The 72089-nt window shown below is 45.1% G+C and overlaps 4 protein-coding genes across 4 annotated transcripts; 2 read left to right on the forward strand and 2 right to left on the reverse strand.

The window, feature by feature from the left end:
- Positions 1-12494: 12494 nt before the first annotated feature.
- Positions 12495-15463, forward strand: LOC124700618 (TIP41-like protein). Its single transcript, XM_047232711.1, has 8 exons — positions 12495-12642; positions 13169-13354; positions 13833-13923; positions 14057-14164; positions 14241-14300; positions 14402-14443; positions 14895-15029; positions 15134-15463. Exons 1-8 carry the CDS (start codon positions 12500-12502, stop codon positions 15236-15238), a joined length of 870 nt encoding a protein of 289 aa, XP_047088667.1. The 5' UTR covers positions 12495-12499; the 3' UTR covers positions 15239-15463.
- Positions 15464-19356: 3893 nt separating this feature from the next.
- On the forward strand, positions 19357-21755 carry LOC124704369 (putative pentatricopeptide repeat-containing protein At1g68930). The gene has a single exon (XM_047236624.1). It carries the CDS (start codon positions 19357-19359, stop codon positions 21610-21612), a length of 2256 nt encoding a protein of 751 aa, XP_047092580.1. The 3' UTR covers positions 21613-21755.
- A 1095-nt stretch (positions 21756-22850) lies between these two features.
- On the reverse strand, positions 22851-25248 carry LOC124697506 (sucrose:sucrose 1-fructosyltransferase-like). The gene is made up of 2 exons (XM_047230090.1): positions 24718-25248; positions 22851-23712 (listed from the first exon to the last, which is right to left on the reverse strand). The coding sequence occupies exons 1-2, from the start codon at positions 25246-25248 to the stop codon at positions 23014-23016; spliced, it is 1230 nt and encodes a 409-aa protein (XP_047086046.1). The 3' UTR covers positions 22851-23013.
- A 13955-nt stretch (positions 25249-39203) lies between these two features.
- On the reverse strand, positions 39204-41505 carry LOC124704370 (cytochrome P450 81Q32-like). The gene is made up of 2 exons (XM_047236625.1): positions 40380-41505; positions 39204-39953 (listed from the first exon to the last, which is right to left on the reverse strand). Exons 1-2 carry the CDS (start codon positions 41316-41318, stop codon positions 39339-39341), a joined length of 1554 nt encoding a protein of 517 aa, XP_047092581.1. The 5' UTR covers positions 41319-41505; the 3' UTR covers positions 39204-39338.
- Between the last annotated feature and the right edge of the window lie 30584 nt (positions 41506-72089).

Genomic DNA, 72089 nt, shown 5'->3' on the forward strand with positions numbered 1-72089 from the left:
TATAAGGAGTGCCTTGTACAATAGATTTGGGTAAATCTAAGGAGGGGGTTTCCCTAATCCCAAAGGGATGGTGGAGGCATGAGCCTAGGTTCTCTCAAGTTCAACTCTATCCAATGAAGGGGGAGGTGGGAGCCTATATATAGGGAGCCACTAAGGAGGGGTAGTTTAGGGAAATAAGGGGGTACATGGGCCTTGGCCCGAATTGACTTGTGGCAGGCGCCTTCTCTTCTTGGCGACCTCGGACGCTCTTCTTCCTTCTTCTCTTCCATGCCTCCGTGACCTCGGCCTTGAGTGTGGTTCTTGACGTTGACGCACATGATGAAGCGAAGACCGTAGGTCGGGCTGCATCATCTCCCCCCACTTGAAAAAGAGTCGTCCTCGACGATGAGTCTTCATTAATGTGTAGAGGAGGTAGATGACACCAACTCTTGAATGTCCCTTCACTTGTCAAAAGCCCTATGAATAGCACAAGAGAAGCAAAAGGAGCAATCAAAGCGTAGCCAAAGTTCAATGTATTTAGGAAGAGGGCGCAAGTAGAAGGAGGTCACCTTATCAAAGTGTCGATGTGCTCTCATTGAGAGATCTTGTGTAGTGGAAGTGTGCGGGCAAAACCACTCATTGGAGCTCACTTGTATCATGCTCTCAAGAGCTCTTTTTGTCAACTCGTGCTCAATCGAGGTTGACATTGGAATTTGGGTACCTACACACATGTTAGACAACAAGAACAACGTGTGTGCATGGTATATGAATACATCATCCATCATGATGCACCATTTCTTTTGCACATCACCATTAGCGGTAAGCAAGATATTATAGTAAACATGGTGAATATGCGGGGAAAACTTAGGAACATGCTCAACATGGATATATGCAAAGTCTCCAAAAGGTGAGAGAGCTATGGGGGCAATCTCATTCATAAGCATATTAACATCATTGCAAACCAAGCATTGGAAAGAGCAATTATTCAACATTTTGGTTGCACTAATGGGAGAATATTGCAAGCATGTAGCACAAAACATGTTCAAAATTTCATCATTGTTGTCGACAAACCTAGGGAAAGAGCAATTGTTCGGCAAGGTTGTCACAACACAAGCATCATTATCAACATTGCAAGCAATACATGGGAAAGAGAAATTGTTTGACATATTGCAAGCAATAGGATAGAAATCGAAACACTCATAGCATGGCATGGTCAAAGTGTCACAAGCAACTACTTCCACATGATCAAGAATGGTGGCATCACAAGTATCACAAGGGAAAGTGAAAGAAGCATATGACATAGCAATAGGGTCATCCAACTCATGCAAGCACTCACAAATCATCATGTCCACTAGTGGGATCATGGCATCATCAACACCCATATACATACCTTTGTAGTCCCGCTCATATGAGGTAGGTGTTGTGGGAGAGGTAGGCTCGGTGTGGCCTCCATGTTCATCTTCAAGCAAGCATGGTGTGATATCATCATCTTCATGCACCATGTACATCTTCTCCATGATCGGCGTCTCGTCATCCATGGGATCTAAGGAAACATAAGAGAACACACTAGAGGTATAGGGTAAGTTGTGAGAAATCGAAATGGCCTCACATGACCTATCAACTACCACTCTCATCTCACTCGGTGTATCACTCATGTCCTCAAGGTGGAGGCACTCAAGCTCATGTATAGTGGATTCGCTCATCTCACATATAGTGGAGTCGCTCATCTCACATATAGTGGAGTCCCTCATCTCCATGTCAATGGCGTCGTCGATGTCCGAGCAATCTAGCAAAGAGGAAGACAACACAAGAGGAGTAGAGGTTAAGTTGTTAGAAATCCAAGTGTCCTCACTCAACTCATGGGGTGTGTCGCTCTTGCTCTCAAGGTGTTTGAAGTATGCATTGCACTCGGCTTTATCTTTGGGTGTCATTTGGGCTTCTCGAGCATCTAGCTCGGCGAAGTATGCTCTCATCTCGGCTTGCTCTTGTGGGGTCATCATGTATATCTCTCACTAGGAAAGGTGTATATGTATGGTGGAAGGAAAACTACACAAGTATCAAACCTTTCAAGAAAGTATCGGGGAAATGGTTCAAGTCAAGAGCAAAGTCGAAATGTATCGGGGTTACTCACACACACACTCAAAGCACACGCAAAAGGCTAAGAACTCTATATGTGGTGGGTAAGGGGTGGATAGCGAACGAAAAAGATCAACGAAAAAGTCTATTGTCAAATGTGGGTAAGATCCAAAGTCAAATGTCAAGAGTGGTGATCTATGTCAAGGAAACACGGAAACACACACAAGGAGAACAATGGGGTTAGCGCGACCAAGGAAGTGAGCAAGCGGTAAAGATGGTCCTAACGAAGACTATATGCTTGGTGTCACGCCAACACAAGAGAGACTGTAGCTTGGTTGCACAAGATAGAAGCAACAAGATTTGCACAAGGGCCACTCTTCTCTTATCTCTCTTAGTGCTCACAAGCTTTGCACTCCTTTGTATCGGTGGCACACACACTCTTTTTCTATTCCTTTTTCTTTTTCTCTTTTTTTTTCACTTTTTTTTCTCTATGCTTAAAAGCTTTATTTTCTCTATGTATACGTCACACTTTTTCTTCTTTTGTGTATCTTTCTCACCGAGCTTGCTTCGGAGCTTTGCTCAACACAACGCGCACACACACCCTCTCACGGTCGTGACACTTGTGCAATGCTTCGCAACACTCAGAAAGCCACTCTCAATGGGATAGGTACACAAAGAAAGAAACGGGGCTACAAGGGGTGGGGGGTGCAAGTTATACCTATTGACGTTAGGCGGTGTCAAGCACACGAACTTGCGATGGCGAAGTGGTGGTGACGATGGTGTCGAAGATGCACCGGAATCCGGGGTGCCGATACCGTTGTCGCGGTGTTGATGTAGGCGTGGAAGCGGTTCTCACGGTCCAAGGGCACTCCAAAACGGAAACCGGGCAAATTAAGTCAATGCCCGAAAAGTAGGGTCAAAACGAGCGGTCAAAAGTTGGTGTCCAAAAATCGTCAAAAATTAGACGTAGACTATGTAGAGTCGTTGGAGGATGTTGTTAAAGTTTGGAGTCAAACGGGCTCCGAAAAGTTGTCAAAATTTGGGGCAAAAAGTGGAGTCAAAATTGGACGAAAATTGGGTCAAAAGCGTGAAATCCGGTCAGGGATCCGGTTTGACCGGATTCTGGGCCGGACCATCCGGTTGCCGCCCGGTTGGCGACCGGTGCGAGCTGATTTTAACCGGGTGGCCCGGTGTGCCGTCCGGTCGACCGGGCGTGCGGCCAGGGAGCAGAGTAGCGCTGATGCGTGCGGCGTGGGGCTGTGCGCGGCTGGAGGCGAGGCGCAGCTAGCTTGGGCGCGCTTGGCCGGCAGGGACGAACGGAGCAAGGGCGTGCAGGAGTTGTGCTGTGCGGTGCTTGCTGCTGCGTTGGTGGTGAGCGTGGGGCCTGGGCGGCTTGAGCAAGCTGAGGAGCGGAGGCTGAGGAGCGGAGGCGGCTTGGCTTGGTGGGCGCGCGCTGCGTGGCGGCCAGCTCGAGCTGGTGGTGCGGTGCCTGGGCGAGCGGTAGAGGCGCTTGGGGGATGAGCGTGGCGCGGGATGCAGTGGCGGAGCGGCCGCTCTTGGCAGCGCGCGGCGGCAGTAGGTGGGCCAGGGCGGATGCGAGGATGGAGCTGCTGGCAGCGGTCGGGCCAGGCGGGCGTGGAGCTTGGTGCGGGGAAGCCGGCGGTGGTTTGCACTGGTGGTTGGTGGCGGCGGGGTGGGGCCAAACGGCGCGGGTGGTTGACCGAAACGCGGTCGAAGCTGTTCTTCAAGAACACCGGGTGAACAGCTCCAGGAACAGCACAAGGGCAGTGATACGCGTAGATGCACACGTCCGTTGGGAACCCCAAGTGGAAGGTATGATGCGTATAGAAGCAAGTTTCCCTCAGTATGAAACCAAGGTTTAATCGAACCAGTAGGAGCCAAGAAGCACGTTGAAGGTTGATGGTCGCGAAATGTGATGCGGCGCAACACCAGGGATTCCGGCGCCAACGCGGACCCTGCACAACACAACCAAAGTACTTTGCCCCAACGAAACAGTGAGGTTGTCAATCTCACCGGCTTGCTCGTAACAAAGGATTAAACGTATCGAGTGGAAGATGTTTGCAAAGAAAACAAGTAAACACAATTGCGATAGATTGTATGCTATGTAAAGAATAGGACCGGGGTCCACAGTTCACTAGAGGTGTCTCTCCCATAAGATAAAGCATGTTGGGTGAACAAATTACGATCGGGCAATTGACAAATAGAGAAAGGCATAACAATGCATATACATGATATGATAAATATAGTGAGATTTAATTGGGCATTACGACAAAGTACATAGACCGCCATCCAACCGCATCTATGCCTAAAAAGTCCACCTTCAGGTTATCATCCGAACCCCTCCAGTATTAAGTTGCAAAGCAACGGACAATTGCATTAAGTATGGTGCGTAATGTAATCAACAACTACATCCTTAGACATAGCATCAATGTTTTATCCCTAGTGGCAACAAGCACATCCACAACCTTAGAACTTTCCGTCACTCGTCCTGCATTCAATGGAGGCATGAACCCACTATCGAGCATAAATACTCCCTCTTGGAGTTAAGAGTAAAAACTTGGCCGGAGCCTCTACTAGTAACGGAGAGCATGCAAGATCATAAACAACACATGAACAATAGATTGATAATCACCATAATCATAGTACTCTCTATCCATCGGATCCCGACAAACACAACATATAGAATTACATATAGATGATCTTGATCATGTTAGGCAGCTCACAAGATCTAACAATGAAGCACAATAAGGAGAAGACGCCCATCTAGCTACCGCTATGGACCCATGGTCCAGGGGTGAACTACTCACTCATCACTCCGGAGGCGACCATGGCGGTGTAGAGTCCTCCGGGAGATGAATCCCCTCTCCGGCAGGGTGCCGGAGGCGATCTCCGGAATCCCCCGAGATGGGATTCGCGGCGGCGGCGTCTCCGTAAGGTTTTCCGTATCGTGGCTCTCGGCATCGGGGGTTTCGCGACGGAAGCTTTAAGTAGGCGGAGGGTCAACGCGGGGGCCACACGAGGGGCCCGGGGGTAGGTCGGCGCGGCCGGGGCCCGGGCCGCACCGGCCTCCCTCCCGGCCGCCTCGTGGCCCCACTTCGTTAGGTCTTCGGTCTTCCGGAAGCTTCGTGCAAAAATAGGACCCCGGGCGAAAGTTTCGTCCAATTCCGAGAATATTTCTTTACTAGGATTTCGAAACCAAAAACAGCAGAAAACAAAGAATCGGCTCTTCGGCATCTTGTTAATAGGTTAGTTCCGTAAAATGCATAAATATGGCATATAATGTGCATAAAACATGTAGGTATCATCAATAAAGTAGCATGGAACATAAGAAATTATCGATACGTTGGAGACGTATCAGCATCCCTAAGCTTAGTTCTGCTCGTCCCGAGCAGGTAAAACGATAACAAAGATAATTTCTGAAGTGACATGCCATCATAATCTTGATCATACTATTTGTAAACATATGTAATGAATGCAGCGATCAAAGCAAAGGTAATGACATGAGTAAACAACTGAATCATATAACAAAGACTTTTCATGAATAGTACTTCAAGACAAGCATCAATAAGTCTTGCATAAGAGTTAACTCATAAAGCAATAAATCAAAGTAAAGGTGTTGAAGCAACACATAGGAAGATTAAGTTTCAGCGGTTGCTTTCAACTTATAACATGTATATCTCATGGATATTGTCAACATAAAGTAATATAACAAGTGCAATATGCAAATATGTAGGAATCAATGCACAGTTCACACAAGTGTTTGCTTCTTAGGTGGAAGGAGATAGGTAAACTGACTCAACAATAAAAGTAAAAGAAAGGTCCTTCAAGAGGAAAGCATCGATTGCCGTATTTGTGCTAGAGCTTTTATTTTGAAAACATGAAACAATTTTGTCAACGGTAGTAATAAAGCATATGAGTTATGAAAATTATATCTTACAAGTTGCAAGCCTCATGCATAGTATACTAATAGTGCCCGCACCTCGTCCTACTTAACTTGGACTACCGGATCTTCGCATGCCATGTTTCAACCAAGTGTCACAAAGGGGTACCTCCATGCCGCCTGTACAAAGGTCTAAGGAGAATGCTCGCATTTCGGATTTCTCGCTTTTGATTATTCTCAACTTAGACATCCATACCGGGACAACATGGACAACAGATAATGGACTCCTCTTAAATGCATAAGCATGTAGCAATGATTATTGTTCTCATATGAGATTGAGGATATATGTCCAAAACTGAAACTTCCACCATGGTTCATGGCTTTAGTTAGCGGCCCAATGTTCTTCTCTAACAATTTTGCATGCTCCAACCACTAAAATGATAGACCTTCAGACAAGACGGACATGCATAGCAACTCACATGATATTCAACAATAGTTGATGGCGTTCCCCAGAAGCATGGTTATCGCGCAACAAGCAACTTAATAAAATATAGAGTGCATAAGTACATATTCAATACTACGATAGTTTTTAAGGCTATTTTGTCCCATGAGCTATATATTGCAAAGGTGAATGATGAAATTTTAAAGGTAGCACTCAAGCAATTTACTTTGGAATGGCGGAGAAATACCATGTAGTAGGTAGGTATGGTGGACACAAATGGCATAGTAGTTGGCTCAAGGATTTTGGATGCATGAGAAGTATTCCCTCTCGATACAAGGTTTAGGCTAGCAAGGTTATTTGAAGCAAACTCAAGGATGAACAAGTGCAGCAAAACTCACATAAAAGACATATTGTAAACATTATAAGACTCTACACTGTCTTCCTTGTTGTTCAAAACTCAATACTAGATATTATCTAGACCTTAGAGAAACCAAATATGCAAATCAAATTTTAGCAAGCTCTATGTATTTCTTCATTAATGGGTGCAAAGCATATGATGCAAGAGCTTAAACATGAGCACAACAATTGCCAAGTATCACATTATCCAAGACAGTTTAGAATTACTACATGTAGCATTTTCCAATTCCAACCATATAACAATTTAACGAAGAAGAAACTTCGCCTTGAACATTATGAGTAAAGCCTAAGGACACATGTGTCCATATGCAACAGCGGAGCGTGTCTCTCTCCCACAAAGTGAATGCTAGGATCCATCTTATTCAAACAAAAACAAAAACGAAAACAAACCGACGCTCCAAGTAAAGAACACAAGATGTGATTGAATAAAAATATAGTTTCGGAGGAGGAACCCGATGATGTTGTTGATGAAGAAGGGGATGCCTTGGGCATCCCCAAGCTTAGACGCTTGAGTCTTCTTAAAATATGCAGGGGTGAACCACGGGGGCATCCCCAAGCTTAGAGCTTTCACTCCTCTTGATCATAGTATATCATTCTCCTCTCTTGACTCTTGAAAACTTCCTTCACACCAAACTTCAAGTAAACTCATTAGAGGGTTAGTGCACAATTAAAATTCACACATTCAGAGGTGACACAATCATTATTTTCACTTCTGGACATTGCATAATGCTACTGGACATTAGTGGATCAAAGAAATAAATCCAACATAGCAAAAGAGGCAATGCGAAATAAAAGGCAGAATCTGTCAAAAACAGAACAGTCCGTAAAGACGAATTTAGAGATGGCACCAGACTTGCTCAAATGGAAAAACTCAAAACTAATGAAAGTTGCGTACATATCTGGGGATCACGCTCGTAAATTGGCAGATTTTTTCGAATTTTCTACAGAGAACTGTGCCCAGATTCGTGACAGACAGCAATGCTGTTTCTGCGCAGCGATCCCAAATATAACATCAACTTTAACATAGAAACTTTACTTGGCACAAAAACATGATAAGGAGAGGTTGCTACAGTAGTAAACAACTTCCAAGACACAAATATAAAACAAAGTACTGTAGTAAAAAAACACATGGGTTATCTCCCAAGAAGTTCTTTCTTTATAGCCATTAAGATGGGCTCAGCAGTTTTAATGATGCACTCGCAAGAAATAGTATTTGAAGCAAAAGAGAGCATCAAGAGGCAAATTCAAAACACATTTAAGTCTAACATGCTTCCTATGCATAGGAATCTTGTAAATAAACAAGTTCATGAAGAGCAAAGTAACAAGCATAGGAAGATAAAACAAGTGTAGCTTCAAAAATTTCAGCACATAGAAAGGTGTTTTAGTAACATGAAAATTTTTACAACCATATTTTCCTCTCTCATAATAACTTTCAGTAGCAACATGAGCAAACTCAACAATATAACTATCACATAAAGCATTCTTATCATGAGTCTCATGCATAAAATTATTACTCTCCACATAGGCATAATCAATTTTATTAGTTGTAGTGGGAGCAAATTCAACAAAGTAGCTATCATTATTATTCTCATCATCAAATATAGGAGGCATAGTATCATCAAAGTAAATTTTCTCCTCAATGCTTGGGGGACTAAAAATATCATGCTCATCAAAACCAGCTTCCCCAAGCTTAGAATTTTCCATAGCATTAGCAACAATGGTGTTCAAAGCATTCATAGTAATAACATTCCCATTAGCATGCATATAAAGTTCCATGGGTTTCTTAATTCTTTCTTCAAACACATCATGTCCTAATTCAAGATAAAGTTCATAAAGATCTCTCATATTTTTGTTATTTTCCATTATGCCTAACTAGTGAAAATAAAAACAAGTACAGGACTAGACATGATAACAAAATAAATTAAATGCAAGTAACTAATTTTTTTGTGTTTTTGATATAGAGAGCAAGACAGTAAATAAAGTAAAACTAGCAACTAATTTTTTTTGTATTTTGTTTAGGTGCAGCAAACAAAGTAGTAAATAAAATAAAGCAAGACAAAAACAAAGTAAAGAGATTGAGAAGTGGAGACTCCCCTTGCAGCGTGTCTTGATCTCCCCGGCAACGGCGCCAGAAATTTAGCTTGATACGCGTAGATGCACACGTCCGTTGGGAACCCCAAGTGGAAGGTATGATGCGTATAGAAGCAAGTTTCCCTCAGCATGAAACCAAGGTTTCATCGAACCGAGTAGGAGCCAAGAAGCACGTTGAAGGTTGATGGTCGCGAAATGTGATGCGGCGCAACACCAGGGATTCCGGCGCCAACGCGGACCCTGCACAACACAACCAAAGTACTTTGCCCCAACGAAACAGTGAGGTTGTCAATCTCACCGGCTTGCTGTAACAAAGGATTAAACGTATCGAGTGGAAGATGTTTGCAAAGAAAACAAGTAAACACAATTGCAGTAGATTGTATGCTATGTAAAGAATAGGACCGGGGTCCACAGCTCACTAGAGGTGTCTCTCCCATAAGATAAAGCATGTTGGGTGAACAAATTACAGTCGGGCAATTGACAAATAGAGAAAGGCATAACAATGCATATACATGATATGATAAATATAGTGAGATTTAATTGGGCATTACGACAAAGTACATAGACCGCCATCCAACTGCATCTATGCCTAAAAAGTCCACCTTCATGTTATCATCCGAACCCCCCCAGTATTAAGTTGCAAAGCAACGGACAATTGCATTAAGTATGGTGCGTAATGTAATCAACAACTACATCCTTAGACATAGCATCAATGTTTTATCCCTAGTAGCAACAAGCACATCCACAACCTTAGAACTTTCTCGTCACTGTCCCAGCATTCAATGGAGGCATGAACCCACTATCGAGCATAAATACTCCCTCTTGGAGTTAAGAGTAAAAACTTGGCCAGAGCCTCTACTAGTAACGGAGAGCATGCAAGATCATAAACAACACATGAACAATAGATTGATAATCACCATAATCATAGTACTCTCTATCCATCGGATCCCGACAAACACAACATATAGAATTACATATAGATGATCTTGATCATGTTAGGCAGCTCACAAGATCTAACAATGAAGCACAATAAGGAGAAGACGCCCATCTAGCTACTGCTATGGACCCATGGTCCAGGGGTGAACTACTCACTCATCACTCCGGAGGCGACCATGGCGGTGTAGAGTCCTCCGGGAGATGAATCCCCTCTCCGGCAGGGTGCCGGAGGCGATCTCCGTAATCCCCCGAGATGGGATTCGCGGCGGCGGCGTCTCCGTAAGGTTTTCCGTATCGTGGCTCTCGGTACCGGGGGTTTCGCGACGGAAGCTTTAAGTAGGCGGAGGGTCAACGCGGGGGCCACACGAGGGGCCCGGGGGTAGGTCGGCGCGGCCGGGGCCCGGGCCGCGCCGGCCTCCCTCCCGGCCGCCTCGTGGCCCCACTTCGTTAGGTCTTCGGTCTTCCGGAAGCTTCGTGCAAAAATAGGACCCCGGGCGAAAGTTTCGTCCAATTCCGAGAATATTTCTTTACTAGGATTTCCGAAACCAAAAACAGCAGAAAACAAGAATCGGCTCTTCGGCATCTTGTTAATAGGTTAGTTCCAGAAAATGCATAAATATGGCATATAATGTGCATAAAACATGTAGGTATCATCAATAAAGTAGCATGGAACATAAGAAATTATCGATACGTTGGAGACGTATCAGGCAGCTCCAAAAATCCTCAAATTGGAGCTGAAATCGATGGAATTAGAAGGAGAAACTTTGGGAAGTAGTAGATCAGCACCAAAGACATCAAATCTGTGGATCAAAACCACAAAAAACGCAACAAATTCGGAGATCAATTTTCGAGCTATATTTTGGGGCAATTTTTTGGGAAATTTTTTGGGCGAAATTGGAGAAATTCGAGGGTCAAATTCGTGGCAACCTTTGCTCTGGTACCATATGATGAGACCTAAGGCCACGTGTGTTGCCCGATCTCACGAATTGACCGAGGGAAAGGCGGGGAGAGGAAGAACACGAAGAACACGGCGATGAACACGATGAACACACGCAAACACACACCAACCCGATACAATTCCGGTTTACTCCCGATAGCCCGAACCACTATCCCGATAGAATCTCTCTAGGGAGAGACACGCGGTAGAATCCCCGAGAAGAAGATCGGTATACGATCGGTGGAATCACACGAGTGAGAGACCGGTGGTAGAATCACAAGTGTGAGAGACTAATCATATAAGGAGTGCCTTGTACAATAGATTTGGGTAAATCTAAGGAGGGGGTTTCCCTAATTCCAAAGGGATGGTGGAGGCATGAGCCTAGGTTCTCTCAAGTTCAACTCTATCCGATGAAGGGGGAGGTGGGAGCCTATATATAGGGAGCCACTAAGGAGGGGTAGTTTAGGGAAATAAGGGGGGTACATGGGCCTTGGCCCGAATTGACTTGTGGCAGGCGCCTTCTCTTCTTGGCGACCTCGGACGCTCTTCTTCCTTCTTCTCTTCCATGCCTCCGTGACCTCGGCCTTGAGTGTGGTTCTTGACGTTGACGCACATGATGAAGCGAAGACCGTAGGTCGGGCTGCATCATGGGTGCCAGTGCTCCCTCCACTTTCAGTTTTTTAAAAAAATTAAAATCCCAAATTTTTATGTTTTAAAAAATTATGGAGTTAAATATGTAGATTGATATGTTCATGAGAAGTGTATGCAAAAAAGTCCAGGTAAAAAATACTTTAAATTTTGGGAAATACAAAAAAAATTCTGACAAAAGGATACACTATTGTAATACTATTTTACTACCATTAGCTGTTAGAGATTTATCTTTTTTATATTGTTCAAAATATAAAGTATTTTTAACGGTACTTTTTTGCATACAACCCACTCGTATATATCTATCTATATATTTAACGTCGTAATTTTTTAAGACTTAGAAACGTGAGATTTTAAAATTTTCAAAAATTTAAAAGTGAGGAGAGCACTGGTGCCCATGTGTCAAAGACACTTTTCGCAATATTTATATATAGAAAAATAATAATATGAGGACCATGGACTCTTCCCTCGCCCGTTTATTACCTTGATTATTTTATCAAAAAATCCATGTTGTTTTCAAATACTTCCTTGAAACCAAAAATAGAGAACGTTTTGGACATTGACATGGTCATCAAGATTTATCATTGACCACTAACTTTTACTATAATTTCATATCAAAGGCGAGAAAATTTTATGTTTTAGCTAAAAAAGAGATGATCATGTATTATGAATATATTTTTCTAGCCAATTATGAACTTATGATTTTTAAGTTCTTAGTATACATATTCGAAACAATATTTAGAGGCAAAAGTTTAGGACATGTATAACACATCATCTATTCCTACCCTTCAAGCCAAATATATACTTCTGATTTACAAATTCTCAGGTTAAATATCCAAAACAATATTTGCAGTGAAAATTTTAATAAAAGTTTAACTTAAGACTTGTCTATGGTCCGGAGAGAGAAAGGCCGCCTGCATTTTATGGAGCGAGTAGTAATGAATCACATCCATCCAAAATTTATCGTGCGGCGAGTAATACTAGAGAGCTGATATGCGTTGACTATTCTTCTGACGGAAAGAAGCAAAGAACCCACTCTGAGACTCGGAGCCAGCGAACCAGAGGAACAGACATGTGTGCGGCGGCGTGGGACGGCCCGACGGCAGGCGACCTGAAGGCGGCGGGAGCGGAGTCGATCCCCGGCGGCGTGCGGGTGAAGGGATGGGTCATTCAGTCCCACAAGGGGCCCATTCTCAACTCCGCCTCCGTGAGCCTGTACGAGCCACCCCCAACCGTAAACCCTAATCTTTCCGCCCCCTTTTCATCTGATTAGCGCAGCTATTGAGTTTTGGAAAATTGGGTTCCTGACTTGTTATTGGCTGAACATTACCTGGTACTTGATCAGTTATTCAATTTGATTGTAGATATCCTGTCTGTACTTCTTTTGTGTATAACGTATAGAAAGAAATTAGGTATGTTTTGCTTTATTGATGGTTACTCGTGGAATGCAAAGCTTTTCTATGTGTATAGAATTCTGAAATTCTGAATCATATTTGTTCCATTATCTCCACATCACTGAGCCAGCAATCAATTACTGGAGTAACAAATAATACTAGGTAATCAATTACTCTGGATCTATAGGTTTGGAGGAGTGCATTTTGCTTGCTTAACTAGTATTGTGTATGTCCACAGTATCATTTTTTTTGTAAGCACAGAAATGGCTGTATATGAATTAATTGTAACTTATACTAATGTATAGGGAGAGATTGTTTGTTAATCTTATCTCTGATATGTTCTTCAGATTTGAAGATAAACTTCAAACAACACATTTACCTGAAATGGTGTTTGGAGAGAGTTCTGTGTCTCTTCAACACGCTCAAACTGGCATCAGATTGCATTTCAATGCGCTTGATGCTCTCAAGCAATGGAAACAAGAGGCATTGCCGCCTGTTCAGGTTCCTGCTGCAGCGAAATGGAAATTCAGAAGGTTCTTCTATATCCTTACTTTGTTACTTAAATGTGCTAGGAAATGTTTCTAGTGAAAGCTGTCGGGTTTGTTTGGCGTCACCATTATATGGAAGTATAGCTAATTTGTCTCACTGGGTCAAGCTTTGCTCACAAGTACAAACATGGCGACAAGATGGCTTAATTTACTCTTTACCACCAGTCTTCCATTTCTTATATTTTGATGTGTATATATGTTCACTCTAGTCCTGCCAAAAGTGTGATTTCTGTAGGAAAAATGTAGTACTCCCTCTGTCCTGAATTACTTGTTGCAGATTTCTTTAGATACGCATGCATCTAGACGTGCTTTAGTGTATAGGCACATGCAAATTTAAACAAATATGTGACATCTAATTCAGGACAGACTGACAGAGGGAGTAGGATAATTAACTTGAAATTTCATGTGGGCTTATTAAGCAAAGAGCCAAGAGGAGGTTCATTTAGTTTATTTTTTCTTGCAGTAATCCTTCTGATCAAGTGATACTTGATTATGACTATACATTCACTACACCGTACTGTGGGAGTGATGCTGTAGCTCTGAACCAAGACACTGTATGGACCTTATCTCTGCTATATTAGTTTCACCTGTTTTGACTTCGTTTTTCCTCCTTGGGCCGGTATACTTTTCTTCCTGGTAGATTCCACATTCGGACCATTAGTTTTTTATGGCTTGTTTCTTTTCCAGATGCAAACAGGTTTAGATGAATGTAGCAGTCTGTGTTGGGAGGACACTGATGACCGGATCGACCTTGTTGCCCTTTCTGCCAAAGAACCAATTCTTTTCTACGATGAGGTATGGAGCCAGATTTTTTTCCATGATTGCTCTATGTTTGTTGGCTTACCCTGAGTCCTTGACATCTCATATTTAGGTTATCTTGTATGAAGATGAGTTAGCGGATAGTGGTATTTCATTCCTTACAGCGCGAGTGGTAAGTGGTGTCTAACGATCCTTATTTTTAGCTGGACTGTTTGTATGGTAACATCATCTTTGGTTCAACATATTTGATATTCTTTGATTGCATGTCTGCAGAGGGTGATGCCGTCTGGTTGGTTTCTGCTCTTGCGCTTTTGGGTATGATCTACTGCCTTGCAATTTACACCTGATGTCTTTCTAATATGAACAGAATATATAAGGGAAATGTCACATCGTACACAAAAAGGAAATCAGCAGATAGTTTCTTTACATTTAGTTTACAATTTTTACTTTTCCCAGTTGCCCCTAATAGAATGACAAAAGCTTAGCGTTAGTATTTACAATGTGTTCATTCTTCACAACAAACTGGGTCTAAGGTTGACGCTCTGATTGAAATCTAATAAAGAAGACCCTTTTGAAGGGGATTCAAATTCTGAAGCTCAAATTCAAGCATGAAACACCAAGCAGGTGTGGTTTTGGGTGCAATGCGCATTCACATCATCTCATGCAAACGTTTAATATTAATCCTCGCACTTTTAAGATCCGTTTCAACACAAGTCAGAGGAGCCTAATGACTTTTTATTGTCCCTGCATATACCAAACTTGGCAGCTTAGGGTTGATGGCGCAGTAATGAGATTGAGGGATACCCGTTTGCATTGTTCTTTTGGAAGCAAGGAGGGTGCGAAACCCGTGGTACTGCGTGAACTCTGCTGGAGGGAAGCAACATTTGCTGCCATGTCTGCGGTATGTTCTCTCTCGACCTGTCGACCAACTACTTTTCGGTGAATAATTTCATGTCAAGCATGTTTAGGTATATTGTTTTTTCATCTAATTTTCGTACAATGTAGGAAGGATATCCTTCCGACTCCGCAGCATATGCAGACCCAAATCTTGTTGCTCGCAAGCTTCCGGTGGTGATGCACAAGACCCAGAAGCTGAAAGTACCAAGTTAATCTGCTAGCACACCTTCACCTTGTGGTACATCCAGGACCGTTCGACGGTGATCTTATTCTGCTGGCATGTGTTGTAGATGTACTGTACGTTAATTTTGCTTTTCCAAGGATCAAAATTCTTGTTACTTGTCATGGTAAGCCATTGTAGCCTCGGCTCATGAAGTCGGCAGATAAAACCAACGCACTGGTGCATGATTGAATAAGATACTGGCAGGCTCCAGTTCATTTTCCATGTTCATCATTGTACTAGCTCGTTCTTGTGATACAAAAAAACTGCTCGCTCCGGCGATACAAAAAAGCTGGTAGCTAATCCTTATCATGTCGCGTTGGAGCATTAGAGGCAATCGGTCTTGCCATGCTCCACCGGACAGGCGAATCGGCCACGTATGATCCATCGGGGCGACCAAAATGGGCCGACTCAGCGCAGACTGAGACCCACTTGTTCATCAAATTTGGGCCGCCGATGCGTCAGGCCGGACAGCGTGGGGGTCCTCCCTTTGGCTATCATGGGCCCACCCTTCAGGGGGCACATAAGACAGATGTAAGGAACTCCCCTGCTCCAAACAATCACCTGCCATCTCCGCCGCCACCCCCAAGCAGCACCGCCATCTGCCCTATGGGACGACGCATAGCTCATGTGTTGTCGGAGTCGGCTGCCTACTGGCCTCCATCCCGTTACCGGCCACGCCAGCAACTCTTGTGCAGACACACGCTTGGACGCGCCAATCGCCCGTGCGCCCACAACATGCTCGTCCGGTCGCTGGACCGACTTTCAGGTATGGGAGCGACTTCAAATTTCTTTCACTTTCGTTGCACCGTTGTGGGCATAAACATTGACCATGTTGAGGTACTGCATATACTTGTGCAGATGAGTAGCAAGGCAATCGAGTTTTTCTACAAAAATATCATCGAATCATCGTCGGATGAGGAGTCTGACAGCGAGACAGAACTCTTATTCACCGCTGCAAGCATGGCGCACAATCATTATCTGCTGCCAAAGCTTAGGGTGGCTCATCGGTGAAGCGCAAGGTCAATACAGACCGCCATCGAGTTGGTGGACAAACACATCTTATGTGAGACTATTTCCACCCAACCGATCCGTTGGACGACGCGAAGAAATTCCGTCGTCACTGTCGGATGTCCAGGAAGTTGTTTCTAGATATTCTTGATGGTTCGATGCTACCGGTAAGGTTGGCTTGTCCTTGTACAAAAAATGTTCGGCGGCCATTCGGCAACTTGCGCATGGAGTACCAGGTGATCTTGTTGATGAGTACTTGCGCATGAGCGAATTACCATGCATTGATACCATGTACAGGTTTTGCAACGCTATTATTGCGGTGTTTTGGCACAGTTTATCTGAGAGAGCCTACCACTGAAGACAATGCCCGCCCCTTGTCCATCAACGAAAATAGGGGTTTCCCTAGGCAGTATAGATTGCATGCATTGGACAGTGGAAGATTGTCTATTTGATTGACAAGGACATTTGAAAGGGCATGCGGAAGGGTGGGAGGTGATGACAACATGTGTCATCATGCACAACATGATTTTTCAGGAAGAGCGAGATGACATCATCTATGATGACGGCTGAGAATTCGAGGGTGAGTTGGTTGAGCCAGAGCCTAGGGCAACATCTTGGAAGTACTTCTTGCATATGCATAATTCGTTGAAAGATCGGACCACCCATGACCGCCTTCAAGCCGAGTTGATTGAGCATGTGTGGACTAAGCGTGGGAAACCAACCTGCCAAATCTCATTTGATATTTCATTTAAATTATATTGTTTGTGAAACTTTGTGATTGTATGATTGTGAACTATTTATATTTATGAACAATATTTATTTTAGCAATCCTTTCACTTTATGGTAAAATGTGTGATGACCAAATTTGAATGGCAATGGCCAACTGGCCAAGCCTAGTCATGGCCAACGCGGACACAATGGGTCGCGTCACTATGCGCACTGGCCTAACAGGTCGGACAGCTAACAAACTAAAACACGCCGAAGGGTCGCCGTTTTTGGTCGCTGCGCTGGAGATGCCATGACAGAACGAACCGTCAGTGGAACTGCAAATGAAGAGCTGCTTCACCACAAGCACCGCTAAAGAGCATAAGCACATCTTCAAAGGCTAAGAACCAAATGAAACGTCTGATTTGGTCTGCTTTTGGCCGCGTGGATAGCCGTCCGGCTCGTGTCAGGCCCGTGTTCTTCCTTGGCTGGTAGCTGCCCACAGGACGACGACCCTTTTGAACCGCGCGGCCATGTCTTTGTTGCTAACCTTGGCTATTTAGCCATGACCTTTTGGCCTTATTCAACAATTACAAATCCAATAATATGAAATTGTTGCGCAAATTATTCGTTTACAAATTAAACAACACTGTTCCCCAAACAAAAGAAAATATAAAGTTCAACTAGAATTAAATAAAATAAGACAAGTGGCCTATGAAGGAATTTCTGCATTGCTTCCTAAATGGTTCAACATATGGTGAACCTAATAGTTTTGGAGCTGATTATGAGTTGTCTCATCACGGATTACACATGGATAAAGTCTTGAAACGTCGCCGGTCCACCCTGTGGCTCAACCAACTCGCCCTGCCCTTCCGAATCTTGCCCTACATGTCCAGACTCCACAATCATGCAGTCATCACCTCTCACGTAGTGTTAGCGCTCCATGTTCTGGCAGGATGCCGAACAATAGCCCAACAACTTTGGAGTAGACCAAATGCCTGCTCCACATCCTTCCTAGCATCCTCTTGCTCTTTAGCAAATGTGGCTCGTTGCTCGTAAGCAGGATGCCAGATTGTCTTCACAAATGTAGTCTAAGGTGGATAGATACCATCATCTAGATAATATCTATTGACTTATGGTGGCCATTGACCTCAAACTGGTCATCCGAAGAATTGCCTTTCATAAGCCTATCGAATACCGGAGAGTGTTGGAGCATGTTGATATCATTATGTGATTATAGCTGATTTCACTAGTGTTATATGATGCCTGTAATTTTGTCCAAAGAAGTTTAATTTGCAATGAAATGAGAACTGCTCTGCCGCAAGCAATTCCTTCTAAATTATCTCTTCTGTGCCCATAACTTTTCCATCTGACTATATTTGCATCTAACATCCACTGTATTAAATGACCAACCATACAAGCAAAGATATCATTATATGTATCTGAGATCTCAAATCTGAATCTGCACCCGATGTTTGTTTAATTTTTCTACAGATTTTAGATTACTGATCAACATATCTACTGTAGGTACAGAAAATGGAGCCTATGTTAACATAAAGTACAGCTTTGTTGCAGTTAGTGCTGTTCCTCCTAAGCATTTATTTATCATTGATTTGTAAACACTGGATTATGCATTTTAGCCACTGATACATTTTTTATATGCTGCTAAAAATTGGGGTTACATCAAAATTTAGCATGTATTTGTTAGCCACTCACCTGTTTAGTTGTCTTTACTTCATTGCCAAGTGATTCTCATGGCAACCTGCAGATTTATTAATGCATTGCTTTCCTTTCTTGTTAAATTACTCATATATGTTGAGATAATTCATATATCTGTTCTTGCAGTTCCCTTGTCAACGATCTTGGAGGGAAAAGAAGGCACACTTAATGCCTGAGTTGAGATGTAAAGATTGATGTATGCATATGTGTTGAATATACTGCCTGTGACTTAGATTTGTCTAGCTTCGCTTGTACAAATCCAAGTCACTTATTTCCAGACAGAAAACGTATTAGTTGTTGCTAAGTATTTTTGTATTTCGGATTATGCATGATTTTCCTTGAAATTTCTGTATTATTTTGTAGGCCTGAATTCCTTGATATTTTGTTGGATGAATAAATACTATTTTATCTCCTCAAATTGCATGAAACAATTCCATATTGAAAGAACGGAACTACAGTAAAACTTTTAGTTGAGGCTACCTGCAGGTACTATAATAAACGGGAGACAGAGAAAGAAAACGGCTGTCCCGTAGCTGTCGTAGCGTAATTTACGTATTCCCTTTCCTTCCTTTCCTCTACGTATCCAAATGGCAAGTGCTATTTTTCCACGGTGGAAGAGGTTCCCCTGTGCGCACGGTGGAAAGCACTTGCCCCCAACCTGCTTCGCTCGCCTCGCATGAGCCGTCCACTGTGCAACCACTACGCCGCCCTCCTCTCCTCCTCCGCCGCCGGCAGCCGCAATGGCGCCGCCGCCATCCACTGCCTCATCCTCCGGACCATCCCGCACCCGCCGCCCACCTACCTCCTCAACCACCTCCTCACGGCCTACGCCAGGTCCGGCCGCCTCGCGCGCGCGCGCCGCCTGTTCGACGCAATGCCGGACCCCAACCTCTTCACCCGCAACGCGCTCCTCTCCGCGCTGGCCCACGCGCGGCTCCTCCCCGACATGGAGCGGCTCTTCGCGTCCATGCCCGACCGCGACACCGTCTCCTACAACGCGCTCATCGCGGGCTTCTCCGGCGCCGGCGCCCCCGCGCGGGCGGCAGGGGCGTACCGCGCCTTGCTGCGGGAAGAGGGCGAGGTGGAGGGCGTCAGGGTCAGGCCGAGCCGCATCACCATGTCTAGCATGGTCATGGCCGCCTCGGCGCTCGGCGACCGCGCGCTCGGCCGGCAGGTGCACTGCCAGATACTGCGGCTCGGGTTCGGGGCGTACGCGTTCACGGGCAGCCCGCTCGTCGACATGTACGCCAAGATGGGGCTCATAGGGGACGCCAAACGCGTCTTCGACGAGACGGAGGGCCGGAACGTGGTGATGTGTAACACTATGATCACCGGGCTGCTCCGGTGCAGGATGGTCGCGGAGGCGAGGGGGCTGTTTGCGGCGATGGCTGACAGGGACTCCATCACCTGGACTACCATGGTTACCGGGCTGACGCAGAACGGGCTGCAGTCGGAGGCGCTGGATGTTTTCAGGAGGATGAGGGCGGCGGCAGGTGTCGCCATTGATCAGTACACCTTTGGAAGCATCCTGACGGCCTGTGGCGCCATTGCTGCCTCGGAAGAGGGGAAGCAGATCCATGCCTACGCAATCAGAACACTGTATGATGACAATGTGTTTGTCGGAAGCGCGCTTGTTGACATGTACTCCAAGTGCAGGAGCATCAGATCCGCGGAAGCCGTCTTGAGAAGGATGACATGCAGAAACATCGTCTCGTGGACTGCCATGATCGTTGGCTACGGGCAGAATGGGTGTGGCGAGGAGGCTGTGCGGGTCTTCTCGGAGATGCAGAGGGATGGCATTAAGCCTGATGATTTCACTCTTGGCAGTGTTATCAGTTCTTGTGCTAATCTAGCAAGCCTGGAAGAGGGGGCTCAGTTCCACTGCATGGCGCTCGTATCAGGGCTGAGGCCGTACATTACTGTGTCTAATGCACTGGTAACCCTGTATGGGAAGTGCGGCAGTATCGAGGACGCACACCGCCTGTTTGATGAGATGAATTTTCATGATCAGGTGTCCTGGACAGCCCTTGTCTCGGGTTATGCGCAGTTTGGGAAGGCAAAAGAAACAATACATCTGTTTGAGATGATGTTGTCCAAGGGTGTGAAACCAGACGGCGTAACGTTCATTGGGGTCCTTTCTGCTTGTAGCCGTTCAGGGCTTGTGGAGAAAGGCCGCAGCTACTTCCAGTCCATGCAGGAGGACCATGGTATTGCACCCTTGGATGATCACTACACTTGCATGATTGACCTGTATAGCAGATCAGGGAGGTTGAAAGAAGCTGAGGAGTTCATAAGGCAGATGCCACGCTGTCCTGATGCTATTGGATGGGCGACATTGCTCAGCTCGAGCAGGTTGCGTGGTGATATGGAGACCGGTAAATGGGCTGCCGAGAATCTCTTGAAAGTTGATCCTCAAAACCCAGCGAGCTATGTATTACTGTGCAGCATGCATGCTTCTAAAGGTGAATGGAGCGAGGTTGCCCAGCTGAGGCGTGGGATGAGGGATAGGCAAGTGAAAAAAGAACCAGGCTGCAGCTGGATCAAGTATAAGAATAAAGTCTACATATTTTCAGCCGATGACCAGTCTCACCCCTTCTCCAGAACAATTTATGATAAGCTACAGTGGCTCAACTCTAAGATGGTGGAAGAAGGGTACAAGCCTGATGTTAGTTCAGTGCTGCATGATGTAGCGGATTCTGAGAAGGTTCAAATGCTCAGCAATCATAGCGAGAAGCTTGCAATTGCATTTGGCTTAATTTTTGTTCCACAAGAAATGCAGATTCGGATTGTCAAGAATCTACGGGTCTGTGTGGATTGTCATAATGCTACCAAGTTCATATCTAAGATAACTGGGCGTGATATTCTTGTGAGAGACGCTGTCAGATTTCACAAGTTTAGCAATGGCATTTGCTCATGTGGGGACTTCTGGTAATTCCGCTGTCTAACACGCTAAATTCATACTTGATTCAAGTTGAAATATAAGTGAGAAGTGCCACTGGAAGAGAAACAAGAAATGGTGATCAAAGGCTTCAAAGCTAAGGATCGATAACATGCTCGGGCCATCAGCTGGCTTTGTGGGGGCAGAGCAAGAGTAAATCATGTTCCCTGCAGGTGCAGGGTTCAAAGAGGTGTGTTTATGGCATTGTGATTCTGTACTTCCAGAAGGTTGTTTCGGTTAATGCTTTGTCACATTAGCTTCACATTAGCTGTCCTAAATGTTAGTCGATGTGTTTTTGATAGGCCAAGTGCCAAACTGCATTTGCTAACAACAATTATAAGGGATTAAAGGTTATGCACGACACTGAATTGATCCTTATCTCATGTTCAATTTCCTGTTGAGCAACTGAAGTAGAAAGGTAAGCCAGGAACTTGAATTTGGTGTACTAACTGGCAAATTTGTCACATTGTAGGAGTAAATAAACCACCACACTGTAATAGTTAGTGTTAATATATTTGTTTTTCATTTTAGCATAACTAGAAAATCTGGTGGTTCGATAAAGCTTTCCATTTTAGCAACATCTTGATGCTGGACCTTTATGCATGGTCACTAACTGCAAAATATGCAGGATATACACACCTGCCCGATTGAATCCAGGCTTTATTTTGCGGTGTTTGAGATGTGCCTCAAGCCCTCAAGATAGTTGAAAGAGGATTCCATTGATGACATTGTGTATTCAGAAACAACATTGAGCAAGTCAATGTGAGTTCTGGACGAATATCTCGTCGGACTTTTTATGGTGTGCCTGCTCGTGCCTGCAAGGGTATATTTCCTGTGGTTCCACTTTGGTGATTTCATTCCATTTCTGTCATTGCTAACATCTCGAGAATAAGATGCAGGAATATTGAATCATGTGGAGGGGCGCTGGGAAGAACTCACTGGAGAAATGCTCCTGAAGGATAGTTATACTGCAACAGAATATCAGGAGACACAGAAGTCACTGACTGGATGCCCAAGAACTCCAGATCATGGCCAGGTGGGTGTATTTTGGATATCAGATATATGTCACCACAAATTGTTATGCAGTATGTGAAGAATCATATTTATTTCTTGTGTGCATTTTATGGATTTACGTCTAACAGGTGTTGTTCTGCATTTGTATACAGCATGACACAGTGAGTATACCAACTTAAAATTTGAAAGCAAAAATTTTCTAAACAACTTGTTCTAACGTTGTACATGTACAGCTCTAGCCTTGTGTCATGGCATCTTCCACTAGGGTTACAGCTACTGAAAGGCCTCGACAATGAATAGACATAATAAAGATGAAAAAGAAAAATTTAGAAAGAGAATACACATATATATGCAACCAAAAAATAATCTGTCCGTTTCTTTTTACAGTGAAGCCATGTAGGCCTGATTGTAGGAGGAGTCCATCTCATGTACGGCGAGGCTAGTGGCGGTGACGCGGGCACCAGTGGCATTGTTGGAGAGGTACACCCCGGCGTTGGCGTAGATGGCCTCGGTTGGGTACACTCGCGAAGTCACTGTCGACCTCCCGCCCTGTGCAAAGCTCTCGACTATGGAGTGGTCCACCAGTACTCTGATGGATAGCGCCTCGCCATCAAGCACCGGCACGACGTTACCGACAACCCTCTTCACAATGTCGTTGGCACGCGACGACCGTGACCCATCATGGCAGAAGTGCGTGCGCAGGCCGCCGTCAAGGCCTCTGGCGACGTAGAAGTAGATGGCGGTCTGCTCCGTGTCTCCACCATGGCGCTTGGCGTCGGCAAGTACGAGCAGGCCAAATGGGCCAAGCGCGCCACGACCGGCCGCACCACTGTTGGTGCTGCAGTTGTAGCCGACATCAGCCTCCTTGGCGGCGACGACATCGAGTGGGTCGAGGCGGAAGGAAGCCTCGATGTCGAGCTGTGTGGCACGGTGGAGGCTGAGAGGGAAGACAGAGCCGTGGTCGACGGTGATGCTGCCGAGGTTGGTGGAGTTGGTACGGAGTGTCTCCACCTCCACCACTGGCCACTGGATGAGGTTGCTGCCAGTCTTGGTGTCCAACACCACCGTGCGAGGGATCGACTGCAACAACAGAAAACATCAGGCAAGCATTAGCAATTGACACTAATAATTAATTAATTACTAGTTGTTAATCTTGTTTGTAGCGTGGCATGATTGTTTGTACTTGAAGAATCTTCTTGGTATCAGCAGACAAGGCATCCCTTTTTCTTATATAATCCCAGTTTGGTTGGTACTAGCAAAAGCTATTAAGTACTTAGTTTGGTGGTAGTACCGAATTGCCGATCTTTGCATGCCACTAGACCACATGGGCATGAAAGATTTTGCTTGTAGGGCACACACACTCAGCTTAGCTGCATTGTGCAGCGAAAGTATATATTCAGTACTCCGTATCCAAATAATAAACAGTAGCAGCTGTCACTATTTAACTGAATTAAACAGGGCTTGTGTTGCTATTTTTTCCAACGTTCTATCATTAATTTTGTTCCTTAATGAATCCTCTTGGTATCATCATTGTGATAACAAATGAATGCTACTAACTGAAGACAGTACATCCCTTTTCTTCTGTAATCAGTTAGGTTGTACTAGCTAAAATTGTTTATACTAATTCAGTTAGGTATTTGGTCCACAGTATCAATAATATTGCATTCTTGCATGCCACTAGGTCACATAGGGTGGCACATGAGACATGAGCTTATTTAGTTTGTTTATACTAGGACACGGCTTGCCAGTTTGGCATGGTGCAGATCCAGGTATCTCAACAGTAGCTCGAATTGTAGATTGAATGAATGTAGGGACACATGACAGCCACATTGGTTCACCTCCTATCTATCTATTCTTCATCACAAGCAAGAGTGTGGTTTCCGCACAAGTGGCTGCTATTATTTTGCATGCATGACCATGACCCACCTGTACCATGCCTATGCGTCTCTGGAAGACTGGAACCCAACCAAAAGTGTATGATCACTCCTATTCATAAAAATTACTAGCAAAGGAACATTTTTTAATGACTAATTGAGGTTAGTCAATTAAGTTAGCCATGTTGTAGTAGAAGAAATGTTGAAGTACCTGTAGGGAGGCCCATCCCTTGGCCACGTCGGCACGCTCGGAGTCGGTCTCGCCGACCCAGCCCCACAACACACGCCTCTTCTTGGCCGGGTCATAGAAGGTCTTGGATGCGTAGAACTTTCCCCAGTCATACCTCAGCCCGATGCCGACATCGGCATCGGCATCTAGCGGCGTCCACTTGTTTGTCGCTGCATCATACCTCCCTAGCGCGTAGTAGTCATGTCGGTCGTCGTCTGAGCTCTCCTTCATGACATGCAAAACTTCACTGCCGCCGCTGTTGGATGCCGCCGCGACGGCCTCCGTCATGTCGATGCCCTTCGCGGCGCCGACCGGGTACAAGTCGATGCACTCCCACATCCCTGTCTCCGGCACCCGATGCAGCACTCCGGGAATGAGCTCAAAATCAATGAAGTTCTTGGTCTTGTAGGTCAAGGCCATGCCGGCGTGGCGTTCGTCCTCGGACCCTATGACAATCCGCCACATTCCATCGGGAATCCGGCGTGGCGTTCGGCTCGTGGCGGGAATCTGCATGGAAAAAACCTATAGGGAGAGGCATATAAATCCTCAACTGTTGGTTTGTGTCTGGATCAATCAAACATGCAAAGCCCCTCTTAGTTTTTTAATAAAACATGTAATGGGTCAAAGCTTGGAATAGATCATGTCCTGACGATGCCGTTTGATTCATCTACCACGTGTATATACTGATACAACATCCGGTTACTAATACTACAATGCAGTAACTCCTAGTATCCAAATCAGCTCTATCTCGTTTGAACGTATCTAGCCTGCATGTGTTTTCTGAAAATTAACCTAAGATTAAGGTAGCACTGAAATATGTTAATGCATATTGTGTGATTACATAGTACATCCACTGATCTGTAATCATTCTTTCAATTCCCCATCTGGTTTGTAAAGGAGATTGAGCTGCTAGGAATATTTGGTGTTAGTCTTTATTTACACCCACTTATTAGTCAACTAAAATGAAGTGTTTCTTGAACCGATTGATTAGTTTGTGAGCTGAAACCTTAGGTTAGTGAAAAAAGATCGAAGCTTGTTTTTAGCGACGAGCCATCGTGTTTAGAGTTGTGCAACTACTTAATTTTATCCCCTCTTCTTCAATCTACAAAATAATATCATACCTAGTGCTTGTGTTTGATGTATATATGTTCCAGGCCAGGTGCTTCATCTGGCATTCTTCTTGGCACCTCTACTCTGCATTATGTCATGCATGCATGGTTAATCCAACCTTCTGGGATCTTACCCACAGATCTTAATGGACCAGAAGATATATTTTTATTTTACCATCTTAATCAACAATTCAGAATTCAGCCACATTGTTAACTGTATTTATTTTCTATATTATGTGCTATTCAGATTTTCTGTGGTGCATACAGTTTACTAACTGCGCATCTTCCTGTTTATGTGACCAGAATTTGCATACCTTGAAAAGTTGAAATACACTACTGGGCAGTATCGTTCAGTTGCCTCAGTGTGCTAGCTTTCTTCTTTGGCCATCTATGCCATTCTACGAACAATGGAGTTTCCAAGACTTTGAAATATGGTTCATTGATGGTAGTTTTATATCTCATGACATTCTTGGTCTTCCTAATGAAGACTGATGGAGGTAGCATGCAATAAAAACGCTTTAGCTTTAACCTAAGGTGGATAGATACCATCATCTAGATAGTATCTATTGACTTATGGTGGCCATTGATCTCAAACTGAACATTCGAAGAATTGCCTTTCACAAGCCTACCAAATATCGGAGAGCGTTGGAGCATGTTGATATCATTATGTGAACCAGCTATGCCGAAAATAGAGTGCCAAACCTATAGGTCATGTTTTTTTAGATAAAAATCCTCACAGAGCCCGACTTTGAATTAACCCTCAACCGGCCAGGAGTTACAACTTACACCCACGCAACACAGCTGGGGTTATCAGCTTACAAGGCAAGCACAAAGAGAAAAAAAATGACACCCAAAACCAAAGGGCACGACTACGACGAGCTAAGCTTGAAGTCATCGTCGTCGCGAACAGATGAAGAGCGGAGGGTGCGGCGGCACAACTATGACGAGCTAGTACCAAATCTATAGGTCATGTGAAGCCATCACTTCAAGTATGATTGTGCGCTCTCCCGCATGTCCCTTTTATTGCCCATGCCAACCAACAACACGAGTATGACGAGCTAGTACCAAATCTATAGTTCTTCCAGTCCCAATACATGCAGCCTATATTACCAAGCATCTAAAGAAACCCTCTTCAAGTGTTGATTGACAACAACTTCTGTGGAAAACTAGCTACTGCCAAAACTTCGGTGGAGCAATCTACAAATGTTAGCGTGACTATGCTCACATGTCGCGAGTTTATTTATTTTATTTACTAACATCAACACGCTATCAAACCTTATACGATGCTACCGAACATGAAGTTACAAGTCCAAGATGCAAGGTACTAGTTGATTAGAGGTTCTGAAGCGTCGCGCATGACCGCGCGTGGGCTGCACACGGCCTACAACGGCACGGCCTTTGGGATGGTGAACCCTCCCCCATCCGTCATGTCCACCTTCACGCTGTCCACCGGTTCCCAGTCGAAGCACTGCACCAGCGTCGCCAGGACCATTCCGATCGTCCGCAGCGCCAGCGTCTCCCCGGGGCACCTCGCCGCCCCATCCCGATCGGTATCATGAACAGACCCTCGGCCTTGCAGTCCTCGAACCTCTCCGGTCTAAACTCCAGCGGGTGCTCCCACGCCGCCGGGTCCCGGTGAATGGCGTACGCGTTCACGATCAGCATCGTGTCGGCCGTTTTGGATCGCTACACTGGAGATACAATAACAGAACGAACCGTCGGTGGAACTGCAAACGAAGAACTGCTTCAGCACCGCTAAAGAGCATAAGCACATCTTCAAAGGCTAAGAGCCAAATGGAACGTCTGATTTGGTCTGTTTTTGGCCTCGTGGATAGCCATCCGGCTCGTGTCAAGCCCGTGCTCTTCCTAGGCTGGTAGCTGCCCACAAGACGACCATCCCTTTTGGACAGCGCGACCATGTCTTTGTTGCCAACCTTGGCTATTTAGCCATGACCTTTTGGCCTTATTTAACAATTACAAATTCAATAATATGAAATTGTTGCACAAATTATTCATTTACAAATTAAACAGCATTGTTCCCCAAACAAATAAAATATAAAGTTCAACTAGAATTAAATAAAATAAGACAAGTGGCATATGGAGAACCAAATAGTTTTGGAGCTCATTATGAGTTGCCACCCTATGGCTCGACCAACTTGTCCTGCCCTTCGAATCTTGGTTTACATGCTCAGACTCCACAATCATGTTGTGCATGATCACAAACAGTCATCACCTCTCACATTGATAAGGGGTGGCCCGATCTTCTCAGTAAGCGAGGTGGATGGTGATCAACACGCGATGAACACAACGGAGATAACTTGTAGATAACTTGTATGACGCAACGAGATCTCTCGATTGGTCCCTGTCGCCAGATGCAACAGCTCTCAACCCTGCAAGATATTCGCAACTCCACACACTTGAGCACGTAGCCGCCGATCACGAAGCGGTAAGTTGCAACCGTCTAATTTCCAATGGAACAGCAGATCACACAAGACTTAAACAGGATCTACACAATATCAAGCAATATGGTGTAGGGAATTCAATAGTTTTGCAGAGCAAACAACTAAGAACTAGGGTTTATCTTAAACGTGGTCTAAAGCAGCTAGGGGGGCGTCCTGGGCACTTATATAGGTGTCCGGGACGAGTTCTGGTCGAAAGATACAAGTAAAACCGACCCAGAATAGATCTGGTCGAGACAGACTCGGACTGGTCCGGTCTGGAATCCGGTCGACCGGGTTGTGGACCGGGCGGTCCGGTCTGTGGTCCGGTCAACCGGGCGGCAACCGGAAAGTTGCGAAGTTTCCGGTTTCTGTCCGGTACGATGCGCTTCCTCCGGTTGGCGGCCGGTTGGCGGCCGGTCGACCGGGCCAGGGACCGGGCGGCCCGGCGTGGGGGCCGGTCTGACCGGGCGCTGGACCGGCCTGGACTTCTTCTTCTCCTCTCGCGCATTCCTCTCGCTCCTCCCTCGCGCGTCCATGAGATATCTTCATGTCCAGCTCCTTGTCCAGCTTCACGTCCATCTTCACGTCCAGCTGCTCCTCTCCTCCTCGTGCGATGCTTGTCTCCTCTTCATACCCGATGATACATAAGTAATAGGACTTAGGTAGTATAAAGTTCTCATCAATCAAGGTATCGTTTAGGAACAAGTTCACCTGTTGCTTAAGTAGCTTCGCACGAGCTCGTGTCATTGGTCCAATCCCGACTTCATTGGACTTGAGCTTCACGACGAGGTTCATCTTCAATTGGTAATGACGGAGGTAGTAGTGAGGTAGGGATGTCCGCATCATCTCCCCCCCCCCTTCAAAAGGCGTCGACCCCGACGCTCCAAGGTCTTCTCCGTCATATGGTGTCAAATCAGCAACATTGAAAGAAGGGATTTCTATTTTCGTGCCCTCAGGTCCTTAGTTGTACTCAGTTTTCCCCAGCTCCTTAGTTTTTCCTCAGTTTTACCCCCAAACGTTTGTCTGAAACCCGCAGAAGCAACTCAGACGGCAGGATTCCCGTTTAGTTGACCGTTCTGTCACGTGTGGGGCCGCGTCGTGTGGGGCCGCGTCGTGTGGGCCCGCGTCGCGTGGGGCTGGTAGAAAGGGACCGCGTGGGACAGGACGAGAAGCGTTTGGTTGCACGTGAGCAGGAGCTGGGTTCTGTCTCTCTCGGCCCAAAATTGGCATTATTAAGTGCACCTTTTTCCCCTCTTTCTCTCTGTCCTTTTCACCAAATTAGTATAAAATCTAGAGAAGCTTGCATTTCTGACTTTCTTCAATTATTTGTGCCTTTTGGCCCTCGTTGTTTGCCCAATATGGCAGCAAATCTAGTACTCCCTCCGGTCCATATGTATGTAGTTAAATCTAGAAGCAAATCTCCGGGATAATGTACGATAAATTCACGAGTCATAGTAAATCAAGAAAACTAAGTACGGCCAACAAAATATAGTAGACTAGGGATAGATAATCCCTAGATAATATGGATAGATAATAGGCTGCATACACAGCAGCCAACATAGTAACGAGGTTCTTCACGAGCACCATCATACTAACATAACAACAAGGGATCCCTAGCTAACAACAAAGGGATCCCAACAACAAACTAGGAGGCAGCGAGCAGCAGCAGCACACGTCCGGGGACTCCGCCTACCCCATCCGGCTCCGCCTCCACTTGTTGCTCTTGCTCCCCTTGGGAGCCTTGGGCTTGAGCGGAGGCATGCGGCCGGCGGAGATCTCCACCCGCCGCAAGCTGCGGAGGTGCATGCCGAGCGCCCCGTGCTTGGCGCGGAAGGAGTGGACGTTCACCGTCGTGCCGACGTTGGGGAAGGTGTTGCCGATGTTCTCGGCATGCGTGACGAGGCAGTTGAAGTCCGTGGCGCCGAGTCTCCTGGTGCGAAGGGGCACTGTACACCCCCTTGGCGAAGTAGGAGATGTACTGGCCGACCTGCAGCCTCCGCAGCACTTGGCGAGTCTTGACGTCCTCCTCCTCTTCGTCGCTGCCGACGTCGCTGCCAGACATCTGATCCATATCAAACAGAAACTAGTGAATGAGTTGCAACGATGACTAACGTACATGATAACAAAGTTAAGAAAAACAGAGTCAGCCTCGGTTAGAGTGGACATGATTATATATCTACGGGGAAGGTGTTAGCGAACTAAAGCTCATGCACAACAGATTTGTACACAGCAATGGTTCGCTGAACCCTCCCCGTAAAAATTTGTGCCCAACCATTCATCATAGGCAAAGAAACAGATTCTAGATCTGAACTAGATCTGAACTTGAACACATTCGAGTTCATTTGCAAAATTAAACGGTTGATATCTTTTGATTAGTGCATAAAATAACTGATTGAGATCTCATGATTACTTGCATAAATTAACTGATTGAGATCCAATATTACTTGCATAAATTAACCGAACAGCCGAACCCCAAATCTTAAACGAAATCAAGAAGTGATCAAAACAAAATGGAATAAAATCGGCGCAAATATTAGCCCAATACTCATCCATCTACAGATCCATCTACACCATCAAAAATAGGGTTCAAAAAGGAATGGGGAACAAAAAAGGAAGCAAACCGTAGTTACCTCGTTCCATGGGTCCTCCAGGGAGGTGTCGTAGGGGTTCGGGGGCGGGACGTACGGCACGGGGTCGTAGGGGTCGACCCATCCCGCCGGGATCCGACCGCCACCGGCGGCGGCAGCCTCCGATGCACCGGCGACGGCGGCGGCGGCGGCGTCGTCGTCCGTGAGGGGACGGCGCCGAAGATGGAGGCGTCGCGCTTTGAGCCCACCTCGACGATGGGATTGGCATTCTCCTTGTCCATCTCTACGGCGGAGGAAGAGGAAGAGGGAGAGGGAGAGGGTTTTTTGCTTTGGAGAAGATGATGGGACATGAGAGAGTTGGCGATGCGTGAGCGAGTGAGAGTGACAGAGAGAGTGCGAGGAGGCGTGTATAAAGGCGGGGGGTGGTTAATGCGACCCGCGTCCTACGCGTGCACCGGTGCACGTCTGCACGTCTTGGACTTCTGCAACGCGACACGCGTCCACGATTGCACGTCTCGACTTCTCCACCGCGACCCGCGTCTACGCGTCAACAATTGCACGTGTCCTCGAGTCTAACCCTGGAAATTTAGATATACTCAGGTATACCCTCGAGTCTTATACTAGCATTTTTTGTGTGCTCAATTTTCCCCTCGAGTGCTAATACTGGCTAGTGCAATATACTCAGTTTTACCCTCAAGTGGCTGGTCAACAAATGGGATTAACTAGTTAAATGAGTCATTTAATGTGCAAAAAAATCCTAAAAAGAGTGGCACTTACTCATGGAGTCTTTACCACAAATTGCCACTTCTCAAATCATAGATAAATCATAGATAAATCAAGTTTTACCATAAATTGCCACTTCTCAAATCACCTAGTAGCTATGAAGGTGCATGGTTTTCCACAACAAGCCCTTCCCAAAACAGCTTCCCCCAAATCATACTTTGTCTAAATGAGGCCACAATTCTCACACTGGATGTATATTGGTATTGCAAATAGTTTGAGGTAGGCCAAGATGGGTTTCATTGTACAAAACAAGCATTTTCCATTTTTTAAATCTCATATTTGAATCCCTTAGTCTATTTACTACTCGGGTGCCCTTGGTTTCTTGATAGTACTCGGTTTTGCCCTCTCTCTTCACAAATTCTCGCAGACGTGCATCATCGCCCTGATTGGTCTAGCCCATGTCACGCGGATCGTGCCCGCCGACCGTTGATCGTATGATATAGGGAACGGGCAGGATAACCCCTCTCTCTCTCTCTGTTGGCGGTTAATTAGCTTCCACCCTCTAAGTATGCTGAAGGGCGGTTTTCTGTATTATTTTTCACGCGCTAAAAATTATAAACTATTTTAGGCGTTACTTTTCACGCAAAAAATGATAAACCATCAACAATTTGTTGTAGCCATTACTTTTCACGCAAAAAAATGATAAACCATCACCGATTTGTTGTTGCCATTACTTTTCACGCAAAAAAATGATAAACCATCAACAATTTGTTGTAGCCATTACTTTTCACGCAAAAAAAATGATAAACCATCACCGATTTGTTGTTGCCATTACTTTTCACGCAAAAAAATGATAAACCATCAACAATTTGTTGTAGCCATTACTTTTCACGCAAAAAAATGATAAACCATCACCGATTTGTTGTTGCCATTACTTTTCACGCAAAAAAATGATAAACCATCAACAATTTGTTGTAGCCATTACTTTTCACGCAAAAAAATGATAAACCATCAACAATTTGTTGTAGCCATTACTTTTCACGCAAAAAAATATGATAAACCATCACCGATTTGTTGTTGCCATTACTTTTCACGCAAAAAAAAATGATAAACCATCACCTAATTTGTTACAAAAGCTGGTTTCAGTGAGACCTAACCAAGTTTGGCATACATGATGGCATACCTATAACAACAAGGAATATCTAAAAGGGAAAGTTTCAGAAAATTTGAAATTTAGGGTGAAATGATGCCATACATGATGCTGTTTTTCGAGGTTTTGACCTGAAAATCAATTGGGTATTATAAAGGGAAATAAAAAGTTCGAAAAATGTAAAAACGAAACAATCTATCTATCTATGTATAGAAGATCAGCTGTATGAAATTTGAGGTTATTTAGAGAAGGTAGAAAAAATCACCTTGTTAGAAAAGCTGGTTTCAGCGAGACGAAACGGCATGCGCTTAAGCAAAGTGATTTTTTCGAACATCTCCAAATGACCACAAATTTTCCATACATGATGCCATACGTGTAACAACAAGGAACCCTATCTAAAAAGTGTCAAAAAAGTTTGCCCAACCGTATAGCTCTATCAAAAAGAACCTCACCATGGCGCTAGTATAATTTTGGGATAGTTACAAACTTTCGTTACCTAACCTTCAACATGAAACTTGTTTCAAATTCATTTTGGCCTACGAGAAACAAATCCCAACTTGATTCGAGCACCACAGCCTCCAAACGATGCCGATGCCGATATCGGCATGGTCGAACGGCTATGCTCGCCGCCACTGCTAGGTCAACGTCGGGATGCACCCTCAATCCCATCCCCTCATTCGATCACTGACACACCAGAGATACCGCCGAGGCCAATGCCGAACGTACATGCTGATGCCAATGCCGAACATGCATGCACGCCGCTGTGGGCACGGCCACGCCGACCCGCTATGCTGGACGCCACGGACCGCCGCGAGGTCTTTCCCTTCGCCACCACACTCTCCTAGCACCCACCTATACACGCCGGAAAGGAGAGACACTAGTTTTCTCTACATTGCTCGTGTTCGTGTCCGACACGGTCGGTCAAAGTTTTGACGTAGTCTTCGATGTCGTCGACCATTTCTTCTCTTCTTTGCATGGTTAAACGCGTCTAGTTCATATCTATCTAATGCGTCCGGTCTCGCCTCATGCAGTTCATTGTGGACGTCGATCTCATCTCGGCACCCCGCATGCCACCTCCTCCGTGCCATCGCTGTAGAGCTCCATTTAAAAATCTAATCCTACCCGTGTATTGCCCCTTGTATCGGCGTCATGGTCCCACTTGTCATTCGATATACCGAAGCCCCACTCGTTCGCGTTTTGGTCGGGGATACAGCGATGCTTACGGTCAAACAAAGATGGATGGTCCGACGTGTCTTTGCGGGCTCTACGTGGCCCCACTAGTCGGAAGATAACGGTCAACCGTCGGGCAACTGGCCGTTACATCACGTGTGATGGTTTCAGACAAAGGTTTGGGTAAAACTGAGGAAAAACTAAGGAGCTGGGGAAAACTGAGTACAACTAAGGAACCGAGGGCACGAAAATAGAAATCCCTTGAAAGAATTACTGACACCAAACTCATCCTCTGGAAGATCTATCGAGTATGCATTATCTTTGATCTTGACAAGCACTTTGTAAGGACCAGCACCACGAGGCTTTAACTTAGACTTCCTCAGCTTCGGGAACCTATCCTTGCGAAAATGTACCCAGACCAAATCACCAGGCTTGAACAACATCTCCTTGCGCTTCTTATTCATCCTTGCAGCATTGCTCTTGCCTTTCTTCTCAATCAACTCTTTAGTCTTCACATGAATCTTCTTCACAAAATCTGCCCTCTTTGATGCCGCCATATTAACTCTCTCATGTATGGGCAAGGGCAACAAGTCAAGTGGGGTAATGGGTTTGAAACCATACACCACCTCAAAAGGACATAGCTCCGTGGTAGAGTGTACCGCCGTGTTGTAAGCAAACTTCACATGCGGCAAACACTCTTCCCACTCCTTCAGGTTCTTCTTGATCATGGATCTCAACAGTTGTGACAGTGTTCTATTCACCACTTCAGTTTGACCATCAGTTTGGGGATGACAAGTAGTGCTGAAAAGCAGCTTTGTCCCCAGCTTTCTCCAAAGCGTCTTCCGAAGTAGCTCATAAACTTCACGTCACGATCGAAACAATAGTCTTTGGGACTCCATGTAGACGTACAATCTCCCCGAAAAACAGGTTAGCAATATGCGACGCATCGTCGCTCTTGTGGCGAGCAATAAAGTGGGACATCTTAGAGAATCTATCCACTACCACAAATATAGAATCATGGCCTCTCTTAGTACGCGGCAAACCCAACACAAAATCCATACTAATATCCTCCCATGGTGTAGTAGGTGCCGGTAAAGGAGTATACAAACCGTGAGGCTTCAGCTTGGACTTGGACTTGTTGCAAGTAATGCATCTTCTCACATATCTATCCACGTCCCGCCTCATCTTTGGCCAATAAAAGTGGTCAGCTAGCATGAGTAGCGTCTTCTCACGCCCAAAGTGACCCATCAAACCTCCAGCATGTGATTCCTGCAATAAGAGCAAACGCACAGACGATTCTGGAACACATAGTTTGTTAGCTCTAAACAAGAACCCATCATGTATGTGATATTTTTCCCATGCTTTACCAAGAGCACATAAACGATATGGTTCAGCAAAATCATGATCAGTGGCATACAAATCACATAGTATCTCTAATCCAGGAAATTTAACATCAAGTTGAGTTAATAGCATATTCTTCCTAGATAGAGCATCAGCAACAATATTATCTTTTCCCTTCTTATGCTTAATAATGTATGGAAAAGACTCAATGAACTCAACCCACTTAGCTAGACGCTTATGCAAAGTAGATTGGACTTTCAGGTATTTCAAAGCTTCATGATCAGAATGTATGATAAATTCTTTTGGCCACAAGTAATGTTGCCAAACCTCAAGAACTCTAATTAAAGCATACAATTCTTTATCATATATAGGATAGTTCAACTTAGCACCAGAAAGTTTCTCAGAAAAATATGCAATTGGACGACCCTCTTGCATCAACACACCACCAATTCCAATACCACTAGCATCACATTCAATCTCAAATTGCTTATTGAAATCAGGAAGTGCAAGCAACGGTGCAGAAGTTAACAATCTCTTAAGTTCATCAAAAGCATGATCTTGGGCTGCGCCCACTCAAAAACAACACCCTTTTTAGTCAAATCATTCAAAGGTGCAGCAATAGTACTAAAGTTGGGCACAAATCTGCGATAAAACCCAGCTAGACCATGGAAACTTCTTACTTGACTCACATTCATGGGAGTAGGCCAATTTTGAATAGCTTCAATTTTAGACACATCTACTTCTACTCCATGCTTAGAGACAACATAACCAAGAAATATGACCTTATCTTTGCAAAATGTGTACTTCTCAAGATTACCATAGAGTTGATTATCACGCAACACTTACAAAACATGTCGAATATGTATAGTATGATCAGATTCATTGCGGATGTAGATTAATATGTCATCAAAGTACACAACCACAAATTTGCCAATAAATTCACTCAAAACATGGTTCATTAGTCTCATGAAAGTGCTAGGTGCATTAGTTAACCCAAAAGGCATTACTAACCACTCATATAAACCAAATTTTGTTTTAAAGGCTGTTTTCCACTCATCCCCTTCTTTCATCCTAATTTGATGATAGCCACTACGCAAATCAATTTTAGAGAACACAGCAGCACCACTCAATTCATCTAGCATATCCTCTAAACGGGGAATAGGATGACGATATCGAATAGTAATGTTGTTTATAGCTCTACAATCTACGCACATACGCCAAGTACCATCTTTCTTATGAACTAGAATAACAGGAACAACACAAGGACTAAGGCTTATGCGGATATAACCTTTGTCGAGTAGCGTTTGTACTTGCTTCTGTATCTCCTTCGTCTCTTCGGGATTAGTGCGATATGGCGCCCTATTGGGCAGCGATGCTCCGGGAATCAAGTCAATTTGATGCTCAATACCTCGCAATGGTGGTAGTCCTGCGGGTACCTCCTCCGGAAACACGTCGCCGAATTCCTGCAAAACATTAGAAACACCAAGAGGAAGAGGGGTCATGTCGTTAGAAACCAAAACCGTACCCCTGTACAAAAGCACAAGAGGCATGGCCGTAGCATCCTCACTAAATTCTCTCATGTCTTCTTTGGTGGCTAATGAAACTAAGGAATTCACTCTCTCACTTTTCGTTATATCACTCACGACATTACAATAGATCTGGTCGAGACAGACTCGGACTGGTCCGGTCTGGAATCCGGTCGACCGGGTTGTGGACCGGGCGGTCCAGTCTGTGGTCCGGTCAACCGGGCGGCAACCGGAAAGTTGCGAAGTTTCCGGTTTCTGCCCGGTACGATGCGCTTCCTCCGGTTGGCGGCCGGTTGGCGGCCGGTCGATCGGGCCAGGGACCGGGCGGCCCGGCGTGGGGGCCGGTCTGACCGGGCGCTGGACCGGCCTGGACTTCTTCTTCTCCTCTCGCGCATTCCTCCCGCTCCTCCCTCGCGCGTCCATGAGATATCTTCATGTCCAGCTCCTTGTCCAGCTTCACGTCCATCTTCACGTCCAGCTGCTCCTCTCCTCCTCGTGCGATGCTTGTCTCCTCTTCATACCTGATGATACATAAGTAATAGGACTTAGGTAGTATAAAGTTCTCATCAATCAAGGTATCGTTTATGAACAAGTTCACCTGTTGCTTAAGTAGCTTCGCACGAGCTCGTGTCATTGGTCCAATCCTGACTTCATTGGACTTGAGCTTCACATCAGGTTCATCTTCAATTGGTAATGACGAAGGTAGTAGTGAGGTAGGGATGTCCGCATCACACATAGTGTCAGTGCTCCATGTTCTGGCAGGATGCCGAACAATAGCCCAGCAACTTTGGAGTAGCCACATCCTTCGTAGCATCCTCTTGCTCTTTAGCAAATATGGCTCGTTTCTCGTAAGCAGGATGCCAGATTGTCTTCACAAATATAGCCTAAGGTGGATAGATACCATCATCTAGATAGTATCTATTGACTTATGGTGGCCATTGACCTCAAACTGGACATCCGAAGAATTGCCTTTCACAAGCCTATCAAATATCGGAGAGCGTTGGAGCATGTTGACCTCAAACTGGACATCCAAAGAACTGCAAATGAAGAACGGCTTCAGCACCGCTAAAGAGCATAAGCACATCTTCAAAGGCTAAGAGCCAAATGGAACGTCTGATTTGGTCTTTTTTTTTGCCTCGTGGATAGCCATCCGGCTCTTCCTAGGTTGGTAGCTGCCCACAAGACGACCATCCCTTTTGGACAGCGCGGCCATGTCTTTGTTGCCAACCTTGGCTATTTAGCCATGACCTTTTGGCCTTATTTAACAATTACAAATTCAATAATATGAAATTGTTGCACAAATTATTCGTTTACAAATTAAGCAACATTGTTCCCCAAAAAATTAAAATATAAAGTTCAACTAGAATTAAATAAAATAAGACAAGTGGTATATGGAGGAATTTCTACATTGCTTCCTACATGGTTCAACACGTGGTGAACCAAATAGTTTTGGAGCTCATTATGAGTTGTCTGATCACGGATTGCACATGGATAAAGTCTTGAAACGTTGCCGGTCCACCCTATGGCTCGACCAACTTGTCCTGCCCTTCGAATCTTGGTTTACATGCTCAGACTCCACAATCATGTTGTGCATGATCACAAGCAGTCATCACCTCTCACATAGTGTTAGCGCTCCATGTTCTGGCAGGATGCCGAAAAATAGCCCAACAACTTTGGAGTAGACCAAAGCTTGCTCCACATCCTTCGTAGCATCCTCTTGCTCTTTAGCAAATATTTCTTGTTTCTCGTAAGCAGGATGCCAGATTGTCTTCAAAAATATAGCCTAAGGTGGATAGATACCATCATCTAGATAGTATCTATTGACTTATGGTGGCCATTGACCTCAAACTGGACATTCGAAGAATTGCCTTTCACAAGCCTACTAAATATCGGAGAGCGTTGGAGCATGTTGATATCATTATGTGAACCAGCTATGCCGAAAATAGAGTGCCAAACCTATAGGTCATGTTTTTTTAGATAAAAATCCTCACAGAGCTCGACTTCGAATTAACCCTCAACCGGCCAGGAGTTACAACTTACACCCACGCAACACAGTTGGGGCTATCAGCTTACAAGGCAAGCACAAAGAGAAAAAAACGACACCCAAAACCAAAGGCACGACTATGACGAGCTAAGCTTGAAGTCATCGTCGTCGCGAACAGATGAAGAGCGGAGGGTGCGGCTGCATGACTATGACGAGCTAGTACCAAATCTACAGGTCATGTGAAGCCATGACTTCAAGTATGATTGTGCACTCTCCCGCATGTCCCTTTTATTACCCATGCCAACTAAATGGATAGTTCTTCCACTTACAATACATGCAGCTTATATTGCCAAGCATCCGAAGAATCCCTCTTCAAGCATTGATTGACAACAACTTCTGTGGAGAACTAGCTACTACCAAAACTTCGATGGAGCAATTTACAAATGTTAGCGTGACTATGCTCACATGTCGCGAGTTTATTTATTTATTTACTAACATCAACACGCTATCAAACCTTATACGATGCTACCGAACATGAAGTTACAAGTCCAAGATGCAAGGTACTAGTTGATTAGAGGTTCTGAAGCACGTCGCGCATGACCGTGCGCGGCCTGCACACAGCCTCCAACGGCACGGCCTTTGGGATGGTGAACCCTCCCCCCTCCGTCATGTCCACCTTCACGCCGTCCACCGGTTCCCAGTCGAAGCATTGCACCAGCGTCGCCAGGACCATTCCGATCGTCCGCAGCGCCAGCGTCTCCCCGGGGCACCTCCGCCGCCCCATCCCGAACGGTATCATGAACAGACCCTCGGCCTTGCCGTCCTCGAACCTGTCCGGCCTAAACTCCAGCGGGTGCTCCCACGCCGCCGGGTCCCGGTGAATGGCGTAAGCGTTCACGATCAGCATCGTGTCGGCCGGCACGTTGTAGCCGCCAACCTTGCAGTCCGCGGAGGACTCGTGTGGAAGCAGCAGCGGCGCCACCGGGTAGAGGCGGAGCGTCTCGCTGACGATGCACTGCAGGTAGGCGAGACTGGGCACGTCGTCGACAGACACCAGACGGGAGGTCCCGACTGACGCGTCGATCTCGGCCTGGGCCTTCTTCAGCGCTGCCGGGTGGTTCAGCAGGAGCGACATCGCCCACTCTGTCGTGGTTGACGTGGTCTCCGTCCCGGCCCCAAATAAATTCTGCAGAGAATCCATTGAGAAAACGAGTGTTAGTGATGTCGTGACATGAAGCTGATCGTGACCACGGGTTACTCTATTGAATTCGGAAGTGGAAGACAAAAACATTGGTGTTCTATCAGACAATACAACAGTCAAATATCTTGGCCTGTGTAGTGACTAGTGACATGACATGTCGGATTCATCCAACCAAGTGACTATCTAGGTGACTAGTCACTAGTGGGCGATCTTGGGAGAGTAATAGTCAAGCGATGACTATGGTCGCGTTGCTGTATGCCGATGACTTAAACGAAGCCAATGACTCAAATGTGTATAGAACAAGCTAATTGAGTAATTTCCTCACTGAAGAAACTGACAAAGAAAGAAGAGCTGCAAATTAAGCTTGGTTTGAGATGGACCGAGATAAGAAAGTGGAAGAGAGGCACTAACCGCGCAGAGAGCCGTGATCATGGTATCGGTGTACACCTTTGGCTCCGTCTTCTGCAGAGTGAGCAGCACGGCGATCATGCTCTTCTTATCGCCATCGCTGCCGCCGTCGGCCAGCCTCCGGCGTTCGGCATCGATGAGTCGCCGCAGGAACGCGTCCCTCCGGCTCACAGCGTGCAAGATCTTGTTCCTCACGCCGAAGACGTCGAACCACCGCATCACCGGCAGGTAGTCCCACATGTTGGCGGCGCCGAGGTGCGGGATGAGCTTGTCCACCACCTCCTTGAACTCCTGCGCCTCCACGGACATGTCCGTGTCGGCGTCGGCCTCCGAGCGGGTGGCCTTGGTCTGCGCGATGGTCTCCATGAGCACGCTGAGGGAGAGCTCGAAGAGCCTCCGCTTCAGCTGGACCCGCGCGGCGCCGTCGGGGGACGCCTCGGTGGCATGGAACAGCCGGCGTGCCATGGCGCGGACCTCTGCGGCGATGACGCCGGACATGCAGGCGACGCGGTGCGCGGAGAGCAGCTGCACGGTGGCGACCCGCCGGAGGTTGCGCCAGTGCGGGCCGTAGCTGGACGTGACGAGCGCCGTGCCGTTGAAGGACGCGAGGAGCTGCGACGGGAACTTGGGCCGGTTGGCGAAGGTCACGTCGTGCTCCGTGAAGCACTCCCTGGCGCACTCGGACGAGGACACCACCACGGCGCGGCGGGATCCGAGGCGCAGCGAGAAGACCGGGCCGAGGCGCGCGGCGAGGCGGCACATCGTGGCGTGGATGGGCTTCTCCACGAGGTGGAGGTGGCCGATGAACGGGATGGCCGGGGGGCTCGGCGGCAGCTGCACGGCGCCCTTCTTGCCGCGCCTGCCATGGCTGACCTTGCCGAGAACGTAGTGGACCAGGAAGAGGAAGGCGCAGGAGAGGATGGCAATGTATGCCTTATCCATGGCTAATTGTGGCGACTGAAGTGAAGTGATCTGTCTTCTTTCACCTCACAGATTGATTGGATCTACATCTACCCATGCATGCCGGCCTATATATTGATGGGTTCGTCCTCTTCTAGAAGGCCTAGCCTTGCGGTAGTGGTACAGCTTAGTCTGCATACGCCATGGATGACGCCCCCATGGCGATGAGGTGGATTCATTCGGAGTTTAGCACTCGTGTCAGATTGGTTCTTGGAATTATTGTTCCCCGGAACAGATTTTGTTCCTACGTGGAAGCCTCGCTTGGTTTGCGCTGGATCGAGATCCCTTCCTTCCGACTTGCAAAGGACAATTCGAACTGGAGATGTGTGCAACCTGCGTATGCGTGATTAGGTTCTCTTAGCTAGGTGATCTTTCCTTTGGAAGCAAGAAACTCTCACGGACTTTAAAAAAAAAAGTACTGTATGATTATTTTTTCATGTCATCAAATCTTAGTTACAAGGCATGTTGCGACTAATAATTAGCACGAATCACGATACAAATTAAATGATGCAAAATTTGATTAGGCACGAAGTTAGTTTTCAGCTTAGACTAGTCACAATGCATAGTATCATATAGAAGTATCATGCGTATGATACTACTACATGTTACTATATCCACAATGCATGGTATCATGTACGAGTATTATAGTCTTCTAATATTAATTGTTTTGTAGAATCTCAATGCAAATATATGTACAAGATTTACTTGGCATTAATTTTTCTAGTAGTATGTGCTATGATACGGTATCTACCTATGATGCCCTCCGTCCCAGTTCACAGGGCTTGCGTGTATCCCTAGATTGCCTATTTAACCAACATAATATCAATTGTATAATACAAAAATTATATTATTAGAAAATAGAACATCTAACCTTTCTAATGATATATATTTTATAATATATATTTTGTATTATGTTGATAAAATTTACAACCTACAAATACGTGCAAGCCCTATGAACCGAGACGGAGATAGTACTAGTATCCTCTCTCTCATCCTTAATTGCACTGCCACATCAGCATTTTGCATGCATGATAATACTCCCATGATGGGTAATCTTAGCTGAGAACTAGCAAATCCACCTCGATTCGTCCTCCATGCCATATTAACTGTTGCAAATCTATCTATATTCGCATGGCTTTTGTAGATTTATGCGAATCTACATAAATACGCAACAGCTATCATATTAACACTACAAATTTTTATAGATTCACTTGAACGTGTGTAGATTTATGCGAATATAGTAAGTATGCGACATCTACTATGAAGCAATGAAAGTGTGTACGAATGCAATAGTTAATAAGAAAACCTGCCGACGTTTTTTCTGTTGCATTTCTAGTCTCCATACTGCAGGTCCACCAAGCTTCTAGAGATCTAGTGACACGAGGAGTATTTTATTTTTTTACTTCGACACCAGTAGCATCACCCTCATCCATCTGCACATGCGATGCTCCCCGGTGAGATTGACCAGCACTAGAGATACTAGCTAGAAACATCTTCCAAGACATTTCTTTCTAAAGTTTCAGCTCCAACCTAGTAGTTTGTAAACTCACAAACAATGAAAGGGGAATTATTTTTTTTGTTGAAAACAAGCTTTGTCTTTGCTATTTCCAACCCAATAATTTTTGGGTCATATTATCCTTACTTTGTGCTAAATTAGCCATGACCAGACTATTGAGAGGTATTCCGTATTTCTATGGATATATAGATCCGCAAGTAAAATCCATTTTTTACTCTGTTGGCTCTAGCTCCAGCCGGTTCAACGCACGCGTCGCGGTCGCGTCCTTCTATTCTCTCTCCTCTATCTATTTGTATCATCTACCACGACAAGTACAAACCAAACACATGTGGTGAGCACTCCTCCCGGCGCAAACCCCTTGATGGCACCCACTACCTCTGGCTGACGAGGATGGCGTGCCGCCCACTGCATCCGACCTGACCGGCAGGGACCGTGGACAATGATCTCCCACATGTCGTCGGACGGAGAAGATGACATCCACAAGCTTGCCATGGACGACACCTCCCTGGCACTCCTCCGCCGGCCAGTTACTGCTCCCGCAGCTCCTTCCTGGAGATCCTCTCATGCTGCTGATGCAACTCCTCCCCAGCGCCTCTACATGAAGGTCATTGACGGTGAGCTCGCCACCTGCCACCGGACATGGATAAGACTGTAAACTTATGAGATAGATTGGTTTTTGGAGGAGGATACATAATGCAACAATAGTGTGCTATGTCCCTTTTGTATAGAGATCACACGAGATCAATACAATTACAATAGATGCCGGTTGGTTAGTAGGTTATATGTATATAGTGAAGGTTTCTTAATACATAGGATATACGTATTTATCAGCCTCCCTCAATCTCAACTATGAAAGACACATCGAGAGTGTGTCCGCATTCCTTGAGCAGCAGAAGTGGTAACGTTTTTGTGATGTGAAGATGTCAGCCACTTGATCCTTTGATGATACAAAACGAACTGGAAGTAACTTCTGAGCAACTCGTTCATGCACGAAGTAAAAAAAAATCAACCTCAATGTGTTTTGTATGAGCATGAAAGACATGATTTGGAGAAAGTTATGTTGCCAAATATTGTCACACAATAAATCTGGCAGATAATACTTTTGAATGCAAGTTTCTTCAATAATGCATCCACCCAAATAATCTCAGTAGTGGCATTGGTAACAACCATGTATTCATACTTTGTACTCGAACATGGTACAATAGCTTGTTTCGGAGAACTCCATGCAATCAAGGTACCTTCATGAAAGAGAGCATATTACCCATGGACCGCCGATCCTCCACATCACCAACCTAATCAACATAAGAATACATTGAGAGTGTACTAGAGGAGGAAGGGAAAAGAGACAACTAATAAGAACTTGTATGCTTGACATACCAAAGAATCCGCTCGACAACAGCCCAACGGTATTCAGTAGGAGAATGAAGAAACTGGCAACACACGGCTAAGCGCAAACAAATATCAGGATGAGTGAAGGTAAGATACTAAACCACCCATGATACTGCGATATGTAGTAGCCTCATCAGCACCAAGAGGAACACCATCAACGTTGAACAGTCTAGCTGCAGTAGTGGGAACCGTAGGATTATTAGCAGACTTACACTTCAGATCACCGGCATGACTCAAAAGCTCAACTTTACACTTGTGCCGAGTAAAAGAAATTCCATGTGACTGACATGCAACTTCGACACCAAGGAAATAATGCAGAGGGCCCAAATCCTTGACTAGAAACTCATGCTGAAGGCCATGAGTCTATTACCAGAGAGCAAAAACGATACCATCAAAATTGACGAGCAGATAAATGAGTTTTAGGACACTGAAGTATAAATAGTGATATGTCGGTTGTAGAGGTAAGAAAACCAAGTAGGCGAAGCACAGAAACAAGCAGAGCATACCAAGATCGAGGCGCTTATTTACGGCCCGCGACAATATGCATGTTCTCCACTAGTGCTAACCAGGTGACACGGGTGATGAGGACAACCAGGATCCTCAAAACTAGGAGGTTGCCACATAAAAACCTCTTCTTCAAAAAAACCATTCAGAAAAGCAATAAAAAAGTATATCATGTTAACGAAGAAACCAACCAAGAGTGACATCCAATAATATCAAAAGACAAAAAGTGATGGGTTTAACAATAGGACTGAAGGTGTTCTCATAATCCAATCCATAATGTTTCTTGAATTCTTTGGCAACAAGACATGTTTTAAATTTCTCAACCGTAACATTAGCATGACGCTTGACTTTAAATACCCATTTGAATCAATGGCATTAATACATGCACGAGGTGCAACAAGATACCAAGTCTTTTTCTTCATCAAGGCATAAACTTCATGTTCCATTGCAGTACACCAATTAGGAATACCAAGTGCAACATGAAAATGACAGGGATCGACAATTGGATCAGATACAACCTGGGGGTACGCATGCAGCCTACCAGGCAACAGTGTTATCGGGGCATTGTTTAGGCAAGCACACACCATGCAGATAGGTGTGTAAACGGTTCGGATCGGATCGGATTTTGCTCATACCATATCCTCTACATATATTTTTCTCGAATTCGGATCGGAGCAGATATTGATCGATTTCAGATTCGAATGCAGATATATCGGTGTGCGGATTCGAATCGGAAATGGAGTGCACTCGGGCCGGAAACAAAAATAGTTGGATATATGCTCTCTCGATAGATAGTTATAGTCTTGGAACTCTTGAGAGAGATTTAAACTTTTAGTCTTATGCAGTTAAGAAGAAAGAGACATAATGCGCTAAAATTCAAGCATCGATTAGAAATTTAGATATAAACATGCTTGCCAAATGAGTTTGCTAATTTAATAACTACTAACCTTCCAAAATTGGCCTTTGCTCTTGACTCAAAAATCAGATTATTCAGTTTTAAACCTTCGGATTATCTTAATTAAATTTCGGATAATCCATATCTGCATGCTATTTGCTATACCATATCCGGAGCATCACTTCGGAATCGGATATCCTTATCCGCCGGATCCTTTGAAATCGGATATGGATACCTTAAAACGGATTTGGCGTCAGTTTTGGTGCAGAAATTATCCTATATGTTTACAACCCTACATGCAGACCACGCATCACTGGTCGTAGAGAACCCGAAGGAAGAGGTTCCAACGATTCTGGAATAATGCATGGCAAGGACTATGGCTTTGGAACTGAACCCAGAGGCGAGGAGATAGGTGTCATGAGCGATGATGATGATGTTATAGGAGGGCTTGGCCTAATCCAATCTGGTGTATTGTTGCACCGATCCAGTGGTTACGTCACCTAGTGAGACAGGTCCATAAGCGGGACTAGATGATGCATGTAAAATGCATACATGAACTTTGTCCTTTATCATATTGAATTCCCACATATTTGTAACTTATATGATGATAATAACATGTTCTACTTTGATTTATGGGGATTTACCAATGATCCCCTTTATTTGGTTTATAACTCTGCAGAACAGGCAAACCCTGTTTTGTGTATTTTTCACTTTCAGAGACCTATACGGAGTCAAATTGACCTGGGATTTTTGGAGCATCACTTTTTCATCGGGAGAAGCATCCTGGAGCTTTGGAGGAGGCCTGGATGGGTCTGAGGCCAAAAAGAGCATAGGTGGCGCGCCCAAGCATGTAGGGTGCGCCACCCATACTCTTTCGGTTGTCGATCGTCCAATTGACCTGATTCTTTCGCCCACCGACGTATTTTGACCTAAAAATCATTATATATATGGCCCCAAAGAGTTCTCGGGAGGAGCGCGCCGCAGAAGACAAAAACACGAAAACGGAGGCTGCAGCAGAGAAGATTGGAGGGGGAAACTCCGTCGGGATCACCACAGGAGGGATCTCCACCATCTCCAACGTCTTCATCAACATCACTATGATCAAGGGAGAGTAGTCCACCTCTGTACTACGGGTTTGTGGTAGTACCTTGATCTATTTCTCTCATGTTCTTCATAGTTCTTAGTGCCATATGAGATGCCCTACATGATTATGGCCATATTTGTAGTACCTATGTGGTGGATCCTTATTCTATGATATTGTGCAAAAGATCTGATCGTATTATGTGTAAGATGTATTGCTAGATGCATATTACCGTACCCTGTTTTTAAGTATTTGTTCTGGTCCAATATCTATGCAAGAGCGTGTGTGGGGGTGATGTGTGTATTAGATGGAGTAGCATGGTTTTAGTGATTGAATAGTGAAAACAAATTCATGTATTATGGCTTTGCCTTTTCGTTTGCTACCTCACTAGGGATAAAGTGAATGCATGTGCTATGTTCGTCACGTGACAAAAGTAATGATCTTGTTTGGTCAAGGTAGCATATTTGATATTCAAACATCATGTCAAAGTACGTATGGCTATTGACGAGGGTGCTCCTCGACAATGCCCTCCAATTGGGGCTTAGAGTTGATGGAAGCCTGTAGGCTGACACGAGACATCGGTTAACAGACAAGCGGGGAGAGCAATTTACCCAGGTTCAGGGCCCTCAATGAGGTAACACCCCTACGTCCTGCCTGTCTGATCTTGATTATGAAAATATTGGGTTACAATGGGGTGCCGAAGGTTTCGACTATGATCTCGTCGAGAGGCTAAGTGCTAGGGTGACCTAGCTCTAGACTTCTGGTGGCTAAAGTTGCTAAGATAGATCCTGTCCCTCGGCAGCCCCTCTCCTGGCCTTTATATAGGAGGTCAGGTCTCAAGAGATTTGTCCGGGTACGACTAGGTTTACAAAAAGACCTAGTACTAAATTTTCCTTGTTCGGCTCTTCGTCTTGTACTCCAAGGAATCTCCTTCAGCACCGTCCTAGTGGCCCACCTTGCCGTCGGGTATCTTCATGGGCCTCCAGTTGGGCCGCACAGGATAGGGCAATATCGGTTACCCAAAGGGTAATGCCCACGTCAGTAGTCCCCGAGTGTCTAGCCGAAGATTTTTCGGGTAGAGACTAAAGCATGCCTCCACTGAACGTTCTTCTTTGTTTGTTCTTGTCCATCTTGTAACAGCTTCATTTTTATCGGATGCGCGTCCTGCGCTCCCGATAGGAGTAGCCCCCGAGTCTATGTACGGATGCTTGCAATCCGTGTGTAGACTCAAGTTGTACTACTCGAATATTTTCCTCTGCCGAAGTTTCTTGCGGGTCTTCATAAACCATCCGATAAATTCATATCGAGGCTTGTGTTCTCCCAAATGCGTAAAGGATAATGAGTAACGTGCCTAGCTTTTGCTAGTTAACTGCCGTTTTGACAAAACAACGTTACCCTACACAGAATCAAGTCCCCGGACATGATCCTGGAGTTCGAGAAACTTTTATCGGGTGCGCGTCCTGCGCTCCCGATAGGAGTAGCCCCCGAGTCTGGGCACGGGCGCTCGTGTCTGGGTGCAGACTCGAATCGAATATACTGTTCTTTTCTTCAATGCTTCTTCACGATCTTCTTTGTTGTTAAATCTTCAAGTCCACGTTTATCGGGTGCGCATCCTGCGCTCCCGATGGGAGTAGCCCCCGAGTCTAGGCGCGGATGCTTGCAATCCGCGCGTAGACTCAAGTTGACCACTCGACAATTTTGTTTCTTCGACTCCTTGATTAATCTTTATGAGGTCAATGATGACATCACCACTGGCGCAGTCCTGACATGATAAGACACGACCTGTCGGGCCCATCCTACTCCTGTTTGGTCCTGTTTTTTCCAGGAACAACCGCTTTTCGTGCACAGTTACCAAAACGACTCCTTGATTCCCGCGATTTGTTGATGAAAAAGAGACTCTTTCAGTAAATTGAGGACACGTGCCCATTCAAGCCTTGACTCCGCATCTTATAATCCCTTGTGACAAATCTTTCTCTCTTTACGCTTTATCACTGCATTCTCGCCTTCCTCGTTCTTCTTCCACACTCAAACCTACCGCGCCGCCGTCAAAACTAGATCCCGCGAGAATCTGAGATGGGGAAGAAGAAGATCTCCTCCACAGCTACGGACGCCACGAGCAGCGGCGCCGCCGCCAAATCCGGTGCAAACGCTCCGAAAAGGAGCACCTCACATGCCCCTCCTCTAGCTCCGGCACCGCCAGCGCCATCGAGTTCCGCCGCCGGGTCCGCCCCCGGCGATTGGCCTGCTTCTACTACTACGAAGCGAGACGAGAAGAAGGCTAAAAGCCTCAGCTACATTCCTTCCGAGGAGGGGAATGCTATCCTTCCAGGTGCGATCTCACGGCCCAATTCCCCCACTGGTTTTACCGTGATGTTCTTATCGTTTTTGCACCGAGGTCTTTCGCTTCCTGCCCACAAGTTCCTTCGTCATCTCCTTCAAATTTATGAGATCCAGTTATGGCAGTTAACTCCAAACTCTATCCTCCATCTCGACGTTTTCATTACTCTCTGTGAATCATTCTTGGGCATCGAACCGCACTTTGGCCTCTGGAAGAAAATTTTCTTCGTGAAAAGGTACAACTGTAGTGGCGGATCTTTCGTCATTGGTGGAGTTGGTTTCGTTGCCCGCAAAGAAGTGAAGTACTTCAATTTCCCGATGAGGGAGTCTGTTCAAGGGTGGAGGCTGAAGTGGTTCTACATCAAAGACTCTTCAACTGCCGAACTCCAACTTCCTTGCTTTTCCAATGTCCTGGAAGCCAAGCCTAAGCAATCTTGGAAAAATACCCTTTCACCCGAAGAAAAACCAGCAGTCGATAGATTGTTTGCCAGATTCCTTCGGATCAAGGGAGCCGATGGTCAAACCATGATAGGTACAAAAGTAGCTGCTGTATTCTTGAAACGTCGAGTCCAGCCAATCATGGCCAGAGCTCACCCGATGTGGTTGTATTCGGGTCCCAAGGATGAGACTAGGATAAACACTGCCGAACTATCCGAAAAAGAGTTACTTGATGAAGTTCGTCGCCTCACCCACTTTAGTCAGGAGGACTCGATTCCTCTCATATCTTCTCACATTCCTTTTGATGTTGATCACCCGCGAACCGAGGTAACCCCTTGCTCTCACATCATCATTGCGCTGTTTTTCTTGATTAATACAGCTGCGGTCACACTTACTTGTTTTACTTTCGACATAATCTCATAGATCCTGACTATGTGCAAGACCTGCCGAATGATACTTCCGAAAAGGGAGATTCCTCAGTCCCCGTGGGGTTCCATACTGAAGGAAACACGAGCTCAGAAGCAGAGCTCGATGACCCGACAAATCCTGAAGCCATCCATACCGACCCCAAATCCGCAGCCAATGATATTAGTGACACAGCGAGATCAATGCACGACGATGATGCTGATCACGCTGCCTTTGTTGATGCAGCTGCGGAGGAAGCCGAAGCTCTGCCTTTGAAGAGGTCATCCGGCGGTTTTGCCGATGAGGATGATCTTTGGGATCTGTAAGTCCTTGATTTTCTTTTATTTTTGCTTCTGCCATTCTGTGTTTTAACCCTGCAAACCACTTACTTCCATAGTGATGAAGACTTCATCGAGCCTCCGCCCAAGAAGCCTAGAACCGGAGCTGCCCCGCCGGATCTCGCAGCTTCTGAGGCTTCGGCCCCTGCTACAATCCCCGTGGCCCAAATGTCGACTGCTTCTTCCCTTTCCAAAGGGAAGAATATTCCTTCGGCCGATGCTGCAGCAGCTCCTCCTTCTGGAAATCCTGTAAGTTTTTTCTCCGTTCAAGTTCAGTTGTTTTCGACTAGGCCCTACATACACCATCCGATAAGCTTTCTCCTTTATCTTTAAGGACCTGCGAGCTGTTATATCTTCTTTGGAATTCTTCGCCTCCCTCTACGCCTCCTTGGAAGTTGACAAGGTGCAGCTGCAGAAGGAGGTCGAGTCCTCCTCCTCAAAGTTAGAAGGCGAAATTAAAATTGCTGCCGAAGCTCGCACGGAGGTCGACACTTTGAAGGAGGAACTTAAGGAGCTGAAGCAGAAGCTGAAGGATGAAGAAGCGGCCAAGCTTACTGCCGAGGCCCGGGCGGTGGAGAAGGATGAACTTCTTCGCCAGTCCTCCCTGGCTTTGCTCAGTAATGTCCCTCTTGCACCCTTGTTGATTATTGCTTTTGTAAACATTGGTTCTTGAATTAATGTTCCCTGCATGTTTCTATTCTTCTCAGGGGCTGCTGATATTCCTGGCGAGGCTCTGGACAAAGTCCCGAGCAATTCTCCTTTGAATGCTCTGTAGATGACGCTCGCTTCCCATCAGCTTGTACAAGATCTTCTTCATAAGGGCAAGGGAGCCATGGCGCGGATTCACTCGATGATATTTCCCAAGATCAGCCAGGACAGGACTCTGGGCCAGCTGATCGACGCCTTTGCCGTCAACACCAGGGAGGTTATTGAGGTATTCAAACGTACTTCACGTACCTACGGCGCCCTCCTAGCCTTCAAACTTATGATGGGTCACGGCTTCAAGGAAAATATTGAAGAAATGTCTAAAGAGCTGCCAAAGGGACCTGATGGAAAAGCCATTGATCTGGGTGCTTTCAAAACTCCAGCCCTTACATGCGCTCGCCAGCTCCTTGAGTTGGTTGGGACTAAAAAGTCATCGGCTGGTCCTAGTCTGTCGAACCAGACCCAAGCCCTCTGAACCTTGTAACTTTTATTTGTCCAAACAATGTCGAGTCAAGAAACTCTCGCAATTGTAATAAATTTTCCGTCAGCAATGTTGCTAGTTATATTTTTTGCTACAATAATCGAGTTCGCAAGCTCCCGATGGGAGTCATTTACTCATGCTGGCTCTATATAATCCATTGTGCCTTTGATCAATTTTTGCAGGTTTATCCCGTGCCATCCTTTATTGATGATTCTTCGAGTGCCCTTCCCGAAAGTGATCGGCTCCAGCGCATGAAGGATCGGGTCACCCAAATGGAAAAGGACATGCGCAATACTTATGCTCTGGCTGCTATTGTCAATAAGAAAAACGAGCTTGCAGCTGATACTGAGCGCTACACGCTGACTGAATTGCACAAAGCCGCTGAGAGTTTGAATTGTAAGTGCTTCGACCTTTTTATTTCATCTTTTTCTTGAAATGCACTTTCTCATCGTCTGCTGGTTCCTTTTGCTAGTCATAGCTCTGAACAAGGCTGAAGAAAACAAGCACATACATGAACGTGTACATGCATTGACCCAACTGTCGTCGGCAGATGAAGTGTTCTGGAGAGAACAAGGAAAAGCTTCGACTGTCGCCAGATTCTAGGACCGGGTTCAGCAGGTACATCACTTCTTTGACAAGGTGTACAAGGCACTCAGGGTGATCTGGAAAACGATGTTTCCCTTGAATGCAGTTCCTCCCAAGCTGTTAACCTTGATGTCAGAATTTAGCAATGCCAAGAAGATTCGAGACTTGGTTCGTGCTCAAGTGTTTGCAGGAGCCGAGTTTACATTGTCCCTTGTTCTTGCGCGTTATCCTTCAGCAAATATTCTTTCAATCGCCAAAGCGACTGGAAACTTAGAACTTCTATATCCGAAGGTGATGCTGCCTGCCAATATGATTGTCGACAGACTTGAACAAGACTCGAAGGCACCTGAAGAAAAAGAAACTCCGCAAGGGTAATTCAGTGGCCTATTGTAAACAATCTTCTTTTTATGACATTCGAATATTTATCAGTTAGTCTACATGCAAATGTATGATTGCCGTGTTATTGCCGTTTTGACAAATTTTGAAGAGGGCGAATCGCTCGTAAAAGCGTATGTATATTGGTTGGTTAGCAAATTGTTTGAGTGATCAGCTCGCGTTGCGGGTCTTGCTAAACCCGTTGTGTGTGCAACTTTGCTTTCAACCGATGTATGTCTTCACAGCAGCTCCCGAATATATCGAGAGCACTAGCTCTGTCGATGACTCCGTCGCTTTTTGGTACTTCCATAAGTAAAGTGCCAAGCGTGGGTCGTTTAATTTATTTGTTCCATGTTCCCTGCTATTTACGGCACTCATTGAGGCATCTATAGCGAAAGGGTATGATTCTCGTCAGTTTTTCCTCATAGCACTCGTAGTTTCAGAGGTTTTAGAGTGCAATTACCAGACGTGTGTTTCCAACGCGCCTCCGTTTGCCGCAATATGCAAAATGAGGTTCAGATGATGTGGTTCGGGTGACCCGAATTACTGCAATGCTTCAGAAAAACGAAACTCAAGTTTTTTATTAATATCGTAAGTGAATAACGAAGGGATGAGAAAGCACCCTGCCTAAAAACGAGAAAAACGAAATACTAGCCGTCTTTTAAACGAGAGGAGGATTCTCCTTGTCTCCAAGCTTGTCCACCGTGCCCGCAGTTTTGGAAGCCTCACCGATCTCATCAGGATTCTGGGTGATTGCCAGGGATTTATTTTCTTCAGTGACTGCAGTGCCATCGGCTGCCGAAGTTTTGGCTGTAGTGACCTTTGTAACCAAATCAGCTGGCTTCTTTTTCGTCCTCCTGGCGTGTTCATCTTCCCTGTCGTCGTGTGCCGAAAATTTTGAAGGAAGGTCGACAGCTTCATGCCTGAGCCTGAACTTTGCAGCAATCTTTTGAAACTCGCGATCACAATTGTCTGAGCGTGATAAACTTCCATGGACTGTGATGTTTGTCCCATTGTTCCCAGGCATTTTCAGCTTGAGGTATGCATAATGTGGCACGGCCATGAACTTGGCATAAGCTGATCTTCCGAGTATAGCGTGGTACTGCGATTCCCAATTCACTACTTCGAATTCGATCTTTTCTTTCCTGAAATTGTCGGGTTTGCCAAAGACAACGTTCAGGAAAACCTTGCCAATAGAGTAGGTTGGTGACGTGGGGAGGATCCCATGAAAACAAGTGTGTCTCGTCTAGCATCCTCATCGTAATTCCCATGGTTTTGATTGTGTCGAGGAATATCAAGTTGAGCCCACTTCCACCATCCATAAAAACTTTGCTCATCTTAAACCCTCTAATTTGCGCTTCAACCACTAGCGCAGCATGCCCCGGTTTTGGTATTGTCATCGGGTGATCCGCCCTGCTGAACATGATACTCTGAGAGGACCAGTCGATGTAGTCGGGGATATTGGCCATGATGCTTTGTGCCAGGTTGATTTCTTGAGTGAGCTTCTCCATCTCCCTTCTCGAGACACCTGTTCTGTGAATCATGCTCATCTGCCCGCGAGGTGGCGGGAAGGACTCGTTGGAATTGTGAGGCTGAACTTGCTGAACTTGGTGCTGGGGCAGTGGTGGTGGTGGTGGCGGTTGTTGCTGCTTCTGCAGGATGAGCTTCTGCATTTCAATGAACTGTCGAAAATCTCTAAGCAGATGACTTGACTTCTTCTTGTTATCTTTGGAGTCGATGTATGCGTGCAGGTAGCAGTGTGCGTTTATCTGTTCGGCAAAGGGCAGTTCGGGTGTCCTCTTGGGTCGTGGCTTGTAATTACTACGGTTCCCAGAGTTGTTCCGGTGGCCATCCTGCCGATCGTCTTGCCTATCATCATACTGATCGTCCTGTCGATCAGAGTAGCCAGCAGCTACTAAGTTATTGTCATCGTAACCGCGATCTTTCCTCCTCTTGCATCGATCTCTACGACCACCCGAATCATTCTTCGGCTGGTCATCGTCTTCGTCGTCGCTGCGCTGTCGTGGTCTTCGCACGTTGTCCTCGCCATCAGCCCAGCTGTTAGTGATCTCCATTAACTTGGTTATGGTCTTTGGCTTCTTGCGTCCAAGTTCTTCTATGTAAGATTCACGTCGAATGCCATCGCTAAAACGTCGATTGCCCTGTCGACGGAAACGTCTTCGGCAGCGTTCAGGAGCTTTGTGAATCTCCAGATGTATGCGCGCATCGACTCTTTTGGCTTCTGCTGGCAATGCCGCAACTCTTCGATCCCGACAGGCCTCTTGTATGTTGCTTGAAAGTTGGCGACAAAGGCATCCACCAGGTTGTCCCAGGATTTGATAGATCCCTTCGGCAGGCCCCTCAGCCAGGCTCGTGCCGAGTCTTTCAGATAGAGCTGCAAACACTGCATTGCTGCAATCTGGTTTCCTTTATGTAGGATCACAGTCTGCAGGTAATCATCTATCCATGATCTTGGCTCCTGCTGCCCATCATACTTGGCGGCGTCGGTAGGGGTAGGTTTGAACTTTTTGGGCGGCATCGTCTCTCGAATCTTGTAACTCAAGCAGTCAGCTCCCCTCAGCTCGCCATCATACTCCTCGCTTTCTTCTGAGGAGTCGCTGTCGTAATCCCCCCTTGCCGCTCGCCGTCGTCAGGCTTTATCGATTCTGCTCTAGGTAATCTCGTCTTGGGCATCCCGTGAGCGGTGTTTTGAACCTCCGGCTTGTGGTGAGGCTTTTTCTTTTCGTGGGACCAGCTTGTCTCCCAGGATTGCAAGACTTTCTAGAGCACCTCGATGAGCTTGAACCATAGAACCTTCAGGTTGTTGGTTAACGAGGTACGCTGCGAGATTTGTAGTTGCTGCCTCGATGGTTTTTGGCCTCAGCATCCCCGCGGTATCCGTGGTCATGAATGATCTGGATAAGTTTGATGTTATCTCCCGGGCATCGTCTTCCGAAAGCCTGGATAACCTCGATCGGTGCTTCCCTACACCTTGACTGCTTCGAGAAGCGCTTCCTCTTTGTTGTTCGCTGGATCGTTCTGCCGCACGCAGGCGTCTTTCGAGGGTGGTCTGCTCGAGAGACAGCCGCTCTCGATTCTTGTCTAGTATTTCGCGAAAAGCGTTGAGGGTTCCGACCGAGGCTCCAACGGGGAGTGGTGTGTTGTTTTGCACGGCCGCGCGGGCAGCCTCCCATTCTTCCTCTGTGATGGTGTAATCGCTATCATGGTTACTGGCACTGTTTCTGAAAGCTCCGTCGTCTGCTAGAGCGTGGGGTGCGATCTCCTTCTCCTCCGTTCCTCCCTGTGTTATTAGCAGCGTAAACTTGGTGGCGCGCCGCTTTCCAAGTAACTTCTTTGGCGATGCTGTCGACGCTGTCCTCTCCCGGTGAGTCCTGGGCACTACAGATGAACGGCGTGTCACTCGATCCCAACCCCTGCCTTGTGTCGCAGTTCAAACAGTAGTATGAGGTCATCTCTGATGGTGCGGGGTTGTCGGATCCGACTGACATTGAGGACGTCGATCGAGGAGTCGAGGGTTGATGTCTACGGGTGCTTCTATTCTTGTAGACAGTGTTGGGCCTCCAAGAGCAGAGGTTTGTAGAACAGCAGCAAGTTTTCCCTTAAGTGGATCACTGATACGTCTCCAACGTATCGATAATTTCTTATGTTCCATGCTACTTTATTGATGATACCTACATATTTTATGCACACTTTATGTCATATTCGTGCATTTTCTGGAACTAACCTATTAACAAGATGCCAAAGTGCCGCTCTCGTTTTCTCGCTGTTTTTGGTTTCGAAATCCTAGTAACGAAATATTCTCGAATTGGACGAAATCAACGCCCGGGTTCCTATTTTGCCCGGAAGCATCCAGAACACCCGGGAACCGCGGAGGAGGGCCCTGTGGGCCCCAGATGATAGGGTGGCGCGGCCTGGGCCCTGGCCGCGCCAGCCTATGGTGTGGTGGCCCCAGGCCCCCTCCGAGGCTGCCCTTTCGCCTATATAAAGCCCCTGCATCGAAAACCCTTACGGAGGAAGCCACGGTACGCGAAACCTTCCAGAGCCACCGCCATCGCGAAGCCAAGATCTGGGGGACAGGAGTCTCTGTTCCGGCACCCTGCCGGACGGGGAAGTGCCCCCGAAAGGCTTCTCCATCGACACCGCTGCCATCTCCACCGCCATCTTCATCACCGCTGCTGCTCCCATGAGGAGGGAGTAGTTCTCCATCGAGGCTCGGGGCTGTACCGGTAGCTATGTGGTTCATCTCTCTCCTATGTACTTCAATACAATAATCTCATGAGCTGCCTTACATGATTGAGATTCATATGATGATGCTTGTAATCTAGATGTCATTATGCTAGTCAAGTGAGTTTTACTTATGTGATCTCCGGAGACTCCTTGTCCCACGTGTGTAAAGGTGACAAGTGTGTGCACCGTGTGGGTCTCTTAGGCTATATTTCACAGAATACTTATTCACTCGTTATGAATGGCATAGTGAAGTGCTTATTTATATCTCTTTATGATTGCAATGTATTTTGTATCACAATTTATCTATGTGCTACTCTAGCAATGTTATTAAAGTAGTTTTATTCCTCCTACACGATGTAATGGTGACAGTGTTTGCATCCGTGTTAGTACTTGGTTTATGCTATGATCATGATCTCTTGTAGATTGCGAAGTTAACTATTGCTATGATAGTATTGATGTGTATTATTCCTCCTACATAAGCATGAAGGTGACGAGTGTGCATGCTATGTTAGTACTTGGTTTAGTCGTTTCGATCTTTCATGCACTCTAAGGTTATTTAAATATGAACATTTAATTGTGGAGCTTGTTAACTCCGGCATTGAGGGTTCGTGTAATCCTACGCAATGTGTTCATCATCCAACAAGAGAGTGTAGAGTATGCATTTATCTATTCTGTTATGTGATCAAAGTTGAGAGTGTCCACTAGTGAAAGTCTATTCCCTAGGCCTTGTTCCTAAATACTGCTATCGCTGCTTGTCTACTGTTTTACTGCATTACTACTGCTGCGTTACTACTGCTTGTTTACTTCCTACAATATTACTACCATCAACTGCACGCCAGTAAGCTATTTTCTGGCGCCATACTACTGCTCATACTTATTCATACCACCTGTATTTCACTATCTCTTCGCCGAACTAGTACACCTATTAGGTGTGTTGGGGACACAAGAGACTTCTTGCTTTGTGGTTGCAGGGTTGCTTGAGAGGGATATCTTTGACCTCTTCCTCCCCGAGTTCGATAAACCTTGGGTAATCCACTTAAGGGAAACTTGCTGTTGTTCTACAAACCTCTCGCTCTTGGAGGCCCAACACTGTCTACAAGAATAGAAGCACCCGTAGACATCAAGCACTTTTCACGGCGCCGTTGCCGGGAGGAAAGGTAAAAGGCACTCATACTCCGGTTCCAGTGTAACGAGTACTTTTCCGGCGCCATTGTGTGTGTGCTCGAAGCTATTTCCTTTAGACTCGCAATTGCGACATTTGGTTTCTTGTTTACACTAGTTAGGCATAATGGACAACAATGACCTTTTTATTCTATTTCCTGATTTAAGACATGTATGGTTTGATGCGAAAATTAAAAAACCCATGGAACATATTAATATGAATGCTTTGAACACTATTGTTGCTAATGCTATGGAAAAGTCTAAGCTTGGGGAAGCTGGCTTTGATGAGCATGATATTTTTAGTCCCCCAAACATTGAGGAGAAAATTTACTTTGATGATACTTTGCCTCCTATTTATGATGATTATAATGATAGTAGTCTTTTGTTACCACCTGTTATGGAGGATAAATTTGATTATGATTACAATATACCTCCTATATTTGATAGCTACTTTGTTGAATTTGCTCCCACTACAATTAATAAGAATGACTATGCTTATGTTGGGAGTAGTAATTATTTTATGCATGAGACTCATGATAAGAATGCTTTAAGTGATAGTTATATTGTTGAGTTTGCTCATGATGCTACTGAAAGTTATTATGAGAGAGGGAAATATGGTTATATGCATCTTAATAATATTAAGTTTCCCCTCTTTATGTTGAGAATCTTGAAATTGCGCTTATGTTGCTTTTCCATGCTTACCACTTTGTTCTTCATGAATTTATTTATTTACAAGATTCTTTTTCATAGGAAGCATGTTAGACTTAAATGTGTTTTGAATTTGCCTCTTGATGCTCTCTTTTGCTTCAACTTCTATTTCTTGCGAGTGCATCATTAAAACTGCTGAGCCCATCTTATTGGCTATAAAGAAAGAACTTCTTGGGAGATAACCCATGTGTTTTTTTTTACTACAGTACTTTGTTTTATATTTGTGTCTTGGAAGTTGTTTACTACTGTAGCAACCTCTCCTTATCATGTTTTTGTGCCAAGTAAAGTTTCTATGTTAAAGTTGATGTTATATTTGGGATCGCTGCGCGAAACAGCATTGCTGTCTGTCACGAATCTGGGCACAAGTCTCTGTAGAAAATTCGAAAAAATCTGCCAATTTACGAGCGTGATCCTCAGATATGTACGCAACTTTCATTAGTTTTGAGTTTTTCCATTTGAGCAAGTCTGGTGCCATTTTATAATTCGTCTTTACGGACTGTTCTGTTTTTGAAAGATTCTGCCTTTTATTTCGCATTGCCGCTTTTGTTAAGTTGAATGAGTTTCTTTGTTCCATTAACTTTCAGAAGTTATGTGCAATGTCCAGAAGTGTTAAGAATGATTGTGTCACCTCTGAACATGTGAATTTTTGATTATGCACTAACCCTCTAATGAGTTTGCTTGAAGTTTGGTGTGAAGGAAGTTTTCAAGGGTCAAGAGAGGAGTATGATATACTATGATCAAGAGGAGTGAAAGCTCTAAGCTTGGGGATGCCCCCGTGGTTCATCCCTGCATATTTCAAGAAGACTCAAGCATCTAAGCTTGGGGATGCCCAAGGCATCCCCTTCTTCATCGACAAAGTATCAGGTTCCTTGTCTTGAAACTATATTTTTATTCGGTCACATCTTATGTACTTTACTTGGAGCGTCTCTGTGTGCTTTTTTTTTAATTTTTGTTATCTTAGTTCTCTGAATAAGTTCATCCTTGTGTGGGAGAGAGACACGCTCCGCTGGTTCGTATGAACACATGTGTTCTTAGCTCATAATATTCATGGCGAAGTTTCCTCTTCGTTATATTGTTATATGGTTGGAATTGGAAAAATGCTACATGTAGTAATTGGTAAAATGTCTTGGATAATGTGATACTTGGCAATTGTTGTGCTCATGTTTAAGCTCTTGCATCATATGCTTTGCACCCATTAATGAAGAAATACATAGAGCTTGCTAAAATTTGGTTTGCATATTTGGTCTCTCTAAGGTCTAGATAATATCTAGTATTGAGTTTTGAACAACAAGGAAGACGTCTGTAGAGTCTTATAATGTTTACAATATGTCTTTTATGTGAGTCTTGCTGCACCGGTTCATCCTTGAGTTTGCTTCAAATAACCTTGCTAGCCTAAACCTTGTATCGAGAGGGAATACTTCTCATGCATCCAAAATCCTTGAGCCAACTACTATGCCATTTGTGTCCACCATACCTACCTACTACATGGTATTTCTCCGCCATTCCAAAGTAAATTGCTTGAGTGCTACCTTTAAAATTCCATCATTCACCTTTGCAATATATAGCTCATGGGAAAAAATAGCCTTAAAAACTATCGTAGTATTGAATATGTACTTATGCACTTTATCTTTTATTAAGTTGCTTGTTGTGCGATAACCATGCTTCTGGGGACGCCATCAACTTTATCTTTGTTGAATATCATGTGAGATGCTATGCATGTTCGTCTTGTCTGAAGTAGTGGATTTCATGATCAAATGGTTTGAGTATGCATATGTTAGAGAAGAACATTGGGCCGCTAACTAAAGCCATGAATCATGGTGGAAGTTTCAGTTTGGACATATATCCTCAATCTCATATGAGAATAATAATTGTTGTTACATGCTTATGCATAAAAGAGGAGTCCATTATCTCGTTGTCCATGTTGTCCCGGTATGGATGTCTAAGTTGAGAATAATCAAAAGCGAGAAATCCAAAATGCGAGCTTTCTCCTTAGACCTTTGTACAGGCGGCATGGAGGTACCCCTTTGTGACACTTGGTTGAAACATATGTTATGCGATGAGAATCCGTGTTTTCCGAGATAGTAGGACAATGTGCGGGCACTATTGGTACTCTGTGCATGAGACATGCAACTTGTAAGATATAATTTACATAACTCATATGCTTTATTACTACCGTTGACAAAATTGTTTCATGTTTTCAAAATAAAAGCTCTAGCACAAATACAGCAATCGATGCTTTCCTCTTTGAAGGACATTCTTTTACTTTTATTGTTGAGTCAGTTTACCTATCTCCCTCCACCTTAAGAAGCAAACACTTGTGTGAACTGTGCATTGATTCCTACATACTTGCATATTGCACTTGTTATATTACTTTACATTGACAATATCCATGAGATATACATGTTATAAGTTGAAAGCAACCGCTGAAACTTAATCTTCTTTTGTGTTGTTTCAATACCTCTACTTTGAATTATTGCTTTATGAGCTAACTCTTATGCAAGACTTATTGATGCTTGTCTTGAAAGTACTATTCATGAAAAGTCTTTGCTTTATGATTCAGTTGTTTACTCATGTCATTACCATTGTTTTGATCGCTGCATTCATTACATATGTTTACAAATAGTATGATCAAGATTATGATGGCATGTCACTTCAGAAATTATCTTTGTTATCGTTTTACCTGCTCGGGACGAGCGAGAACTAAGCTTGGGGATGCTGATACGTCTCCAACGTATCGATAATTTCTTATGTTCCATGCTACTTTATTGATGATACCTACATGTTTTATGCACACTTTATGTCATATTCGTGCATTTTCTGGAACTAACCTATTAACAAGATGCCGAAGTGCCAGTTCCTGTTTTCTGCTGTTTTTGGTTTCAGAAATCCTAGTAACGAAATATTCTCGGAATTGGACGAAATCAACGCCCAGGTTCCTATTTTGCCCGGAAGCATCCAGAACACCCGGGAACCGCCAGAGGAGGGCCCTGTGGGCCCCAGATGATAGGGTGGCGCGGCCTGGGCCCTGGCCGTGCCAGCCTATGGTGTGGTGGCCCCAGGCCCCCTCCGAGGCTGCCCTTTCGCCTATATAAAGCCCCTGCGTCGAAAACCCTTACGGAGGAAGACACGGTACGCGAAACCTTCCAGAGCCGCCGTCATCGCGAAGCCAAGATCTGGGGGACAGGAGTCTCTGTTCCGGCACCCTGCCGGACGGGGAAGTGCCCCCGGAAGGCTTCTCCATCGACACCGCTGCCATCTCCACCGCCATCTTCATCACCGCTGCTACTCCCATGAGGAGGGAGTAGTTCTCCATCGAGGCTCGGGGCTGTACCGGTAGCTATGTGGTTCATCTCTCTCCTATGTACTTCAATACAATAATCTCATGAGCTGCCTTACATGATTGAGATTCATATGATGATGCTTGTAATCTAGATGTCATTATGCTAGTCAAGTGAGTTTTACTTATGTGATCTCCGGAGACTCCTTGTCCCACGTGTGTAAAGGTGACGAGTGTGTGCACCGTGTGGGTCTCTTAGGCTATATTTCACAGAATACTTATTCACTGTTATGAATGGCATAGTGAAGTGCTTATTTATATCTCTTTATGATTGCAATGTATTTTGTATCACAATTTATCTATGTGCTACTCTAGCAATGTTATTAAAGTAGTTTTATTCCTCCTACACGATGTAATGGTGACAGTGTGTGCATCCGTGTTAGTACTTGGTTTATGCTATGATCATGATCTCTTGTAGATTGCGAAGTTAACTATTGCTATGATAGTATTGATGTGTATTATTCCTCCTACATAAGCATGAAGGTGACAGTGTGCATGCTATGTTAGTACTTGGTTTAGTCGTTTCGATCTTTCATGCACTCTAAGGTTATTTAAATATGAACATTGAATTGTGGAGCTTGTTAACTCCGGCATTGAGGGTTCGTTTAATCCTACGCAATGTGTTCATCATCCAACAAGAGAGTGTAGAGTATGCATTTATCTATTCTGTTATGTGATCAAAGTTGAGAGTGTCCACTAGTGAAAGTCTATTCCCTAGGCCTTGTTCCTAAATATCGCTATCGCTGCTTGTTTACTTGTTTTACTGCGTTACTACTCGCTGCGTTACTACCGCTTGTTTACTTCCTACAATATTACTACCATCAACCGCACGCCGGTAAGCTATTTTCACGGCGCCGTACTACTGCTCATACTTATTCATACCACCTGTATTTCACTATCTCTTCGCCGAACTAGTACACCTATTAGGTGTGTTGGGGACACAAGAGACTTCTTGCTTTGTGGTTGCAGGGTTGCTTGAGAGGGATATCTTTGACCTCTTCCTCCCTAAGTTCGATAAACCTTGGGTAATCCACTTAAGGGAAACTTGCTGCTGTTCTACAAACCTCTGCTCTTGGAGGCCCAACACTGTCTACAAGAATAGAAGCACCCGTAGACATCAATCACCCAAGGTTTATCGAACTCAGGGAGGAAGAGGTCAAAGATATCCCTCTCAAGCAACCCTGCAATCACGATACAAGAAGTCTCTTGTGTCCCCAACACACCTAATACACTTGTCAGATGTATAGGTGCACTAGTTCGGCGAAGAGATAGTGAAATACAAGTAGTATGGATGTATATGAGTGGCAATAGCAATCTGAATAAAATATGGCAGCGAGTAAACATGCAACAGAACAGTAAGTAAGCGGAGATTCGATGTTTGGAAACAAGGCCTAGGGATCATACTTTCACTAGTGGACACTCTCAACATTGATCGCATAATAAATAATAACTTCTCTCATTTGTGCTACATACACTCTTGTTTGATAATGAACACCACTAATTGTGTAGGATTACACGAACCCTCAATGCCGGAGTTAACAAGCTCCACAACATTCGATATTCATGTTTAAGTAACCTTAGAGCATAATAGATCTTTGCAAAATAGACCGAGTACTAACATAGCATACACACTGTCACCTTTACACTATGAAGGGGGAATAAATCACATCAATACTATCATAGCGATAATCAACTCCATAACCTACAAGAGATTATGATCATAGCCTACGACAAGAACCACACGATGCACACACTGTCACCATTACACCATGCAGGAGGAATAGACTACTTTAATAACATCACATGAGTAGCACATAGACTAGTAGCGATACAAAGCATATTGCAATCATAAAGGGATATAAATAAGCACTTCACTATGCCATTCATAACAGTGAATAAGTATTCTGTGAAATATAGCCTAAGAGACCCACACGGTGCACACACTGTCACCTTTACACACGTGGGACAAGGAGTCTCCGGAAATCACATAAGTAAAACCCACTTGACTAGCATAATGACATCTAGATTACAAGCATCATCATATGAATCTCAATCATGTAAGGCAGCTCATGAGATTATTGTATTAAAGTACATAGAGAGAGATGAACCACATAGCTACCGGTACAGCCCCGAGCCTCGATGGAGAACTACTCCCTCCTCATGGGAGACAGCAGTGGTGATGAAGATGGCGGTGGTGTCGATGGAGGATCCTTCCGGGGGCACTTCCCCGTCCCGGCGGCGTGCCGGAACGGAGACTCCTGTCCCCAGATCTTGGCTTCGCGATGGCGGCGGCTCTGGAAGGTTTCGCGTACTGTGGCTTATTCGTCTCGGGGTTTTAGGTCAGGGAGCTTATATAGGCGAAAGGGGAGCCTCGGAGGGGCCCTGGTGGGGCCAGACAACAGGGGGGCGCCCCCCCCTGGGCCGCGCCGCCACCATGTGTGGTGGCCCTGTGGCCCCCTCTGCTGACTCTCGGGTGTCCTGGAAGCTTCCGGTGAAAATAGGGTACTGGGCGTTGATTTCGTCCGATTCCGAGAATATTTCCTTACTAGGATTTCTGAAACCAAAAACAGCAGAAAACAGGAACTGGCACTTCGGCATCTCGTCAATAGGTTAGTTCCGGAAAACACATCAAAACGATATAAAGTGTGAACAAAACATGTAGGTATTGTCATAAAACAAGCATGGAACATCAGAAATTATGGATACGTTGGAGACGTATCAGCATCCCCAAGCTTAGTTCCTACTCGTCCTCGAGTAGGTAAACGATAACACAAATAATTTCTGAGGTGACATGCTACCATCATAATCTTGATCAACATTATTGTAAAGCATATGACATGAATGGAGTGATTCAAAGCAATGATCTATAGTTTGCTAACAAATAGATAACATATAGCAAAAAAAATTCATGAATAATACTTTCAAGACAAGCATCAATAAGTCTTGCATAAGAGTTAACTCATAAAGTAATAAATTTAAAGTAAAGGCATCGAAGCAACACAAAGGAAGATATAAGTTTCAGCAATTGCTTTCAAATTTCAACATGCATATCTCATGGATAATTGTCAACATAGAGTAATATGATGAATGCAAATAAGCAAGTATGTAAGAATCAATGCACAGTTGACACAAGTGTTTGCTTCTAAGATGGAAGGAAATGGGTAAACTGACTCAACAATAAAGTAAAAGATAGGCCCTTCGCAGAGGGAAGCAGGGATTAAATCGTGTGCTAGAGCTTTTCAAGTTTTGAAATCATATAGAGAGCATAAAAGTAAAATTTTGAGAGGTGTTTGTTGTTGTCAACGAATGGTAATGGGTACTCTAACTACCTTATCAACCAGACTTTCAAGAGCGGCTCCCATGAAGGACGTTATTTCTACCAGCAAGGTAGATCATCCCTCTTCTCTTTTGTTTACACATGTATTTTAGTTTTATTTATTAGATGACACTCCCCCCAACCTTTTGCTTACACAAGCCATGACTAACCGAATCCTCGGGTGCCTTCCAACATTCACATACCATGGAGGAGTGTCTATTTGCAAAATTAAGTTGCTTACTGATGAATCAAAGCAAAACATGTGAAGAGAATTATTAATGCAAGTTAATTAATTGGGGTTGGGAACCCCATTGCCAGCTCTTTTTGCAAAATTATTGGATAAGCGGATGAAGCCACTAGTCCATTGTGAAAGTCTGTCAAAAGTAAATGACAAGATCGAAAGATAAAACACCACATACTTCCTCATGAGCTATAAAACATTGACACAAATAAGAGATAATAGCTTTTGAATTGTTTAAAGGTAGCACATGAAGTATTTACTTGGAATGGCAGGAAATACCACATAGTAGGTAGATGTGGTGGACACAAATGGCATGGGTTTTGGCTCAAGGTTTTGGATGCACGAGAAGTATTCCCTCTCAGTACAAGGCTTAGGCTAGCAAGGTTGTTTGAAGCAAACACAAATATAAACCGGTACAGCAAAACTTACATAAGAACATATTGCAAGCATTATAAGACTCTACACTGTCTTCCTTGTTGCTCAAACACTTTTACCAGAAAATATCTAGACCTTAGAGAGACCAATCATGCAAACCAATTGTCAACAAGCTCTACGGTAGTTCTCCATTATTAGGTTTAAACTACATGATGCAAGAGCTTAAACATGATCTATAAGAGCTCAAAACAATTGCCAAGTATCAAATTATTCAAGACCATATGAAGCATTTTCTTATTCCAACCAAATAGCAACAAGTGAAGCGATCAACTTTCGCCCTTGAACATTAAAAGCATAAACGAAGAACACTAGTGTTCATATGAAAAAGCGGAGCGTGTCTCTCTCCCACACAAGGATGGCTAGGATCCTATTTTATTCAGAGAATGAAAATAACAAAACGAAAATAAAAGCACACAGACGCTCCAAGTAAAGTACATAAGATGTGACTGAATAAAAATATAGTTTCAATAGAAGAAACCTGATAAGTTGATGAAGAAGGGGATGCCTTGGGCATCCCCAAGCTTAGATGCTTGAGTCTTCTTAAAATATGCAGGGATGAACCACCGGGGCATCCCCAAGCTTAGGCTTTTCACTCTTCTTGATCATATATCACCCTCTTCTCTTGACCCTTGAAAACTTCCTCCACACCAAACTTCAAGCAAACTCATTAGAGGGTTAGTGCATAATCAAAATTCACATGTTCAGAGGTGACACAATCATTCTTATCACTTCTGGACATTGCACAAAACTTCTGAAAGTTAATGGAACAAAGAAACCCATTCAACATAGCAAAAGCGGCAATGCGAAATAAAAGGCAGAATCTGTCAAAAACAGAACAGTCCGTAAAGACGAATCTGGAAGGGGCACTTAACTTGCTCAAACGGAAAAACTCAAAACTAATGAAAGTTGCGTACATATCTGAGGATCAAACACGCAAATTTGCAGATTTTTTTTGATTTTTTTACAGAGACTTCTGCGCGAATTCGTGACAGACAGCAATGTTGTTTCTGCGCAGCAATCCAAATCTAGCATCAACTTTACCATAGAGATTTTACTTGGCACAAAAACATGATAAGGAGAGGTTGCTACAGTAGTAAACAACTTCCAAGACTCAACAAAACAAAAATTGCTGTATTAAAATAAACACATGGGTTATCTCCCAAGAAGTTCTTTCTTTATAGCCATTAAGATGGGCTCAGTAATTTCAAAGATACTCTCGCAAGAAAGAAGAGGTGAAGCAAAAGAGAGCATCAAGAAGCAAATTAAAAACACATTTAAGCCTAACCCACTTCCTATGAAAAGGAATCTTGTACACAAATAAATTTATGAAGAACAAAGTGGCAATCATAGTAAAGCAACACAAGCGCAATTTCAAGATTCTCAACATAAAGAGGGGAAACTTAATATTATTAAGATGCATATAACCATGTTTCCCTCTCTCATAATAACTTTAAGTAGCATCATGAACAAACTCAACAATATAACTATCACATAAAACATTCTTCTTATGAGCCTCATGCATAAAATTATTACTCTCCACATAAGCATAATCAATTTTATTAGTTGTAGTGGGAGCAAATTTAACAAAGTAGCTATCATTATTATTCTCATCAAGTGTAGGAGGCATAGTATAATCATAATAAAATTTACTCTCCATAGTAGGCGGCACCAAAAGACCACTATCATTATAATCATCATAAATAGGAGGCAAAGTATCATCAAAGAAAAATTTCACCTCAATGCTTGGGGGACTAAAAATATCATGCTCATCAAAACCAGCTTCCCCAAGCTTAGAATTTTCCATATCATTAACAACAATGGTGTTCAAAGCGTTCATACTAATATCATTGCTACTAGCATGCAAATAAGATTCCATAGGTTTTTTAATTTTCGCAGCAAACAATCCATGTCTTAACTCAGGAAATAGAATAAGAAGCTCATTGTTACTTTCCATTATGCCTAACTAGTGTAAACAAGAAACCAAAAGATGCAATTGCAGGATCTAAAGGAAATAGCTTCGAGTACTTACAACGGCGCCGGAAAATAGCTTAGTAGCCGAGATCCGGAGTGTGAGTACCTTTTACCTTTCCTCCCCGGCAACGGCGCCAGAAAATAGATCGATGTCTACGGGTGCTTCTATTCTTGTAGACAGTGTTGGGCCTCCAAGAGCAGAGGTTTGTAGAACAGCAGCAAGTTTTCCCTTAAGTGGATCACCCAAGGTTTATCGAACTCAGGGAGGAAGAGGTCAAAGATATCCCTCTCAAGCAACCCTGCAATCACGATACAAGAAGTCTCTTGTGTCCCCAACACACCTAATACACTTGTCAGATGTATAGGTGCACTAGTCCGGCAAAGAGATAGTGAAATACAAGTAGTATGGATGTATATGAGTGGTAATAGCAATCTGAATAAAATATGGCAGCGAGTAAACATGCAACAGAACAGTAAGTAAGCGGAGATTTGATGTTTGGAAACAAGGCCTAGGGATCATACTTTCACTAGTGGACACTCTCAACATTGATCGCAGAAGGGCTTAACTAGGATATGGGAACAAAAAAAACTCTAGTAGGTGGCACGAGAATGGCTCTCCCACGCTCTCCCCTAGACTCCAAGCCCTAGACACCTTCATCGCCGGCGATCTCCCTGATCTCTGGTGATCTCCTCCTTCTGCTCCAACCATCTTCACCGGCGTTGTCTCCTCTTCAAGGTGATACCTGATGGCTCCTTCTCCTCTTGGCCGTTGGAAGGTTTCTTTTGAAGTTCTCCTTGACTCTGGTAAGAGAAAGTCCCTCCCTGGTTTTCTTCTTCTTTGCCCGAGGAATTGGTTGGCCCTAGTAAACCACAAGGATGCTCCTTTGGTTGGTAAACATCTCAACCCTGGTGAAGTGTTCTATTCTGGTTCCACAGTCAGATTTGAGTCTCATATTGCTGTTGTCGAGGCTTGTTTGCTTTCACCACCTGGATTTTCTTCGTTTCCTGAGGCACCTCCTGTTAGATGGAGAGTTACATATGCAGATTTAGCTTCTTCGTCTGATGCCAAGGATAATAAGCTTTTCTACTCTAGATCTGCCTTCCTTATTCTTAAACCCAATGCCAAGAGGCTTGTGCTGTTGGACTCAGAAGAGCAAGTCTTAGATGCCATTTTCTTGCTTCTTAATGAAAAAGTTCAGACTGGACAGCACCTGGATCTTAATGTGTTCTCTGTCAGAGTGGGGGAGTGATGACCCACAAGTATAGGGGATCGCAACAGTCTTCGAGGGAAGTATTACCCAATTTATTGATTCGACACAAGGGGAGACAAAGAATACTTGTAAGCCTTAACAGCGGAGTTGTCAATTCAGCTGCACCTGGAAACAGACTTGCTCGCAAGAGTTTACAAGTAGCAACAGTTTTATGGCAGTAGGAATAGTGAAATAACAGCAGCGGTGAAATAAAGACAGCAGTAGTGATTATAGTAAACAACAGGATTAAAATACTGTAGGCACAGGGACGGATTAACGGGCGTTGCATGGATGAGAGAAACTCATATAACAATCAAAGCAGGGGCATTTGCAGATAATAATAAAACGGTATCCAAGTACTAATCAATCAATAGGCATGTGTTCCATATTTAGTCGTTGTTACCACCCGATTTTGGCCAAATCAGGAGGTGGGCCGTAAGTGAAGATGGGCTTGAAGGACGTACACGTGGAGCACCTTCGAAGCGGCCTTGCGCTAAGAGTTTGGGCTAAGTTGCCCGTGTATCTGTAACATATTAGATCGCATTGTAATTTAGATTAAAGAGATAGAGTCTGGCCCGTGCACGGTTAGGTGCACGCCCCAATTAGAAAGTCCCTTGGACTATAAATATGTATCTAGGGTTATCGAGAAAGGAGGACAATCATCATTCAACCAACACAAATCAGGCGCATCGCCACCCCTTTCTTCGAGGGTTTCTCCCGGGTAAGCACCATGCTGCCTAGATCACATCTAGCGATCTAGGCAGTATACGTTTATTCGTCAACCTTGCACTGCTCGTGCTGAAGCCTTGTTGATGGCGAGCAGTGCTATTTATCCTTAGGTGTTTAGGGGCTTGCATTGGTGCTTTCACGTGCATATCTGCGTGGCAATGCCGTCCCTCGACACCTAGCTGCCCTTACGTCTATCCAGACGTAAGGGCAGCATCCTGCTTTTTCGTTACTTAGTAGATCCGATCCGTTATAGTTGCTCCTTGCTCCGCAAGGATTAGTTTAATATCTGCATAGTTAGGCCTTACGCTGGGGTCGGAGGATCCGGTGGTGCGTTAGATGCTGTTCACCGTCCTTGCGAGGGATGTTCCGGGAATCGACGTCATGTTGGTTTTTAGGCCTCTCGTAGGGGTGGTTTGCACCGTCTTTCGTAGCTGCTAGGCCCGATCACACGTAGGACGTTCCGGTTATGCGGTGAAAACCCTAAACTCGTCGTGGATCGTTTTAGCTTTGTCCTGGTCAAGCGGGATCCCCATGCCATTGTAAATCCAACGTGAAACATGGGGCGATCGGCTCCTTGAGCCGATCCACGTGGAAACCCGAGAGCCGATAGGGCTCGTATTTAATGTGCACGTGTCTACCATGCAGGAACAATCGAAGCACTAACACCTTCCTGACCAGGTCTAGGTCAGGTGGCACGCCCTAGCAACCGCCAGGACGTTTTGCCAGAAGATTTGCGGGACGACGCGAGGTGCCAGGGATCCACTAAGCGGCCCTGGGAGCTTCCCGGCTCTTCATGTTGCTCAGCCATTGCCCGTCGGTGGGTTTTGGAGGGTAACACATTCTGGCACGCCCGGTGGGACATCTTCTGCAACATCCACGTCAACATTGGCACCCGAGATGGCGGAGGAACAGATCACATACGAGGATCTTCCTCCTGATCACAAGAAGAAGTACGATGAGCTGAAGGCCATCGTTGAAGCCGAACTCATCGGCTCCTTTGAGAAGACCCGTTCGCACGGTATCAGGTTCAAAGGATTCACGCCACAAGGCGTCCTCGAAGGGATAGATCTGTCTCTCCCTTCAGATGAACGTACCAGAGCCCTGCGACATGAAATCAATTATGTGGTGGCCCATTCACTGCATCGGCATGCTGAGAGCCTGGTCAATTCTTTGGAGCGTGTCGCGCTCCGTGTGGTGCAGGAGATCATGGAGCGTCGGTACTCCCCGACGGGACCTGCTCTAGGAACTCACCAAGGAGAGGTGCAACTCCACACCAGGCCGCCATTGCCGTATGCGATGGCAGCTCCACAGCAACAAGGTTCACCGGCATACGTTGTCTACAAGGTTGGAGGGGATCCGGGCGACTACCAGTTCTTATATGAGCCGCCCAAGGAGATCCCACACGGATACGTGTGCACGTATGTGCCGGACTGCAACAACTGGACGCAGGCGATCCAGGCTCCGCCAGGAGGGATTGCCGGAGCAGGAGCCATTGTTCCGGCAGGAGGAACGACTGCAGCAGCGGGGAGTTTGGGAGCGGAAGCTGAGAAACAGGCGTGGCTAGCCAGGTATACCACCGCACCAGTCCAAGAAAGCTCAGCTGCCACCACCTCCACCGCAGATCAGATCAGCGCAGTCCTGAGAGATCAGTTCGGCATCTTGCCGAAGAAGAAGGTAATCGGCTATTCCAAGCCGTACCCCAATGAGTTTGACCTGATCCCACTGCCACCCAAGTACCGGCTCCCGGACTTCACCAAATTCAGTGGGTTGGAAGGGTCTAGCTCCATCGAGCACGTGAGCCGATACTTGGCCCAGCTAGGCATGGCCTCGGCATCGGATCAGCTACGGGTGAGGTGCTTCTCGCAATCCCTCACCGGTCCCGCTTTTGGATGGTACACCTCGCTGCAGCCAAATTCAGTGCGATCATGGAAGCAGCTGGAGGAACAGTTTCACACCCAATACCATTCAGAAGCTACTGAAGCTGGTATTGCCGAACTAGCACAGGTTCGGCAAAAGCGAGGAGAGACAGTCTCTGAGTACATCCAACGTTTCAGAACTGTCAAGAACCGATGCTATTCGGTTCACTTAACTGAGAAAGAGGCAGTCGAGCTGGCCGTGGCAGGCCTTGCAGCGTCGTTCAAGGATCTGACGTTCCAAGTGGAGTACAACTCCTTGACGCACCTGGTCAGTAGGCTGACCTTATATGAACAGCGCCATCCAGAACTGTACCAGGACAAGTTCAAGCGCGCGATCAGCCTGGTCAATACCGATGAGGATGAAGATTCTGCGGAAGATCAGGAAGTCGCAG

Source organism: Lolium rigidum, chromosome 3, assembly GCF_022539505.1.
Source record: "Lolium rigidum isolate FL_2022 chromosome 3, APGP_CSIRO_Lrig_0.1, whole genome shotgun sequence".
Taxonomy (NCBI): Eukaryota; Viridiplantae; Streptophyta; class Magnoliopsida; order Poales; family Poaceae; genus Lolium; species Lolium rigidum.

What these genes read in the sequence shown, in the direction of transcription:
- LOC124700618 (XM_047232711.1), top strand. Translation starts at nt 12,500, where the DNA reads ATGTGTGCGGCGGCGTGGGACGGCCCGACGGCAGGCGACCTGAAGGCG. An exon ending in TAGCTCTGAACCAAGACACT is followed by an intron (nt 13,924 to 14,056) that starts GTATGGACCTTA and finishes TTTCTTTTCCAG; the next exon opens with ATGCAAACAGGTTTAGATGA. An exon ending in TTCTGCTCTTGCGCTTTTGG is followed by an intron (nt 14,444 to 14,894) that starts GTATGATCTACT and finishes CAAACTTGGCAG; the next exon opens with CTTAGGGTTGATGGCGCAGT.
- LOC124704369 (XM_047236624.1), top strand. Translation starts at nt 19,357, where the DNA reads ATGAGCCGTCCACTGTGCAACCACTACGCCGCCCTCCTCTCCTCCTCC.
- LOC124697506 (XM_047230090.1), bottom strand. Translation starts at nt 25,248, where the DNA reads ATGCAGATTCCCGCCACGAGCCGAACGCCACGCCGGATTCCCGATGGA. An exon ending in AGGGATGGGCCTCCCTACAG is followed by an intron (nt 23,713 to 24,717) that starts GTACTTCAACAT and finishes CTGTTGTTGCAG; the next exon opens with TCGATCCCTCGCACGGTGGT.
- LOC124704370 (XM_047236625.1), bottom strand. Translation starts at nt 41,318, where the DNA reads ATGGATAAGGCATACATTGCCATCCTCTCCTGCGCCTTCCTCTTCCTG. An exon ending in TGATCACGGCTCTCTGCGCG is followed by an intron (nt 39,954 to 40,379) that starts GTTAGTGCCTCT and finishes GATTCTCTGCAG; the next exon opens with AATTTATTTGGGGCCGGGAC.